Source organism: Oncorhynchus keta, unplaced genomic scaffold, assembly GCF_023373465.1.
Source record: "Oncorhynchus keta strain PuntledgeMale-10-30-2019 unplaced genomic scaffold, Oket_V2 Un_contig_12689_pilon_pilon, whole genome shotgun sequence".
NCBI lineage: Eukaryota > Metazoa > Chordata > Actinopteri > Salmoniformes > Salmonidae > Oncorhynchus > Oncorhynchus keta.
In genome coordinates, this window is record NW_026277960.1 from 1 (window position 1) to 64,501 (window position 64,501).

Sequence of the window (64,501 nt, forward strand, 5' to 3'; positions counted from 1 at the left end):
TAGAAACAGCTGAAGACAGCAGCATCACAGCAACATTTGTTTACAGCAGCAGCAGGAAAACAAGGGGCTAATTTGAAGCAGAACGTGTTGTGTTCACAGATTCATTTCTGAGGTTGCATCCTAAATGGCACCCTATATAGTACACTACTTATGACCAGATCTTATGGGCCCTGATCAAAAGTAGTGCACTATATAGGGTACAGGGTGTCATTTGTGCTGCAGATGGAGTCATACGCCTCATAGAAAAGATTATTCAAAATGTCTCTGTCAGCCAGAAAGCTCTCCAGGAAGATAATGATAGCCATGTGTGACAGGCCCTCTGTCCCTGGCAGCACAGCACCTCGTAACGTCTGGTAATTATATCGAGAGCCCAACAATAATGACAAGCCTCCACACCACAGTCAGAAAATACTTTCCCCTTAAAAAAGATGGTCAAGTGGTAATTCCAGTGCTGTTGGCAACGTACTCATGAGATAATGTCTTGTGAAGTATGAAGTCAGCACAGACGGCCTGTATCAGCCTGGAACAGATCTGTGTCCCAAATGGCTCCCTATTCCTTATGTCGTGCACTTCAGATATCATAGAGTACCATTTGAGACACAAACATTGTGTCTTGGCTCCCATGGGCAGCAGAGCCTTCTGGGTCATTTCTGTGGTATGGTGGTGCAGTATGGTTGGGTGGGGGATTAGAAGACACTAAATAAATACAGGCTATCATATCATATGTTCACCCTGACAACGACGACCCAGCAGCAATAGGATCAAAGGTCAGTGCTACTCCCACCCACTGTACATTCTGGAACTTTTGGTCACATTGTTATCTTAACCTGAGTCAATCATGTAGAGAATAGAAAAAGACTGATGTCACAAATGTTCAGAATATGACCTGGAAAAGTGCCACAGATGCTCAAACAACAGCAGTCGCTGGCTGTAGCCTCCTCCTGAACACACAGTGTAACTGAGTGTGAAACAGCAGTCGCTGGCTGAAGCCTCCTGAACACACAGTATAACTGAGTGTGAAACAGCAGTCGCTGGCTGAAGCCTCCTCCTGAACACACAGTATAACTGAGTGTGAAACAGCAGTCGCTGGCTGAAGCCTCCTCCTGAACACACAGTATAACTGAGTGTGAAACAGCAGTCGCTGGCTGTAGCCTCCTCCTGAACACACAGTATAACTGAGTGTGAAACAGCAGTCGCTGGCTGAAGCCTCCTCCTGAACACACAGTATAACTGAGTGTGAAACAGCAGTCGCTGGCTGTAGCCTCCTCCTGAACACACAGTATAACTGAGTGTGAAACAGCAGTCGCTGGCTGTAGCCTCCTCCTGAACACACAGTATAACGGAGTGTAAAACAGCAGTCGCTGGCTGAAGCCTCCTCCTGAACACACAGTATAACTGAGTGTGAAACAGCAGTCGCTGGCTGAAGCCTCCTGAACACACAGTATAACTGAGTGTGAAACAGCAGTCGCTGGCTGAAGCCTCCTGAACACACAGTATAACTGAGTGTGAAACAGCAGTCGCTGGCTGTAGCCTCCTCCTGAACACACAGTATAACTGAGTGTGAAACAGCAGTCGCTGGCTGAAGCCTCCTCCTGAACACACAGTATAACTGAGTGTGAAACAGCAGTCGCTGGCTGAAGCCTCCTCCTGAACACACAGTATAACTGAGTGTGAAACAGCAGTCGCTGGCTGAAGCCTCCTCCTGAACACACAGTATAACTGAGTGTGAAACAGCAGTCGCTGGCTGAAGCCTCCTCCTGAACACACAGTATAACTGAGTGTGAAACAGCAGTCGCTGGCTGTAGCCTCCTCCTGAACACACAGTATAACTGAGTGTGAAACAGCAGTCGCTGGCTGAAGCCTCCTCCTGAACACACAGTATAACTGAGTGTGAAACAGCAGTCGCTGGCTGAAGCCTCCTCCTGAACACACAGTATAACTGAGTGTGAAACAGCAGTCGCTGGCTGAAGCCTCCTCCTGAACACACAGTATAACTGAGTGTGAAACAGCAGTCGCTGGCTGAAGCCTCCTCCTGAACACACAGTATAACTGAGTGTGAAACAGCAGTCGCTGGCTGAAGCCTCCTCCTGAACACACAGTATAACCTGAAACACAGTCGCTGGCTGAAGCCTCCTCCTGAACAACAGTATAGCTGAGTGTGAAACAGCAGTCGCTGGCTGAAGCCTCCTCCTGAACACACAGTACAACTGAGTGTGAAACAGCAAGCCTCCTCCTGAACACACAGTACAACTGAGTGTGAAACAGCAGTCGCTGGCTGTAGCCTCCTCCTGAACACACAGTACAACTGAGTGTGAAACAGCAGCTGGCTGAAGCTGAACACACAGCTGAGTGTGAAACAGCAGTCGCTGGCTGAAGCCTCCTCCTGAACACACAGTATAACTGAGTGTGAAACAGCAGTCGCTGGCTGAAGCCTCCTCCTGAACACACAGTATAACTGAGTGTGAAACAGCAGTCGCTGGCTGAAGCCTCCTCCTGAACACACAGTATAACTGAGTGTGAAACAGCAGTCGCTGGCTGAAGCCTCCTCCTGAACACACAGTATAGCTGAGTGTGAAACAGCAGTCGCTGGCTGAAGCCTCCTCCTGAACACACAGTATAACTGAGTGTGAAACAGCAGTCGCTGGCTGTAGCCTCCTCCTGAACACACAGTACAACTGAAACAGCAGTCGCTGGCTGTAGCCTCCTCCTGAACACACAGTACAACTGAGTGTGAAACAGCCTGAGCCTCCTCCTGAACACACAGTATAACTGAGTGTGAAACAGCAGTCGCTGGCTGTAGCCTCCTCCTGAACACACAGTATAACTGAGTGTGAAACAGAAGCTGGCTGAAGCCTCCTCCTGAACACACAGTATAACTGAGTGTGAAACAGCAGTCGCTGGCTGTAGCCTCCTCCTGAACACACAGTATAACTGAGTGTGAAACAGCAGTCGCTGGCTGAAGCATCCTCCTGAACACACAGTATAACTGAGTGTGAAACAGCAGTCGCTGGCTGAAGCCTCCTGAACACACAGTATAACTGAGTGTGAAACAGCAGTCGCTGGCTGAAGCCTCCTGAACACACAGTATAACTGAGTGTGAAACAGCAGTCGCTGGCTGAAGCCTCCTCCTGAACACACAGTACAACTGAGTGTGAAACAGCAGTCGCTGGCAGCCTCCTCCTGAACACACAGTATAACTGAGTGTGAAACAGCAGTCGCTGGCTGAAGCCTCCTCCTGAACACACATAACTGAGTGTGAAACTGCAGTCGCTGGCTGTGCCTCCTCCTGAACAACAGTACAACAGTGAAACAGCTGGCTGTAGCCTCCTCCTGAACACACAGTATAACTGAGTGTGAAACAGCAGTCGCTGGCTGAAGCCTCCTCCTGAACACACAGTATAACTGAGTGTGAAACAGCAGTCGCTGGCTGAAGCCTCCTCCTGAACACACAGTATAACTGAGTGTAAAACAGCAGTCGCTGGCTGTAGCCTCCTCCTGAACACACAGTATAACTGAGTGTGAAACAGCAGTCGCTGGCTGAAGCCTCCTCCTGAACACAAACAGTGTGCAGTCGCTGGCTGAAGCCTCCTCCTGAACACACAGTATAACTGAGTGTGAAACAGCAGTCGCTGGCTGAAGCCTCCTCCTGAACACACAGTATAACTGTGTAAAAACAGCAGCCTCCTCCTGAACACACAGTATAACTGGCTGAAGCCTCCTCCTGAACACACAGTATAACTGAGTGTGAAACAGCAGTCGCTGGCTGAAGCATCCTCCTGAACACACAGTATAACTGAGTGTGAAACAGCAGTCGCTGGCTGAAGCCTCCTGAACACACAGTATAACTGAGTGTGAAACAGCAGTCGCTGGCTGAAGCCTCCTCCTGAACACACAGTATAACTGAGTGTGAAACAGCAGTCGCTGGCTGAAGCCTCCTCCTGAACACACAGTATAACTGAGTGTGAAACAGCAGTCGCTGGCTGAAGCCTCCTCCTGAACACACAGTATAACTGAGTGTGAAACAGCAGTCGCTGGCTGAAGCCTCCTCCTGAACACACAGTATAACTGAGTGTGAAACAGCAGTCGCTGGCTGTAGCCTCCTCCTGAACACACAGTATAGATAAACATGTGGTGCCCATGTTTGTCAGGGTATAAAGGACAAACAACCCTATCACACTGTTGGTTAATGTATGTGAACGCCACACCAGTAAACACAGGAAGGGTGTGTGTGTGTGTGTGTGTGTGTGTTATATCTCAGTGGAGAAGTGGTTATTCTAGTAGTTTAATAGCCAGGCGAGGGATAGTGTGTGTGTGGTGTGTTTGATGTTGCCACCACTATTCTAAAATAAAGTCCACCATAGTGAAGCATATGTTGCTTGTCTCACAAACCATCAATGAACATAGGAACAGTCAACTGTGCAGGGCAAGGCGGTGTTTGTTAAGAAACCCAGAGAATCTTCTATCTGTATCTACAGACGATCAGAACACAGCATATATGGCATCTTGCCAACTCGTGAGTGACCAACTTCAAAATGTTTTACTGGGAATAAACAAGTATTTTTGAAATGTCACATCAAGCCCGGTCTTTATGGGTGCATGATGGAAAATTGTCGCCATCCCTGGTGCCCCTACCAACAGAATATAGCAGTGGCCACAATGGCCAGTCAACAAGGATTATCGGGACAATTGAAAATGTAATGGTCGTTATCCAAACAAAAACATATGTACATCAATGACAATTCCAACCCTACAATCTCAGCCTGTACATTGAGAGAGGCGAGGCGTTCACCTCCTATCCAAGATGATTCCTCACTGAAACCAGACGCAAGAAGGTGTGCGTTAAAATAGAATAAAAACATCCTAACATCCTTGCAAACGACAAGACTGGTATGTCACTCCATCAAGCTCTTGAAAGTGGAACGTTTATCATTCTGTTCAGCTGCGGCAGATGCGAAAGAGATCAAAAGATGAGGCATGAAATGAATTATTATCGATGCGAACGTAGACGACTGTCGTCGTGACTTATTGGGTGATGTCTGTCAATTACGCACAGATCGATATTTTTTTAAAGTTACATAATGTGTATCACAAACGAAATTCATGCATGCCAACTATGACACGGTTAACTCTCAAGTCCCTATATTAATTGCATTGTGCAATAAATATTGAATAGAGAGAGAAAATAACAAGGGTGATAATATTATCATTGATAAGCCTAACAAATAATAAAATGTTAAGGCCGAATAATATATAGTAAATTGTTTATTATTTGTTTCATCAAACAACATATTTTAATTTAGGGCTCTTTACCAGAAGACACTGATGAACCCGAGAGGCTTGAGTTGCTGGATGCTGCCATCCCAATCCGCTTCAGGCTCGGTCTTGTCACTCGCGGTCGGTTGAGGTGCGCTCACAGCCTGTTCCCGGTAGTCCGTCCATCTCACTATGTCACGTAGCGTAGGCTACTCTCACTCACTGATTTGGCACGAACTAACAATGTTTATTTCACGTCCGTTTTCTAAATTGCTCCTCTTGTATGTGTAACGTTCCAGCACGCTTTCACTTCTCTCGGTTCCTTTCCCTGCGCGCCGTATGTTGCCGCATTTACTGTAGCTCCACTCACTGGCAGCGGTGTAAAAATAGTCAGACAGGATCACAGGAACAATATCAACTTTCGATCATCTTGTCTAAACGCACCACTATACACACAATTAAAGTTTGTCAAATGTATCCACTGCAAGAGCGGCATATGCTTTCGCCATGTTGAATTAAAAACACAGTATCGTTTTCCATGTGGTGGTGCCACTTCTGGGATCGTATAAACACACTACACTGCGACGGAGCCGCCTTCTTAAAGTGGAAGTATTCAGTAGACTGAAAGAGACCCCTGAACTCCAGTCAATCTGAAGCAGATCTGTTCCTCAGAGCGCTGACCTCAACTCTGATTTCATTCAATATGATGGTGATGATGGTGACAGAGTGGCTGGGTGCAGGGCAGGCTGCTGCTGGTTCAGTGTCCCCACTCCCCAATGCAATAATAACAACAAATAACCAGAATAAAATACACATTTCAGGATGTTTCATCAGGAAATTAACATGATGACAACTGTATTCTACTATATTGCATGTGTCCAACTCCAAACCAAGTCCATTTACACCCTTTAAACCACAGGATATTGATTTCAACAGCCTAAAAATAGGTCCTCTCTGGGCTATATTTTTATAGCACAGGAAGCCCAATTCTGATATTTTGTTTGAACAATCAAATCAGCTCTGAAAAAGACATTGATGTGAAAAGATCTGACGTGATTGGTTAAAAGATCAATTAGTGGAAAAAATATAACAATTGGGCTGCCTTTCTAAACGCAGCCTCTGTCAACTCACATCAGGGGTGCAGCCAGGGATTTTGGGCCCCATGAAAAGACATCACATTGGGCCCCACCACCACAGGCCACACCAACCCTGCACAATTTCTGTAACCACACACCTCCAGAAGCATTTCTGTAACCACACACCTCCAGAAGCCAATCGACCCACTCAAAGCTTTAAATAACTCTACCTTTGCAGGCTTGCAACTCTCTTGTAGTCCAATATTTACTGTTCGATATTTCCTGACAGTGAGCTGTGAAAATATAACACTGTGCAGACATGCATGCAACATTCTGCATACTGTGGAATTCACTATTTGATGCAAGACTGATACCCTGTATAAGAAATGTGCTAAAGGCCATCTTTTACAGTTTAAATGTCATTTTAATGGTAAAAATCTTGAATGGAAAATGATCTTAACATGAATGAATAACTTAAAATAAATATAACTTAAATATACATCAACCTCTTCAATTAAAATAAATTAACTGTATCATCTATAGAATACAAATAAAATAATAAAATCAGCAGCATATTATTGAACTAAGTATATATACCAACGAGAAAATAAGCAGCTGGAAAAGTGGAAATGGAAAACAAAATGGATATGAAAATGAAAAGGCCTGATGATGGCGCCAGAGGAAAGGTCAAGAGGTCACCAAATCAATAGGTTTCTTCCACTTGGGGTCTTGATTGTGCACAACAAATGTTATGGCAATCCAGCCATTACTATGAGATATATCTTGTTTTCTGTCTTTTCTCAGTCTTGTTCTCAGCCTGTGGGTATCATGTGTGTAGTTTATTTATTTATTTTACCTTTATTTAACCAGGCAAGTCAGTTAAGAACACATTCTTATTTTCAATGACGGCCTGGGAACAGTGCCTGTTCAAGGGCAGAACGACAGATTTGTCCCTTGTCAGCTCGGGGGTTTGAACTTGCAACCTTCCGGTTACTAGTCCAACGCTCTAACCACTAGGCTACGCTGCCGCCCCAATATCCATAGCCATTTAACAGATATCACTGGCCCCTGCTCAGCCTTACTCACCAGGAGCACAGGCTTCTTACTAGCAAAGTCCCTGATCAAGTCTTTGAAGTCCAGCTTTCTAACTAACTGACTTTCAATGGACAGCATGGCAAGACTGCACAGCCTGTCCTGGGACATAGTGGACCTCTAATAGTTGATCAGTTTTAACTTCCTGAAAGCTCTCACCACCAGCAACAGTCACAGGCAGTGTGGAAAATATACGTAAAGCAATGCACACTTCTACAAAACTGTTTGCAGCTGCATCTTACTAATTGCATTCAGGAGACCAAGAGGGGACAAGTTAGGGGGGTAAGTGTCAGCATATACAGTGTTCAGGTGTCAGGAGACCAAGAGGGGACAAGTTAGTGGGGGAAAGTGTCAGCATATACAGTGTTCAGGAGACCAAGAGGGGACAAGTTAGGGGGGGAAAGTGTCAGCATATACAGTGTTCAGGAGACCAAGAGGGGACAGGTTAGGAGGGAAAGTGTCAGCATATACAGTGTTCAGGAGACCAAGAGGGGACAGTTAGGAGGGGAAAGTGTCAGCATATACAGTGTTCAGGAGACCAAGAGGGGACAGGTTAGGAGGGGAAAGTGTCAGCATATACAGTGTTCAGGAGACCAAGAGGGGACAGGTTAGGGGGAGAGTGTCAGCATATACAGTCAGGTGTCAGGAGACCAAGAGGGGACAGGTTAGGAGGGGAGAGTGTCAGTATATACAGTGTTCAGGAGACCAAGAGGGGACAGGTTAGGAGGGGACAGAGTCAGCATATACAGTGTTCAGGAGACCAAGAGGGGACAGGTTAGGAGGGGACAGTGTCAGTATATACAGTGTTCAGGTGTCAGGAGACCAAGAGGGGACAGGTTAGGAGGGGAAAGTGTCAGCATATACAGTGTTCAGGAGACCAAGAGGGGACAGGTTAGGAGGGGTAAGTGTCAGCATATACAGTGTTCAGGTGTCAGGAGACCAAGAGGGGACAGGTTAGGAGGGGACAGTGTCAGTATATACAGTGTTCAGGAGACCAAGAGGGGACAGGTTAGGAGGGGAAAGTGTCAGCATATACAGTGTTCAGGAGACCAAGAGGGGACAGGTTAGGAGGGGAAAGTGTCAGCATATACAGTGTTCAGGTGTCAGGAGACCAAGAGGGGACAGGTTAGGAGGGGAAAGTGTCAGCATATACAGTGTTCAGGAGACCAAGAGGGGACAGGTTAGGAGGGGAAAGTGTCAGCATATACAGTGTTCAGGAGACCAAGAGGGGACAGGTTAGGGGGAAAGTGTCAGCATATACAGTGTTCAGGAGACCAAGAGGGGACAGGTTAGGAGGGGAAGTGTCAGCATATACAGTGTTCAGGTGTCAGGAGACCAAGAGGGGACAGGTTAGGAGGGAGAGTGTCAGTATATACAGTGTTCAGGAGACCAAGAGGGGACAGGTTAGGAGGGGAGAGTGTCAGCATATACAGTGTTCAGGAGACCAAGAGGGGACAGGTTAGGAGGGGAAAGTGTCAGCATATACAGTGTTCAGGTGTCAGGAGACCAAGAGGGGACAGGTTAGGGGGAGAGTGTCAGCATATACAGTGTTCAGGAGACCAAGAGGGGACAGGTTAGGAGGGACAGTGTCAGCATATACAGTGTTCAGGTGTCAGGAGACCAAGAGGGGACAGGTTAGGAGGGGAAGAGTGTCAGTATATACAGTGTTCAGGAGACCAAGAGGGGACAGGTTAGGAGGGGAAAGTGTCAGCATATACAGTGTTCAGGTGTCAGGAGACCAAGAGGGGACAGGTTAGGAGGGAAAGTGTCAGCATATACAGTGTTCAGGAGACCAAGAGGGGACAGGTTAGGAGGGGAAAGTGTCAGCATATACAGTGTTCAGGAGACCAAGAGGGGACAGGTTAGGAGGGGAAAGTGTCAGCATATACAGTGTTCAGGAGACCAAGAGGGGACAGGTTAGGAGGGGAAAGTGTCAGCATATACAGTGTTCAGGAGACCAAGAGGGGACAGGTTAGGAGGGGAAAGTGTCAGCATATACAGTGTTCAGGTGTCAGGAGACCAAGAGGGGACAGGTTAGGAGGGGAAGTGTCAGCATATACAGTGTTCAGGAGACCAAGAGGGGACAGGTTAGGAAGGGAAAGTGTCAGCATATACAGTGTTCTGGAGACCAAGAGGGGACAGGTTAGGAGGGGAAAGTGTCAGCATATACAGTGTTCAGGAGACCAAGAGGGGACAGGTTAGGAGGGAGAGTGTCAGCATATACAGTGTTCAGGAGACCAAGAGGGGACAGGTTAGGAGGGGAAAGTGTCAGCATATACAGTGTTCAGGTGTCAGGAGACCAAGAGGGGACAGGTTAGGAGGGAAAGAGTCAGTATATACAGTGTTCAGGAGACCAAGAGGGGACAGGTTAGGAGGGGAGAGTGTCAGCATATACAGTGTTCAGGAGACCAAGAGGGGACAGGTTAGGAGGGGAAAGTGTCAGCATATACAGTGTTCAGGAGACCAAGAGGGGACAGGTTAGGAGGGAAAGAGTCAGTATATACAGTGTTCAGGAGACCAAGAGGGGACAGGTTAGGAGGGAAAGTGTCAGCATATACAGTGTTCAGGAGACCAAGAGGGGACAGGTTAGGAGGGGAAAGTGTCAGCATATACAGTGTTCAGGAGACCAAGAGGGGACAGGTTAGGAGGGGAAAGTGTCAGCATATACAGTGTTCAGGAGACCAAGAGGGGACAGGTTAGGAGGGAGAGTGTCAGCATATACAGTGTTCAGGTGTCAGGAGACCAAGAGGGGACAGGTTAGGAGGGGAGAGTGTCAGCATATACAGTGTTCAGGTGTCAGGAGACCAAGAGGGGACAGGTTAGGAGGGAAAGTGTCAGCATATACAGTGTTCAGGAGACCAAGAGGGGACAGGTTAGGAGGGGAAAGTGCCAGAATATACAGTGTTCAGGTGTCAGGAGACCAAGAGGGGACAGGTTAGGAGGGGAAAGTGTCAGCATATACAGTGTTCAGGAGACCAAGAGGGGACAGGTTAGGAGGGAAAGTGTCAGCATATACAGTGTTCAGGAGACCAAGAGGGGACAGGTTAGGAGGGGAAAGTGTCAGCATATACAGTGTTCAGGTGTCAGGAGACCAAGAGGGGACAGGTTAGGAGGGGAAAGTGTCAGCATATACAGTGTTCAGGAGACCAAGAGGGGACAGGTTAGGAGGGGAAAGTGTCAGCATATACAGTGTTCAGGTGTCAGGAGACCAAGAGGGGACAAGTTAGGAGGGAAAGTGTCAGCATATACAGTGTTCAGGAGACCAAGAGGGGACAAGTTAGGAGGGGAGAGTGTCAGCATATACAGTGTTCAGGAGACCAAGAGGGGACAGGTTAGGGGGAAAGTGTCAGCATATACAGTGTTCAGGAGACCAAGAGGGGACAGGTTAGGGGGAAAGTGTCAGCATATACAGTGTTCTGGAGACCAAGAGGGGACAGGTTAGGGGGAAAGTGTCAGCATATACAGTGTTCAGGAGACCAAGAGGGGACAGGTTAGGGGGAAAGTGTCAGCATATACAGTGTTCAGGAGACCAAGAGGGGACAGGTTAGGGGGAAAGTGTCAGCATATACAGTGTTCAGGAGACCAAGAGGGGACAGGTTAGGAGGGGAAAGTGTCAGCATATACAGTGTTCAGGTGTCAGGAGACCAAGAGGGGACAGGTTAGGAGGGAAAGTGTCAGCATATACAGTGTTCAGGTGTCAGGAGACCAAGAGGGGACAGGTTAGGAGGGGAAAGTGTCAGCATATACAGTGTTCAGGAGACCAAGAGGGGACAGGTTAGGAGGGGAAAGTGTCAGCATATACAGTGTTCAGGAGACCAAGAGGGGACAGGTTAGGAGGGGAAAGTGTCAGCATATACAGTGTTCAGGAGACCAAGAGGGGACAGGTTAGGAGGGGAAAGTGTCAGCATATACAGTGTTCAGGAGACCAAGAGGGGACAGGTTAGGAGGGGAAAGTGTCAGCATATACAGTGTTCAGGAGACCAAGAGGGGACAGGTTAGGAGGGGAGAGTGTCAGCATATACAGTGTTCAGGAGACCAAGAGGGGACAGGTTAGGAGGGAAAGAGTCAGCATATACAGTGTTCAGGTGTCAGGAGACCAAGAGGGGACAGGTTAGGAGGGGTAAGTGTCAGCATATACAGTGTTCAGGAGACCAAGAGGGGACAGGTTAGGAGGGAGAGTGTCAGCATATACAGTGTTCAGGAGACCAAGAGGGGACAGGTTAGGAGGGAAAGTGTCAGCATATACAGTGTTCAGGAGACCAAGAGGGGACAGGTTAGGAGGGAGAGTGTCAGCATATACAGTGTTCAGGAGACCAAGAGGGGACAGGTTAGGAGGGAAAGTGTCAGCATATACAGTGTTCAGGAGACCAAGAGGGGACAGGTTAGGAGGGGAAAGTGTCAGCATATACAGTGTTCAGGAGACCAAGAGGGGACAGGTTAGGAGGGGAAAGTGTCAGCATATACAGTGTTCAGGAGACCAAGAGGGGACAGGTTAGGAGGGGAAAGTGTCAGCATATACAGTGTTCAGGTGTCAGGAGACCAAGAGGGGACAGGTTAGGAGGGGACAGTGTCAGCATATACAGTGTTCAGGTGTCAGGAGACCAAGAGGGGACAGGTTAGGAGGGGTAAGTGTCAGCATATACAGTGTTCAGGAGACCAAGAGGGGACAGGTTAGGAGGGGAAAGTGTCAGCATATACAGTGTTCAGGTGTCAGGAGACCAAGAGGGGACAAGTTAGGAGGGGAAAGTGTCAGCATATACAGTGTTCAGGAGACCAAGAGGGGACAGGTTAGGGGGAGAGTGTCAGCATATACAGTGTTCAGGAGACCAAGAGGGGACAGGTTAGGAGGGGAAAGTGTCAGCATATACAGTGTTCAGGTGTCAGGAGACCAAGAGGGGACAGGTTAGGAGGGAAAGTGTCAGCATATACAGTGTTCAGGAGACCAAGAGGGGACAGGTTAGGAGGGGAAAGTGTCAGCATATACAGTGTTCAGGTGTCAGGAGACCTTGAGGGGACAGGTTAGGAGGGAAAGTGTCAGCATATACAGTGTTCAGGAGACCAAGAGGGGACAAGTTAGGAGGGGAGAGTGTCAGCATATACAGTGTTCAGGAGACCAAGAGGGGACAGGTTAGGAGGGGAAAGTGTCAGCATATACAGTGTTCAGGAGACCAAGAGGGGACAGGTTAGGGGGAAAGTGTCAGCATATACAGTGTTCTGGAGACCAAGAGGGGACAGGTTAGGGGGAAAGTGTCAGCATATACAGTGTTCAGGAGACCAAGAGGGGACAGGTTAGGGGGAAAGTGTCAGCATATACAGTGTTCAGGAGACCAAGAGGGGACAGGTTAGGGGAAAGTGTCAGCATATACAGTGTTCAGGAGACCAAGAGGGGACAGGTTAGGAGGGGAAAGTGTCAGCATATACAGTGTTCAGGTGTCAGGAGACCAAGAGGGGACAGGTTAGGAGGGGAAAGTGTCAGCATATACAGTGTTCAGGTGTCAGGAGACCAAGAGGGGACAGGTTAGGAGGGGAAAGTGTCAGCATATACAGTGTTCAGGAGACCAAGAGGGGACAGGTTAGGAGGGGAAAGTGTCAGCATATACAGTGTTCAGGAGACCAAGAGGGGACAGGTTAGGAGGGGAAAGTGTCAGCATATACAGTGTTCAGGAGACCAAGAGGGGACAGGTTAGGAGGGGAAAGTGTCAGCATATACAGTGTTCAGGAGACCAAGAGGGGACAGGTTAGGAGGGAAAGTGTCAGCATATACAGTGTTCAGGAGACCAAGAGGGGACAGGTTAGGAGGGAGAGTGTCAGCATATACAGTGTTCAGGTGTCAGGAGACCAAGAGGGGACAGGTTAGGAGGGGAAAGTGTCAGCATATACAGTGTTCAGGAGACCAAGAGGGGACAGGTTAGGAGGGGAGAGTGTCAGCATATACAGTGTTCAGGTGTCAGGAGACCAAGAGGGGACAGGTTAGGAGGGAAAGTGTCAGCATATACAGTGTTCAGGAGACCAAGAGGGGACAGGTTAGGAGGGGAAAGTGTCAGCATATACAGTGTTCAGGAGACCAAGAGGGGACAGGTTAGGAGGGGAAAGTGGCAGCATATACAGTGTTCAGGTGTCAGGAGACCAAGAGGGGACAGGTTAGGAGGGGAGAGTGTCAGCATATACAGTGTTCAGGAGACCGAGAGGGGACAGGTTAGGGGGGAAAGTGTCAGCATATACAGTGTTCAGGAGACCAAGAGGGGACAGGTTAGGAGGGGAGAGTGTCAGCATATACAGTGTTCAGGTGACCAAGAGGGGACAGGTTAGGAGGGAAAGTGTCAGCATATACAGTGTTCAGGAGACCAAGAGGGGACAGGTTAGGAGGGGAAAGTGTCAGTATATACAGTGTTCAGGTGTCAGGAGACCGAGAGGGGACAGGTTAGGAGGAGAGTGTCAGCATATACAGTGTTCAGGAGACCAAGAGGGGACAGGTTAGGAGGAAAGTGTCAGCATATACAGTGTTCAGGAGACCAAGAGGGGACAAGTTAGGGGGTAAGTGTCAGCATATACAGTGTTCAGGAGACCAAGAGGGGACAGGTTAGGAGGGGAATGTGTCAGCATATACAGTGTTCAGGAGACCAAGAGGGGACAGGTTAGGAGGGGAAAGTGTCAGCATATACAGTGTTCAGGTGTCAGGAGACCAAGAGGGGACAGGTTAGGAGGGAATGTGTCAGCATATACAGTGTTCAGGAGACCAAGAGGGGACAGGTTAGGAGTGGAAAGTGTCAGCATATACAGTGTTCAGGTGACCAAGAGGGGACAGGTTAGGAGGGAAAGTGTCAGCATATACAGTGTTCAGGAGACCAAGAGGGGACAGGTTAGGAGGGGAGAGTGTCAGCATATACAGTGTTCAGGTGTCAGGAGACCAAGAGGGGACAGGTTAGGAGGGGAAAGTGTCAGCATATACAGTGTTCAGGTGACCAAGAGGGGACAGGTTAGGAGGAGAGTGTCAGCATATACAGTGTTCAGGAGACCAAGAGGGGACAGGTTAGGAGGGAGAGTGTCAGTATATACAGTGTTCAGGAGACCAAGAGGGGACAGGTTAGGGGGAAAGTGTCAGCATATACAGTGTTCAGGAGACCAAGAGGGGACAGGTTAGGAGGGGTAAGTGTCAGCATATACAGTGTTCAGGTGTCAGGAGACCAAGAGGGGACAGGTTAGGAGGGGAGAGTGTCAGCATATACAGTGTTCAGGAGACCAAGAGGGGACAGGTTAGGAGGGGAAAGTGTCAGCATATACAGTGTTCAGGTGTCAGGAGACCAAGAGGGGACAGGTTAGGAGGGGACAGTGTCAGCATATACAGTGTTCAGGAGACCAAGAGGGGACAGGTTAGGGGGAAAGTGTCAGCATATACAGTGTTCAGGAGACCAAGAGGGGACAGGTTAGGGGGAAAGTGTCAGCATATACAGTGTTCAGGAGACCAAGAGGGGACAGGTTAGGAGGGGTAAGTGTCAGCATATACAGTGTTCAGGAGACCAAGAGGGGACAGGTTAGGGGGAAAGTGTCAGCATATACAGTGTTCAGGAGACCAAGAGGGGACAGGTTAGGAGGGGAAAGTGTCAGCATATACAGTGTTCAGGAGACCAAGAGGGGACAGGTTAGGAGGGGACAGTGTCAGCATATACAGTGTTCAGGAGACCAAGAGGGGACAGGTTAGGAGGGAGAGTGTCAGCATATACAGTGTTCAGGTGTCAGGAGACCAAGAGGGGACAGGTTAGGAGGGAAAGTGTCAGTATATACAGTGTTCAGGTGTCAGGAGACCAAGAGGGGACAGGTTAGGAGGGAAAGTGTCAGTATATACAGTGTTCAGGTGTCAGGAGATCAAGAGGGGACAGGTTAGGAGGGGAGAGTGTCAGTATATACAGTGTTCAGGAGACCAAGAGGGGACAGGTTAGGAGGGGAAAGTGTCAGTATATACAGTGTTCAGGTGTCAGGAGACCAAGAGGGGACAGGTTAGGAGGGGACAGTGTCAGCATATACAGTGTTCAGGTGTCAGGAGACCAAGAGGGGACAGGTTAGGAGGGGAGAGTGTCAGTATATACAGTGTTCAGGAGACCAAGAGGGGACAGGTTAGGAGGGGAAAGTGTCAGCATATACAGTGTTCAGGAGACCAAGAGGGGACAGGTTAGGAGGGGAAAGTGTCAGCATATACAGTGTTCAGGAGACCAAGAGGGGACAGGTTAGGAGGGGAAAGTGTCAGTATATACAGTGTTCAGGAGACCAAGAGGGGACAGGTTAGGAGGGGAAAGTGTCAGCATATACAGTGTTCAGGAGACCAAGAGGGGACAGGTTAGGAGGGAAAGAGTCAGTATATACAGTGTTCAGGAGACCAAGAGGGGACAGGTTAGGAGGGGAGAGTGTCAGCATATACAGTGTTCAGGAGACCAAGAGGGGACAGGTTAGGAGGGGAAAGTGTCAGCATATACAGTGTTCAGGAGACCAAGAGGGGACAGGTTAGGAGGGGTAAGTGTCAGTATATACAGTGTTCAGGAGACCAAGAGGGGACAGGTTAGGAAGGGACAGTGTCAGCATATACAGTGTTCAGGAGACCAAGAGGGGACAGGTTAGGGGGAAAGTGTCAGCATATACAGTGTTCAGGAGACCAAGAGGGGACAGGTTAGGAGGGGAAAGTGTCAGTATATACAGTGTTCAGGTGTCAGGAGACCAAGAGGGGACAGGTTAGGAGGGAAAGTGTCAGTATATACAGTGTTCAGGTGTCAGGAGACCAAGAGGGGACAGGTTAGGAGGGGAGAGTGTCAGTATATACAGTGTTCAGGTGTCAGGAGACCAAGAGGGGACAAGTTAGGAGGGGTAAGTGTCAGCATATACAGTGTTCAGGAGACCAAGAGGGGACAGGTTAGGGGGGTAAGTGTCAGCATATACAGTGTTCAGGAGACCAAGAGGGGACAGGTTAGGAGGGGAAAGTGTCAGCATATACAGTGTTCAGGAGACCAAGAGGGGACAGGTTAGGAGGGGAAAGTGTCAGCATATACAGTGTTCAGGAGACCAAGAGGGGACAGGTTAGGAGGGGTAAGTGTCAGCATATACAGTGTTCAGGAGACCAAGAGGGGACAGGTTAGGAGGGGAAAGTGTCAGCATATACAGTGTTCAGGAGACCAAGAGGGGACAGGTTAGGAGGGGAAAGTGTCAGCATATACAGTGTTCAGGAGACCAAGAGGGGACAGGTTAGGAGGGGAAAGTGTCAGCATATACAGTGTTCAGGAGACCAAGAGGGGACAGGTTAGGAGGGGTAAGTGTCAGCATATACAGTGTTCAGGAGACCAAGAGGGGACAGGTTAGGAGGGGACAGTGTCAGCATATACAGTGTTCAGGAGACCAAGAGGGGACAGGTTAGGAGGGGTAAGTGTCAGCATATACAGTGTTCAGGAGACCAAGAGGGGACAGGTTAGGAGGGGACAGTGTCAGCATATACAGTGTTCAGGAGACCAAGAGGGGACAGGTTAGGAGGGGAAAGTGTCAGCATATACAGTGTTCAGGAGACCAAGAGGGGACAGGTTAGGAGGGGAAAGTGTCAGTATATACAGTGTTCAGGTGTCAGGAGACCAAGAGGGGACAGGTTAGGAGGGGAGAGTGTCAGTATATACAGTGTTCAGGAGACCAAGAGGGGACAGGTTAGGAGGTGAAGTGTCAGTATATACAGTGTCAGGTTCAGGAGACCAAGAGGGGACAGGTTAGGAGGGAAAGTGTCAGTATATACAGTGTTCAGGTGTCAGGAGACCAAGAGGGGACAGGTTAGGAGGGGAAAGTGTCAGTATATACAGTGTTCAGGTGTCAGGAGACCAAGAGGGGACAGGTTAGGAGGGGAGAGTGTCAGCATATACAGTGTTCAGGTGTCAGGAGACCAAGAGGGGACAGGTTAGGAGGGGAGAGTGTCAGCATATACAGTGTTCAGGAGACCAAGAGGGGACAGGTTAGGGGGAAAGTGTCAGCATATACAGTGTTCAGGAGACCAAGAGGGGACAGGTTAGGAGGGGAAAGTGTCAGCATATACAGTGTTCAGGAGACCAAGAGGGGACAGGTTAGGAGGGAGGGTGTCAGCATATACAGTGTTCAGGAGACCAAGAGGGGACAGGTTAGGAGGGGTAAGTGTCAGTATATACAGTGTTCAGGAGACCAAGAGGGGACAGGTTAGGAGGGGAAAGTGTCAGCATATACAGTGTTCAGGAGACCAAGAGGGGACAGGTTAGGAGGGGAAAGTGTCAGCATATACAGTGTTCAGGAGACCAAGAGGGGACAGGTTAGGAGGGGAAAGTGTCAGCATATACAGTGTTCAGAAGGGACTTTATCCTCACTAATCTGCCCAACTTTCAGAACAGCAGAAAATTATTCTACAATTTTTGCAGTGGTGTGGAACCTAGTGTCCAAGTCACTTATGATGTTGCCCATAGCAGTAAAAACACTGTGTTCCTCTTGAGAGGTCTCATCATGGATTCTCTTCCTCTGGCGGCTGTGTTCCTTGCTAAATTGAGGTGCAACATTCATTTGAGTAGTCAGAGTTGCCTCAGACAGAAAGACTCCCATCCATCTCTAAGAGCCTGCATGTCTTCCTTTAAGGCTCTGATATTGGCTGCCTCTGTGTCAAGTAAGATTTTTCCTGACTGGAGAATCACATTCCTGTCCTCAATTCATTGCAGTACCTGCAATTATGCCAACTGACATGTCATTAAACACAATGCTGCTCACCTCCTTCTTCAGTTGGGAGTAGGGCTGGTTCAGGGGTATGGGGATGGGGAGACAGGGCTGGTTTGGGGGGGATGGGGAGACAGGGCTGGTTTGGGGGGGATGGGGAGACAGGGCTGGTTCAGGGGGATAGGGATGGGGAGACAGGGCTGGTTCAGGGGTATGGGGATGGGGAGACAGGGCTGGTTCAGGGGTATGGGGATGGGGAGACAGGGCTGGTTCAGGGGTATGGGGATGGGGAGACAGGGCTGGTTCAGGGGTATGGGGATGGGAGACAGGGCTGGTTCAGGGGTATGGGGATGGGGAGACAGGGCTGGTTCAGGGATATGGGGATGGAAGACAGGGCTGGTTCAGGGGTATGGGGATGGGGAGACAGGGCTGGTTCAGGGGGATGGGAGACAGTGCTGGTTCAGGGGTATGGGGAGACAGGGCTGGTTGAGGGGTATGGGGATGGGGAGACGGGGCTGGTTCAGGGATATGGGGATGGGAGACAGGGCTGGTTCAGGGGTATGGGGATGGGGAGACAGGGCTGGTTCAGGGGTATGGGGATGGGAGACAGGGCTGGTTTAGGGGTATGGGGATGGGAGACGGGGCTGGTTCAGGGATATGGGGATGGGAGACAAGGCTGGTTCAGGGGTATGGGGATGGGAGACAGGGCTGGTTCAGGGGTATGGGGATGGGAGACAGGGCTGGTTCAGGGGATGGGAGACAGGGCTGGTTCAGGGGTATGGGGATGGGAGACAGGGCTGGTTCAGGGGGATGGGAGACAGGGCTGGTTCAGGGGTATGGGGATGGGGAGACAGGGCTGGTTCAGGGGTATGGGGATGGGGAGACAGGGCTGGTTCAGGGGTATGGGGATGGGGAGACAGGGCTGGTTCAGGGGTATGGGGATGGGAGACAGGGCTGGTTCAGGGGTATGGGGATGGGAGACGGGGCTGGTTCAGGGGTATGGGGATGGGAGACAGGGCTGGTTCAGGGGGATGGGGAGACAGGGCTGGTTCAGGGGTATGGGGATGGGAGACGGGGCTGGTTCAGGGGTATGGGGATGGGAGACAGGGCTGGTTCAGGGGGATGGGGAGACAGGGCTGGTTCAGGGGTAGGGGTATGAAGATACGGCTGCTGAGTCTGAAGCTGCATCTGTTGGCCCTGGCACCAGGCAGGGACAACTCATTTACTATGAATAGCTTGGTAAAAGTTTTCCTGCATTGATTAAATGTCAGCTAAAACACAAACATTTTCTGTGAAGATAATATTAAGTAACTAATATTATGGGAGCATAAGTAGCCTATTTCACTATGGACTAAGCGAACAGGTTCATTTCCACCACACACGGACTCCACCCAACTTCCTTTGTGAAAAATTGGGTGACATTCCCTCTCCTGTCTTTTTCTTTCTTTTCGTTTTTGGAAGCCAGATTTTTCTTTAGGAAGCTGAGACATGATGCTCCACCGGCAAATCACTGCTAGCAAGTACCGTTCGCGCCTGGTTTGGGGGCAGGACCCAACCATTTCATGTAAATAATTTAATATTGAAAAAAATGTACCTAATGTTCTAATAATTGTTTAGGGCCCCTTTCAGTCAGTTAGCTAGGCATACTAAAATGTCTTCCACGATTAGGGGTTATGTATCAATTTGAGTGTAGGCTATAGCCTGCATTTGGTAAACATGCTAGTGCCTCACGTCATTGACTAACCATGTCCACATAAATAATTCACCCAAGATAAACATGTGAATAGGCCTACATCCATTTATCTAAAACCAAAAAGCTACAGAAAAATACAATGCCTGAAGAAAACCGTAACATTCATGAACCATTTGGATAGACCGTAAAAAACTGGTGTCGAATTTAGCAGTTGCGAAAGTTCTTCGACATGAAGAATGGTTGAGAACCGGAAACAGAAACGCACCGTTGGATGAGGGACTTGATTGCGCAAGACAGCATGAAATCACATGATCACTCACCCAGTTGATCATGTGACCAATCCATTTTTTGTAACAACCGCGGAGCAGCAACGTGAAACAACAGATGATTTGATTCATCTCGCTTCTATAACACGGATTAGCTGGTTTCTCTGAACTCCAGAGGAGGCGAAACCCAATTATGAGGTATGTGTGATAAATACAGCTGTATGAAAGCCTGGTCATTGGATTATGCAGTGCAGTTCTCTCTGGTTATTTGACTAGGCTAATTCATTCTTTATATTCAATATACTTTATTTATTTTATACATGCGCAAACTAGCTAAAGCAGACATTTGAACATTTGATAATGCAAACATGTGTGAGAATGAAATTGTGTTGAAACTAAACTATCAAATGTATCTGCTCTCCACTCACCCCTGACAGAATGTTGAAGGAGACGCTGTGTGTTCTCCTGTGGGCTTCTCTGGAGGCAACACAGTCAAGGGGCTGCTCGAGTTTCTTCTGCCGGAAATCTCACCGTGTCAGCATGCTCTCCAGAGGAGCCGACCCTGGCAAGCCGCTCTTTCTCACCCCCTACCTGGAAAAGGGCAACATCGAAGAGGGTAGGTTGGTTTACTTTACTCAGAAACTATATTTTGTTCAACTGTTAAGGCTTTCGCTAATGTTGTACAAGGCAGTTGTCAAGTTTTCAAAAAATAGACGAGATTGCGTTATGCATCATGTTATTTGCATCAAATCAAATGTATTTCTATAGCCCTTCATACATCAGCTGATATCTTAAAGTGCTGTACAGAAACCCAGCCTAAAACCCCAAACAGCAAGCAATGCAGGTGGATCCCCATTAGCTGTTGCACATGCAGCAGCTACTCATCCTGGGGTCCACGCAACAAAACATGACATAACCGTGTGCAGAACAGTTGTTACGACGTTGTGATGTTAACATCATGAATGTTACAGTATTACAACAGAAGTCTGATGGAGACTAATCGTTGTGTTCAGATGAAACGAGGTTTGAGACAGTTATTTGAAAGAAATGACCTGTTCTATCTTTCAGCACGGAAGCAGAGTCTGGTAGGTCCCCTGCCTGGTGCCAATGTGAAGAGTTATGCCGGCTACCTCACTGTCAACAAGAAATACAACAGCAACCTCTACTTCTGGTTCTTCCCTGCTCAGGTACACTACAGTACCATGTGTCCCAAATGGCACCCTGTTCCCTTTGTAGTGCACTACTTGTGACCAGGGCCCCATAGAGAATAGGGTGCCACCCATATCAGCTGCAGTGTCCTCCTTAGTTTCACTTGTGACAAGAATCAATAGCACGTGTTTGTCTAGCAATCACCTTTTATCAGCTCCTGTAAAGGAATGTGTGAATCAGGGCACAGTTTTATTTGGATTGTACATTTCAACAGGTTTTGGTTTCAGAAAACTTAACAAAAGACTTATGGTCTTAGCCTCTATAAAGTAAATCCAAAACAAGTCCTTTCTGCTGCCTACATTACCAAGGTCCTAGTGATCAAACAGTGTGTACTTCATAACTGTGTCAACGACTTAGCCACAAGGTGGCAGTGTTGTATTAGAAGGGTTTTGGGTGGAGGCCTCTCACTAAAAAACCTCCACTATCCACTTGTTAGAGAACTACTAACTTGTATCTGTCTGTCTGTCTCTCTGCAGGAGTGGCCTGAGACTGCTCCAGTCCTGCTGTGGCTGCAGGGGGGTCCTGGGGGCACATCTATGTTTGGGCTGTTTGTAGAACATGGACCCTACGTTGTATTGAAGAACCTAACAGGTACCAACATAGTAACATGACTCTGTACTGACCCCTGTCTAGTGTATAATAACATGACTCTGTACTGAGCCCTGTCTAGTGTATAATAACATGACTCTGTACTGAGCCCTGTCTAGTGTATAGTAACATGACTCTGTACTGACCCCTGTCTAGTGTATAATAACATGACTCTGTACTGAGCCCTGTCTAGTGTATAGTAACATGACTCTGTACTGACCCCTGTCTAGTGTATAATAACATGACTCTGTACTGAGCCCTGTCTAGTGTATAATAACATGACTCTACTGACCCCTGTCTAGTGTATAGTAACATGACTCTGTACTGACCCCTGTCTAGTGTATAATAACATGACTCTACTGACCCCTGTCTAGTGTATAATAACATGACTCTGTACTGACCCCTGTCTAGTGTATAATAACATGACTCTGTACTGAGCCCTGTCTAGTGTATAATAACATGACTCTGTACTGACCCCTGTCTAGTGTATAATAACATGACTCTGTACTGACCCCTGTCTAGTGTATAATAACATGACTCTGTACTGACCCCTGTCTAGTGTATAGTAACATGACTCTGTACTGAGCCCTGTCTAGTGTATAGTAACATGTCTCTGTACTGAGCCCTGTCTAGTGTATAATAACATGACTCTGTACTGACCCCTGTCTAGTGTATAATAACATGTCTCTGTACTGAGCCCTGTCTAGTGTATAATAACATGACTCTGTTCTGACCCCTGTCTAGTGTATAGTAACATGTCTCTGTACTGACCCCTGTCTAGTGTATAATAACATGACTCTGTACTGACCCCTGTCTAGTGTATAATAACATGACTCTGTACTGACCCCTGTCTAGTGTATAATAACATGACTCTTTACTGACCCCTGTCTAGTGTATAGTAACGTGTCTCTGTACTGACCCCTGTCTAGTGTATAGTAACATGACTCTGTACTGACCCCTGTCTAGTGTATAATAACGTGTCTCTACTGACCCCTGTCTAGTGTATAATAACATGACTCTTTACTGACCCCTGTCTAGTGTATAATAACATGATGACTCTGTACTGACCCCTGTCTAGTGTATAGTAACATGACTCTGTACTGACCCCTGTCTGTATAATAACATGACTCTGTACTGACCCCTGTCTAGTGTATAATAACATGACTCTTTACTGACCCCTGTCTAGTGTATAATAACATGACTCTGTACTGACCCCTGTCTAGTGTATAATAACATGACTCTGTACTGACCCCTGTCTAGTGTATAATAACATGACTCTGTACTGAGCCCTGTCTAGTGTATAGTAACATGACTCTGTACTGAGCCCTGTCTAGTGTATAGTAACATGACTCTACTGACCCCTGTCTAGTGTATAATAACATGACTCTGTACTGACCCCTGTCTAGTGTATAATAACATGACTCTTTACTGACCCCTGTCTAGAGTATAATAACGTGTCTCTGTACTGACCCCTGTCTAGTGTATAATAACATGACTCTGTACTGACCCCTGTCTAGTGTATAGTAACATGACTCTGTACTGACCCCTGTCTAGTGTATAGTAACGTGTCTCTGTACTGACCCCTGTCTAGTGTATAGTAACGTGTCTCTGTACTGACCCCTGTCTAGTGTATAGTAACGTGTCTCTGTACTGACCCCTGTCTAGTGTATAATAATGTGACTGTACTGACCCCTGTCTAGTGTATAGTAACGTGTCTGTACTGACCCCTGTCTAGTGTATAGTAACGTGTCTCTGTACTGACCCCTGTCTAGTGTATAATAACGTGTCTCTGTACTGACCCCTGTCTAGTGTATAGTAACCTCTGTACTGACCCCTGTCTAGTGTATAGTAACGTGTCTCTGTACTGACCCCTGTCTAGTGTATAGTAACATGTCTCTGTACTGACCCCTGTCTAGTGTATAGTAACGTGTCTCTGTACTGACCCCTGTCTAGTGTATAATAACGTGTCTCTGTACTGACCCCTGTCTAGTGTATAGTAACGTGTCTCTGTACTGACCCCTGTCTGTCATTTCTATCAGAAAGCTGTAGTGGTGGGACCTTCATCTCTCTCCATGTATCTCTGTTCCTACTGTAGTGGTGGGACCTTCATCTCTCTCCATGTATCTCTGTTCCTACTGTAGTGGTGGGACCTTCATCTCTCTCCATGTATCTCTGTTCCTACTGTAGTGGTGGGACCTTCATCTCTCTCCATGTATCTCTGTTCCTACTGTAGTGGTGGGACCTTCATCTCTCTCCATGTATCTCTGTTCCTACTGTAGTGGTGGGACCTTCATCTCTCTCCATGTATCTCTGTTCCTACTGTAGTGGTGGGACCTTCATCTCTCTCCATGTATCTCTGTTCCTACTGTAGTGGTGGGACCTTCATCTCTCTCCATGTATCTCTGTTCCTCTGTAGTGGTGGGTCTCCTATCTCTGTTCCTACTGTAGTGGTGGGACCTGTAGTGGTGGGACCTTCATCTCTCTCCATGTATCTCTGTTCCTACTGTAGTGGTGGGACCTTCATCTCTCTCCATGTATCTCTGTTCCTACTGTAGTGGTGGGTTCCATGTATCTCTGTTCCTACTGTAGTGGTGGGGATCTCTGTTCCTACTGTAGTGGTGGGACCTTCATCTCTCTCCATGTATCTCTGTTCCTACTGTAGTGGTGGGACCTTCATCTCTCTCCATGTATCTCTGTTCCTACTGTAGTGGTGGGACCTTCATCTCTCTCCATGTATCTCTGTTCCTACTGTAGTGGTGGGACCTTCATCTCTCTCCATGTATCTCTGTTCCTACTGTAGTGGTGGGACCTTCATCTCTCTCCATGTATCTCTGTTCCTACTGTAGTGGTGGGACCTTCATCTCTCTCCATGTATCTCTGTTCCTACTGTAGTGGTGGGACCTTCATCTCTCTCCATGTATTGTGTTGTTTCACCTGTTTACAGTGGGCTACAGAGACTATCCCTGGACATCCAGATACTCTGTTCTGTACATTGACAATCCAGTACGTATGGCTTCTACTTCCTTCGTGTGAATGTATGAACACAGTTTGTTTGCATCCAAATGGCACCCTATTCCCTTTTATAGTGCTCTACTTTTGACCAGGTCCTCTTGTCAAAAGAAGTGTACTAAATAGGGAATAGGGTGCCATTTGGGACATCCTGTATCAGACAGGTTTGATTTGGTTTCTATGCTGCTTTCATAGTTTTCTCATCAAAATGTGTGTAATGTTACCTAATAGTATGTGAAATGTAATGTTACCTAATAGCATGTACAGTATGTGATTGTAATGTTACCTAATAGTATGTGAAATGTAATGTTACCTAATAGTATGTGAAATGTAACAGCATGTACAGTATGTGATTGTAATGTTACCTAACAGCATGTGATTGTAATGTTACCTAACTGCATGTACAGTATGTGATTAATGTTACCTAACAGCATGTACAGTATGTGATTGTAATGTTACATTTACATTACATTTAAGTCATTTAGCAGACGCTCTTATCCAGAGTGACTTACAAATTGTTACCTAACTGCATGTACAGTATGTGATTGTACTGTTACCTAACAGCATGTACAGTATGTGATTGTAATGTCAGGTGTGTGTTTTCTTGTCCAGGTAGGAACAGGGTTCAGTTTCACTGATGATGACCGAGGCTTTGCTCAGAACCAGGATGATGTAGGCAGAGATCTGTACAGGTAAGACTGGTCACTGAGGTTCTGGGTGCATTAGGCTGTATTTACAGACAGCTCAATTCTGATCTTTTATTCACCAATTGGTCTTTTGACCAATCAGACCAGCTCTTTTGCCCATAATAATGGGCATAAGATCAGAATTGAGCTGCCTGTGTAAACGCAGCCTTACACTATGCACAGATTATAATATCATTCTATCATATTGATGTGGTTCCTAAGATGGAAAACACTTCTCTAGGCATTGTAAAGATCTGATGGTGGCCTTTCTGAGTGGTGCAGCGGTCTAATGCACTGCAGGGCTTGAGGCCTCACTACAGATCTGGGTTCGATCCCGGGCTGTGTAGAAGCCGGGCCGCGACCGGGAGATCCATGAGGCGACGCACAATTGGCCCATCGTCGTCCGGGTTAGGGGAGGATTTGGCCACCTGGGATGTCCTCTTCCCATCGCGCTCTAGCGACTCCTGTGGCGGGCTGAGCGTATGCGTGCTGACAGTCAAATCAAATCAAAGTTTGTCATGTCCCCCCAATACAACAGGGGACAGTGAAATGCTCACTTACAGGCTCTAACCAATAGTGCAAAAAAGGTGTTGGGTGAACAATAGGTAAGTAAAGAAATAAAACAACAGTAAAAAGACAGGCTATATACAGTAGCGAGGCTATAAAAGTAGCAAGGCTATAAAAGTAGCGAGGCTACATACAGGCACCGGTTAGTCAGGCTGATTGAGGTAGTATGTACATATGGTTAAAGTGACAATGCATATATGATGAACAGCGAGTAACAGTAGCTTAAAATAGGGGGTGGTGGGTGGGACACAATGCAGATAGCCCGATTAGCCAATGTGCGGGAGCACTGGTTGGTCGGCCCAATTGAGATAGTATGTACATGAATGTACAGTTAAAGTGACTATGCATATATGATAAACAGAGGAGCAGCAGCGTAAAAAGAGTAGTTGGGGGTGGGGGGGGGACACAAGGCAAATAGTCCGGGTAGCCATGTGATTACCTGTTCAGGAGTCTTATGGCTTGGTAAAAACTGTTGAGAAGCCTTTTTGTCCTAGACTTGGCACTCTGGTACCACTTGCCATGCGGTAGTAGACAGTCTATGACTGGGGTGGCTGGGGTCTTTGACCATTTTTAGGGCCTTCCTCTGACACCGCCTGGTGTAGAGGTCCTGGATGGCAGGCAGCTTAGCTCCAGTGATGTACTGGGCCGTATGCACTACCCTCTGTAGTGCCTTGCGGTTGGAGGCCGAGCAATTGCCGTACCAGGCAGTGATGCAACCAGTGAGGTTGCATCCAACTGATGTTGCAGCTGTAGAACCTTTTGAGGATCTCAGGACCCATGCCAAATCGTTTTAGTTTCCTGAGGGGGAATAGGCTTTGTCGTGCCCTCTTCACGACTGTCTTGGTGTGTTTGGACTATTCTAGTTTGTTGTTGATGTGGACGCCAAGGAACTTGAAGCGCTCAACCTGCTCCACTACAGCCCCGTCGATGAGAATGGGGCGTGCTCTGTCCTCCTTTTCCTGTAGTCCACAATCATCTTCTTAGTCTTGGTTACATTGAGGGATAGGTTGTTATTCTGGCACCACCCGGCTAGGTCTCTGACCTCCTCCCTATAGGCTGTCTCTTCGTTGTCGGTGATCAGGTGGTTGTGTCGTCTGCAAACTTAATGATGGTGTTGGAGTCGTGCCTGGCCATGCAGTTGTGGGTGAACAGGGAGTACTTGAGGGGACTGAGCACGCACCCCTGTGGAGCTCCAGTGTTGAGGATCAGCGTGGCAGATGTGTTGCGTGGTGATGAGCTTTGAGGGTACTATGGTGTTGACACACCACCTGGGGGTGGCCCGTCAGGAAGTCCAGGATCCAGTTGCAGAGGAAGGTGTTTAGTCCCAGGATCCTTAGCTTAGTGATGAGCTTTGAGGGTACTATGGTGTTGAACGCTGAGCTGTATCAATGAATAGCAATCTCACATAAGTCTTCCTTTTGTCCAGGTGGGAAAGGGCAGTGTGGAGTGCAATAGAGATTGCATCATCTGTGGATCTGTTTGGGCGGTATGTCTGTAATAGTTAGCAAGCCCTGCCACATAAGACGAGCGTCGGAGCCGGTGTAGTAGGATTCAATCTTAGCCCTGTATTGACACTTTGCCTGTTTGATGGTTCGTTGCAGGGCATAGCAGGATTTCTTGTAAGCTTCCGGGTTAGAGTCCCGCACCTTGAAAGCAGCAGTTGACACATTTATTTGTATTTTTTTATTTGACCTTTATTTAACCAGGCAAGTCAGTTAAGAACGAATTCTTATTTTCAATGATGGCCTAGGAACAGTGGGTTAACTGCCTGTTCAGGGGCAGAACGACAGATTTGTACCTTGTCAGCATGTCTATCAGCCCCATTGGTGCGGCTGGCTTCCGGATTAAGTGAGCAGTGTGGCAAGAAGCAGTGCGGCTTGGCGGGGTCGTGTTTCGGAGGACGCATGTCCAATATACATCTAGGACCTTGGTTATGTCACATGGCATCATGGTCTCTGGTCAATGTACATCTAGGACCTTGGTTATGTCACATGTCATCATGGTCTCTGGTCAATGTACATCTAGGACCTTGGTTATATCACATGGCATCATGGTCTCTGGTCAATGTACATCTAGGACCTTGGTTATGTCACATGGCATCATGGTCTCTGGTCAATGTACATCTAGGACCTTGGTTATGTCACATGGCATCATGGTCTCTGGTCAATGTACATCTAGGACCTTGGTTATGTCACATGGCATCATGGTCTCTGGTCAATGTACATCTAGGACCTTGGTTATGTCACATGGCATCATGGTCTCTGGTCAATGTACATCTAGGACCTTGGTTATGTCACATGGCATCATGGTCTCTGGTCAATGTACATCTAGGACCTTGGTTATGTCACATGGCATCATGGTCTCTGGTCAATGTACATCTAGGACCTTGGTTATGTCACATGGCATCATGGTCTCTGGTCAATGTACATCTAGGACCTTGGTTATGTCACATGGCATCCATTGTTTTTCTCATCTTGTGTCTTTGTCCTCTAGTGCATTGACTCAGTTCTTCCAGATCTTCTCTGAGTATCAGTCCAATGACTTCTATGCTACAGGAGAGGTGAGTTTGGTTCTAGTCTCCACATCTGTGTTCCACATAACATTACACAACTTCCCTTCATCCTAGTTGGCAAATTCCCCAAATCCTAGTTGCTACAAAGACATCTGCTTTTTATTCCCTTTTATGATGCTGAACAAGGTCTTAAAATGGTTATTTTAGGGTCTCTGCTATAGCAACAAGAATAATCTTTCCACTTAAATGCATAATAACATAAAATGTAAATGACTTTCTGCAATCAGAACGCAGACACTAAAATTGATTGGAATTGTCCTCGATGTCCTCAGTCCTATGCAGGAAAGTATGTCCCAGCCATTGGTTACTACATCCATAAGCATAACCCCATTGCTAAGGTGAAGATCAACTTCAAGGGAGTTGCCATTGGAGACGGCCTCTGTGACCCAGAGCTGGTGGGTTGTGTTTTAATACACCGTGATTTCAACTTTACTCAGCATTGTTTGACACTTCTGATTTAATATGAAATATATCAGTAATATCATTTAAAATATATTATTATATCTCCAGGATGAACAAAAAATGGTTGTTTTTGTTCTTTATTTGCTCTTTCCCTTGGTCTCACCTGTTCTGTCTCTCTGTCAGATGCTGGGAGGTTATGGTGACTTCCTGTACCAGACAGGTCTGATAGACCTGCTCCAGAAGCAGTATGTTGAGCAGCAGACAGCCAGCGGGGTGCAGCTCATCCAGCAGGAGAAATGGGTGGAGGCCTTTGAGGTAAGACTGCATCTGCAATAACCTGTGTGTTTGTTGTCCACTCTACATATCTGCTAACACAATAACCTGTGTGTTTGTTGTCCACTCTACATATCTGCTAACACAATAACCTGTGTGTTTGTTGTCTACTCTACATATCTGCTAACACAATAACCTGTGTGTTTGTTGTCCCTCTCATATCTGCTAACACACAGGTGTTTGTTGTCCACTCTACATATCTGCTAACACACTAACCTGTGTTTGTTTCCACTCTACATATCTGCTAACTCTAACCTGTGTGCAGGTCTACTCTACATATCTGCTAACACAATAACCTGTGTGTTTGTTGTCCACTCTACATATCTGCTAACACAATAACCTGTGTGTTTGTTGTCCACCTACATATCTGCTAACACAATAACCTGTGAGTTTGTTGTCCACCACATATCTGCTAACACACTAACCTGTGTGTTTGTTGTCCACTCTACATATCTGCTAACCTGTGCTACTCTACCTGTAACACAATAACCTGTGTGGACATATCTGCTAACACAATAACCTGTGTGTTTGTTGTCTTCTACATATCTGTAACACACTAACCTGTGTGTTTGTTGTCACTCTACATATCTGCTAACACAATAACCTGTGTGTTTGTTGTCCACTCTACATATCTGCTAACACAATAACCTGTGTGTTTGTTGTCCACTCTACATATCTGCTAACACAATAACCTGTGTGTTTTTGACTCTACATATCTTAACACTAACCTGTGTGTTTGTTGACATATCTGCTAACACAATAACCTGTGTGTTTGTTGTCTACTTCATATCTGTAACACAATAACCTGTGTGTTTGTTGTCCACACATATCTGCTAACACAATAACCTGTGTGTTTGTTGACATATCTGCTAACACAATAACCTGTGTGTTTGTTGTCCACTCTACATATCTGCTAACACAATAACCTGTGTGTTTGTTGTCCACTCTACATATCTGCTAACACAATAACCTGTGTGTTTGTTGTCCACTCTACATATCTGCTAACACAATAACCTGTGTGTTTGTTGTCCACTCTACATATCTGCTAACACAATAACCTGTGTGTTTGTTGTCTACCACATATCTGCTAACACAATAACCTGTGTGTTTGTTGTCCACTCTACATATCTGCTAACACAATAACCTGTGTGTTTGTTGTCCACTCTACATATCTGCTAACACAATAACCTGTGTGTTTGTTGTCTACTCTACATATCTGCTAACACAATAACCTGTGTGTTTGTTGTCTACTCTACATATCTGCTAACACAATAACCTGTGTGTTTGTTGTCCACTCTACATATCTGCTAACACAATAACCTGTGTGTTTGTTGTCCACCACATATCTGCTAACACAATAACCTGTGTGTTTGTTGTCCACTCTACATATCTGCTAACACAATAACCTGTGTGTTTGTTGTCCACTCTACATATCTGCTAACACAATAACCTGTGTGTTTGTTGTCCACTCTACATATCTGCTAACACAATAACCTGTGTGTTTGTTGTCCACTCTACATATCTGCTAACACAATAACCTGTGTGTTTGTTGTCCACTCTACATATCTGCTAACACAATAACCTGTGTGTTTGTTGTCCACTCTACATATCTGCTAACACAATAACCTGTGTGTTTGTTGTCCACTCTACATATCTGCTAACACAATAACCTGTGTGTTTGTTGTCCACTCTACATATCTGCTAACACAATAACCTGTGTGTTTGTTGTCCGCTCTACATATCTTAACACAATAACCTGTGTGTTTGTTGGGACATATCTGCTAACACAATAACCTGTGTGTTTGTTGTCCACTGCTTCTACATATCTGCTAACACAATAACCTGTGTGTTTGTTGTCCACCTACATATCTGCTAACACTAACCTGTGTGTTTGTTGTCCACTCTACATATCTGCTAACACAATAACCTGTGTGTTTGTTGTCCACCACATATCTGCTAACACAATAACCTGTGTGTTTGTTGTTCCACATATCTGCTAACACACTAACCTGTGTGTTTGTTGTCCACTCTACATATCTGCTAACACAATAACCTGTGTGTTTGTTGTCCACAGCATATTGCTAACACAATAATGGTTTGGTCCATCTACATATCTGCTAACACAATAACCTGTGTGTTTGTTGTCCACTTATCTACATATCTGCTAACACAATAACCTGTGTGTTTGTTGTCCACTCTACATATCTGCTAACACAATAACCTGTGTGTTTGTTGTCTCTACATATCTGCTAACACAATAACCTGTGTGTTTGTTGTCCACTCTACATATCTGCTAACACAATAACCTGTGTGTTTGTTGTCTACTCTACATATCTGCTAACACAATAACCTGTGTGTTTACAGACATCTCAAATATCTGCTAACACAATAACACCTGTGTGTTTGTTGTCACATATCTGTAACACACACCTGTGTGTTTGTTGGCTTACATATCTGCTAACACAATAACCCAGTTTGTTGACTCTACATATCTGTACACAATAACCTGAGTGTTTGTTTACACTCAATAGCTAATTGAATAACCTGTGTGTTTGTTGTCCACTCTACATATCTGCTAACACACCTAACCTGTGTGGGTCCACTCTAATATCTGCTAACACAATAACCTGTGTGTTTGTTGTCCACCTACATAGCTAATTGAATAAGGTGTTTGTTGTGCTAACACACTAACCTGTGTGTTTGTTGTCCACTCTACATATCTGCTAACACAATAACCTGTGTGTTTGTTGTCCACTCTACATATCTGCTAAAAATAACCTGTGTGTTTGTTGCTAACATATAACCTGTGTGTTTGTTGTCCACTCTACTATCTGCTAACACAATAACCTGTGTGTTTGTTGTCAACATAGCTGATTGTGTGTTTGTTGTCCACTCTACATATCTGCTAACACAATAACCTGTGGTTAAAGTTGTCCACTCTACATATCTGAACACCTGTGTGTTTGTTGTCCACTCTACATAACAGTAACTTACAATAACCTGTGTGTTTGTTGTCCACTCTACATATCTGCTAACACAATAACCTGTGTGTTTGTCCACTCTACATATCTGGTAACACAATAACCTGTGTGTTTGTTGTCCACTTACATATCTGCTAACACAATGTCCACTCTACATATCTGCTAACACAATAACCTGTGTGTTTGTTGGTTCTACATATCTGCTAACACAATAACTGTGTGTTTGTTGTCCACCCATAGTGATTGACATATCTGCTAACACAATAACCTGTGTGTTTGTTGTCCACTCTACATATCTGCTAACACAATAAGTGTTTGTTGTCCACTCTACATATCTGCTAACACAATAACCTGTGTGTTTGTTGTCACTCTACATAGCTAACACAATAACCTGTGTGTTTGTTGTACCACTACAGCTGCTAAACAATAACCTGTTGTGTTTGGTTTAGGTCCACTCTACATATCTGCTAACACAATAACCTGTGTGTTTGTTGTCCAGCTACATATGCTGAATAACCTGGTGTTTGTTGTCCACTCTACATATCTGCTAACACAATAACCTGTGTCCACTCTACATATCTGAGTTTGCTACATATTGCTAACACAATAACCTGTGTGTTTGGTCCACTACATATCTGCTAACACAATAACCTGTGTGTTTGGTCCACTCTACATATCTGTAACACTAATGTCCACTCTACATATCTGCTAACACAATAACCTGTGTGTTTGTTGTCCACTCTACATATTGACTACATATCTGCTAACACAATAAGTTTGGTCCACTCTACATATCTGCTAACACACTAACCTGTGTGTTTGTTGTCCACTCTACATAGCTGCTTAACACACCTGTGTGTTTGTTGTCCATACATATCTGTATGCACAACCTGTGTAGTTGTACATATCTGCTAACACACTAACCTGTGTGTTTGTTGTCCCACCCAGCTGATTAACACAATAAGGTCCAGTACATATCTGCTAACACACCTGTGAGTTTGTTGCATATCTGCAACACCATAACCTGTGTGTTTGTTGTCCACTCTACATATCTGAATAACCTGTGTGTTTGTTGATATCTGCTAACACAATAACCTGTGTGTTTGTTGTCCACCCACATATCTGCTAACACAATAACCTGTGTGTTTGTTGTCCACTTCATATCTGATTGAATAACCTGTGTGTTTGTTGTCCACTCTACATATCTGCTAACACAGACAACCTGTGTGTTTGAATAACCTGTGTGTTTGGTCTGGTAACACAATAACCTGTGTGTTTGTTGTCCACTCTAACACACATATCTGCTAACACAATAACCTGTGTGTTTGTTGTCCACTCTACATATCTGCTAACACACTTGTGTGTTTGTTGTACATATCTGCTAAACACTAACCTGTGTTACAGTCCACCCATATCTGCTAACACACTAACCTGTGTGTTTGTTGTCCAGGTACATATCTGCTAACACAATAACCTGGTGTTTGTTGTCCACCTACATATCTGCTAACACAATAACCTGTGAGTTTGTTGTACACATATCTGCTAACACACTAACCTGTGTGTTTGTTGTCCACTCTACATATCTGCTAACACAATAAGGTTTGTTGTCCACTTACATATCTGCTACACACACTAACCTGTGTGTTTGGTCTCTACATATCTGCTACACTAACCTGTGTGTTAGTTGTCTGTCTACATATCTGCTAACACACTAACCTGTGTGTTTGTTGTCCACCACATATCTGCTAACACACTAACCTGTGGTTTGTTGTCCACTGCTACATATCTGCTAACACACTAACCTGTGTGTTTGTTGTCCACGTGCCTGGCCATGCACTATCTGCTAACACAATAACAGGTTTGTTGTACTACATATCTGCTAACACAATAACCTGTGATTGACTCTACATATCTGCTAACACACTAACCTGTGTGTTTGTTGTCCACTTACATATCTGCTAACACAATAACCTGTGTGTTTGTTGTCTACTCTACATATCTGCTAACACACTAACCTGTGTGTTTGGTACTACATATCTGCTAACACAATAACCTGTGTGTTTGTTGTCTACTTACAGACACACCACCTGATTGTTTGGGTCACATAGCTAACACAATAAGTGTGTTTGTTGTCCACTCTACATCTGCTAACACACTAACCAGTGTGTTTGTTGTCCACTCTACATATCTGCTAACACAATAACCTGTGTGTTTGTTGTCCACTCAGGATCTGCTAACACACTAACCTGTGTGTTTGTTGATCTACATACCCACTGATTGAATGTGTTTGTTGTCCACTCTACATATCTGCTAACACAACCTGTGTGTTTGTTGTCCACTCTACATATCTGCTAACACACTAACCTGTGTGTTTCTGTCCACCTACATATCTGCTAACCACCTGTGTGTTTGTTGAATAGCTAACACAATAAGTGTGTTTGTTGTCCACTAGATATCTGCTAACACAGAACCTGTGTGTTTGTTGTCCACTCTACATATCTGCTAACACAATAACCTGTGTGTTTGTTGTACATATCTGCTAACACAATAACCTGTGTGTTTGTTGTCCACTCTACATATCTGCTAACACAATAAGTCCACTCTACATATCTGCTAACACACTAACCTGTGTGTTTGTTGTCCACTCTACATATCTGCTAACACAATAACACACTAACCTGTGTGTTTGTTGTACAGACACCCATATCTGCTAACACAATAACCTGGTGTTTGTTGTCCACTCTACATATCTGCTAACACAATAACCTGTGTGTTTGTTGTCCACCATATCTGCTAACACAATAACCTGTGTGTTTGTTGTCCACTCTACATATCTGCTAACACACTAACCTGTGTGTTTGTTGTCCACTTACATATCTGCTAACACACTAACCTGTGTGTTTGTTGTCCACTCTACATATTGCTAAACCTAACCTGTGTGGTCAACTCAAGTAGCTAACACAATAACCTGTGTGTTTGTTGTCCACTCTACATATCTGCTAACACAATAACCTGTGTGTTTGTTGTCTACTCTACATATCTGCTAACACAATAACCTGTGTGTTTGTTGTCCACTCTACATATCTGCTAACACAATAACCTGTGTGTTTGTTGTCCACTCTACATATCTGCTAACACAATAACCTGTGTGTTTGTTGTCCACTCTACATATCTGCTAACACAATAACCTGTGTGTTTGTTGTCCACTCTACATATCTGCTAACACAATAACCTGTGTGTTTGTTGTCCACTCTACATATCTGCTAACACAATAACCTGTGTGTTTGTTGTCCACTCTACATATCTGCTAACACAATAACCTGTGTGTTTGTTGTCCGCTCTACATATCTGCTAACACACTAACCTGTGTGTTTGTTGGCTCTACATATCTGCTAACACAATAACCTGTGTGTTTGTTGTCCACTCTACATATCTGCTAACACAATAACCTGGTGTTTGTTGTCCACTCTACATATCTGCTAACACACTAACCTGTGTGTTTGTTGTCCACTTACATATCTGCTAACACATAACCTGTGTGTTTGTTGTCTTGACATATCTGCTAACACATAACCTGTGTGTTTGTTGTCCACAGACATATCTGCTAACACAATAACCTGTGTGTTTGTTGTCCACTCTACATATCTGCTAACACAATAACCTGTGTGTTTGTTGTCCACTCTACATATCTGCTAACACAATAACCTGTGAGTTTGTTGTCCACTCTACATATCTGCTAACACAATAACCTGTGTGTTTGTTGTCCACTCTACATATCTGCTAACACAATAACCTGTGAGTTTGTTGTCCACTCTACATATCTGCTAACACAATAACCTGTGTGTTTGTTGTCCACTCTACATATCTGCTAACACAATAACCTGTGAGTTTGTTGTCCACTCTACATATCTGCTAACACAATAACCTGTGTGTTTGTTGTCCACGCTACATATCTGCTAACACAATAACCTGTGGTTTGTTGTCCACACATATCTGCTAACACACTAACCTGTGTGTTTGTTGTCCAGCTACATATCTGCTAACACAATAACCTGTGTGTTTGGTCTACATATCTGGTAACACAATAACCTGTGTGTTTGTTGTCCACCACATATCTGCTAACACAATAACCTGTGTGTTTGTTGTCCACTACACATATCTGCTAACACATAACCTGTGAGTTTGTTGTCTACTCTACATATCTGCTAACACAATAACCTGTGTGTTTGTTGTCCACTTACATATCTGCTAACACAATAACCTGTGTGTTTGTTGTCCACTCTACATATCTGCTAACACAATAACCTGTGTGTTTGTTGTCACATCTGCTAACACACTAACCTGTGAGTTTGTTGTCCACTCTACATATCTGCTAACACAATAACCTGTGTGTTTGTAGTCCGCATACATATCTGCTAACACACTAACCTGTGTGTTTGTTGTCCAGCTCTTATAAGGGTCACAATAACCTGTGTGTTTGTTGTCCACTCTACATATCTGCTAACACAATAACCTGTGAGTTTGTTGTCCACTCTATATCTGCTAACACAATAACCTGTGTGTTTGTTGTCCACCTACATATCTGCTAACACAATAACCTGTGTGTTTGTTGTCCACTCTACATATCTGCTAACACAATAACCTGTGTGTTTGTTGTCCACTCTACATATCTGCTAACACAATAACCTGTGTGTTTGTTGTCCACCACATATCTGAATGTCTGGCAGCCATTCTTTCAAGGCCTCCAACTTCCTGGTACGTTCTTCCACTGTCCTCTTGTCCTGCAGGTATTTGACAGCTTGCTGAATGGGGACATTCTGCCGTACCCCTCGTTCTTCCACTGTCCTCTTGTCCTGCAGGTATTTGACAGCTTGCTGAATGGGGACAACCCTCGTTCTTCCACTGTCCTCTTGTCCTGCAGGTATTTGACAGCTTGCTGAATGGGGACATTCTGCCGTACCCCTCGTTCTTCCACTGTCCTCTTGTCCTGCAGGTATTTGACAGCTTGCTGAATGGGGACATTCTGCCGTACCCCTCGTTCTTCCACTGTCCTCTTGTCCTGCAGGTATTTGACAGCTTGCTGAGTGGGGACATTCTGCCGACCCCTGTTCTTCCACTGTCCTCTTGTCCTGCAGGTATTTGACAGCTTGCTGAGTGGGGACATTCTGCCGTACCCCTCGTTCTTCCACTGTCCTCTTGTCCTGCAGGTATTTGACAGCTTGCTGATGGGGACATTCTGCCGTACACCCCTCGTTCTTCCACTGTCCTCTTGTCCTGCAGGTATTTGACAGCTTGCTGAATGGGGACATTCTGCCGTACCCCTCGTTCTTCCACTGTCCTCTTGTCCTGCAGGTATTTGACAGCTTGCTGAGTGGGGACATTCTGCCACCCCTCGTTCTTCCACTGTCCTCTTGTCCTGCAGGTATTTGACAGCTTGCTGAATGGGGACATTCTGCCGTACCCCTCGTTCTTCCACTGTCCTCTTGTCCTGCAGGTATTTGACAGCTTGCTGAATGGGGACATTCTGCCGTACCCTCGTTCTTCCACTGTCCTCTTGTCCTGCAGGTATTTGACAGCTTGCTGAATGGGGACATTCTGCCGTACCCCTCGTTCTTCCACTGTCCTCTTGTCCTGCAGGTATTTGACAGCTTGCTGAATGGGGACATTCTGCCGTACCCCTCGTTCTTCCACTGTCCTCTTGTCCTGCAGGTATTTGACAGCTTGCTGAATGGGGACAAACCCCTCGTTCTTCCACTGTCCTCTTGTCCTGCAGGTATTTGACAGCTTGCTGAGTGGGGACATTCTGCCGTACCCCTCGTTCTTCCACTGTCCTCTTGTCCTGCAGGTATTTGACAGCTTGCTGAGTGGGGACATTCTGCCGTACCCCTCGTTCTTCCACTGTCCTCTTGTCCTGCAGGTATTTGACAGCTTGCTGAGTGGGGACACAGTACCCCTCGTTCTTCCACTGTCCTCTTGTCCTGCAGGTATTTGACAGCTTGCTGAATGGGGACCTGCCACCCCTCGTTCTTCCACTGTCCTCTTGTCCTGCAGGTATTTGACAGCTTGCTGAGTGGGGACATTCTGCCGTACCCCTCGTTCTTCCACTGTCCTCTTGTCCTGCAGGTATTTGACAGCTTGCTGAATGGGGACATTCTGCCGTACCCCTCGTTCTTCCACTGTCCTCTTGTCCTGCAGGTATTTGACAGCTTGCTGAATGGGGACATTCTGCCGTACCCCTCGTTCTTCCACTGTCCTCTTGTCCTGCAGGTATTTGACAGCTTGCTGAATGGGGACATTCTGCCGTACCCCTCGTTCTTCCACTGTCCTCTTGTCCTGCAGGTATTTGACAGCTTGCTGAATGGGGACATTCTGCCGTACCCCTCGTTCTTCCACTGTCCTCTTGTCCTGCAGGTATTTGACAGCTTGCTGAATGGGGACATTCTGCCGCCCTCGTTCTTCCACTGTCCTCTTGTCCTGCAGGTATTTGACAGCTTGCTGAATGGGGACATTCTGCCGTACCCCTCGTTCTTCCACTGTCCTCTTGTCCTGCAGGTATTTGACAGCTTGCTGAGTGGGGACATTCTGCCGTACCCCTCGTTCTTCCACTGTCCTCTTGTCCTGCAGGTATTTGACAGCTTGCTGAATGGGGACATTCTGCCGTACCCCTCGTTCTTCCACTGTCCTCTTGTCCTGCAGGTATTTGACAGCTTGCTGAGTGGGGACATTCTGCCGTACCCCTCGTTCTTCCACTGTCCTCTTGTCCTGCAGGTATTTGACAGCTTGCTGAATGGGGACATTCTTCCGTACCCCTCGTTCTTCCACTGTCCTCTTGTCCTGCAGGTATTTGACAGCTTGCTGAATGGGGACATTCTTCCGTACCCCTCGTTCTTCCACTGTCCTCTTGTCCTGCAGGTATTTGACAGCTTGCTGAATGGGGACATTCTTCCGTACCCCTCGTTCTTCCAGAACGCCACTGGCTGCACCAACTACTTCAATTACTTGCAGTGTCAGGTAGGTACACAGAGCGAGGCTTACAGACACCCAGCTGATTGAATAAGGGTCAGGTAGGTACACAGAGCGAGGCTTACAGACACCCAGCTGATTGAATAAAGGTCAGGTAGGTACACAGAGCGAGGCTTACAGACACCCAGCTGATTGAATAAGGGTCAGGTAGGTACACAGAGCGAGGCTTACAGACACCCAGCTGATTGAATAAGGGTCAGGTAGGTACACAGAGTGAGGCTTACAGACACCCAGCTGATTGAATAAGGGTCAGGTAGGTACACAGAGCGAGGCTTACAGACACCCAGCTGATTGAATAAAGGTCAGGTAGGTACACAGAGCGATGCTTACAGACACCCAGCTGATTGAATAAGGGTCAGGTAGGTACACAGAGCGAGGCTTACAGACACCCAGCTGATTGAATAAGGGTCAGGTAGGTACACAGAGCGAGGCTTACAGACACCCAGCTGATTGAATAAGGGTCAGGTAGGTACACAGAGCGATGCTTACAGACACCCAGCTGATTGAATAAAGGTCAGGTAGGTACACAGAGCGAGGCTTACACAGACACCCAGCTGATTGAATAAAGGTCAGGTAGGTACACAGAGCGAGGCTTACAGACACCCAGCTGATTGAATAAAGGTCAGGTAGGTACACAGAGCGAGGCTTACACAGACACCCAGCTGATTGAATAAAGGTCAGGTAGGTACACAGAGCGAGGCTTACAGACACCCAGCTGATTGAATAAGGGTCAGGTAGGTACACAGAGCGAGGCTTACAGACACCCAGCTGATTGAATAAGGGTCAGGTAGGTACACAGAGCGAGGCTTACACAGACACCCAGCTGATTGAATAAGGGTCAGGTAGGTACACAGAGCGAGGCTTACAGACACCCAGCTGATTGAATAAGGGTCAGGTAGGTACACAGAGCGAGGCTTACAGACACCCAGCTGATTGAATAAGGGTCAGGTAGGTACACAGAGCGAGGCTTACAGACACCCAGCTGATTGAATAAGGGTCAGGTAGGTACACAGAGCGAGGCTTACAGACACCCAGCTGATTGAATAAGGGTCAGGTAGGTACACAGAGCGAGGCTTACAGACACCCAGCTGATTGAATAAGGGTCAGGTAGGTACACAGAGCGAGGCTTACAGACACCCAGCTGATTGAATAAGGGTCAGGTAGGTACACAGAGCGATGCTTACAGACACCCAGCTGATTGAATAAGGGTCAGGTAGGTACACAGAGCGAGGCTTACAGACACCCAGCTGATTGAATAAGGGTCAGGTAGGTACACAGAGCGAGGCTTACAGACACCCAGCTGATTGAATAAGGGTCAGGTAGGTACACAGAGCGAGGCTTACAGACACCCAGCTGATTGAATAAGGGTCAGGTAGGTACACAGAGCGAGGCTTACAGACACCCAGCTGATTGAATAAGGGTCAGGTAGGTACACAGAGCGAGGCTTACAGACACCCAGCTGATTGAATAAGGGTCAGGTAGGTACACAGAGCGAGGCTTACAGACACCCAGCTGATTGAATAAGGGTCAGGTAGGTACACAGAGCGAGGCTTACAGACACCCAGCTGATTGAATAAGGGTCAGGTAGGTACACAGAGCGAGGCTTACAGACACCCAGCTGATTGAATAAAGGTCAGGTAGGTACACAGAGCGAGGCTTACAGACACCCAGCTGATTGAATAAAGGTCCAGTTAAATTACCCAGAGAAGATTTCCTGAATGAAATGTGTCACCAGGCTCATGTAACGGATGTGAAACGCTTAGTTAGCGGTGGTGCGGCTTTTGTGTAGCGGTGGGTAACGATGCTTCGTGGGTGACTGTTGTTGATGTGTGCAGAGGGTCCCTGGTTCGTGCCCGGGTATGGGCGAGGGGACGGTTTAATGTTCTACTGTTACACTTCCACACAGATGCACGTTTTCCATAAAGGTTCTATAATAACATGTATGTTATGGTTCTCTCTGCTACAGGAGCCTGCAGATCAGGAGTATTTCTCCCAGTTTGTGACTCTGGCAGAGGTGCGGCGCTCCATCCACGTGGGGAACCTGACGTTCCACGACGGCTCGGAGGTGGAGAAACACCTGCTGCAGGACGTCATGAAGAGCATCAAACCCTGGCTCGCCACGCTCATGGACAACTACAGGGTGAGACTAGAGTCGATGCCCATCTAGTACTCAGACATGCTTCTATTAACAGCACAGATATATAATATATGCCATTTAGCAGATGCTTTTATCCAGAGACACTGACGCGTGCGTACATTTAATGTATGGGTGGCCCAGCGAATCTAACCCACAATCCTTGCTCTGCGAGCAGCGCGCTCTACCAACTGAGCCATGGTTTAACTTTGGTTTACAGTATCCGTCACGAGCTACGGCGTCCGCCTCGAGCTACGGCGTCCGCCTCGAGCTACGGCGTCCGCCACGAGCTACGGCGTCCGTCACGAGCTACGGCGTCCGTCACGAGCTACGGCGTCCGTCACGAGCTACGGCGTCCGTCACGAGCTACGGCGTCCGCCTCGAGCTACGGCGTCCGTCACTAACTCCTCTCCTCAGCTATTGCTTGGACCACTATACTGTAATCATTGAATAAATGCCTTATCTGTGTTTCTATCTCTCTCTTTCTTCTGCACACACACACACACACACACACACACACAGGTGTTGATTTACAGTGGTCAGCTGGATGTGATTGTGGCGGCCCCCCTGACCGAGAGGTTCCTGCCCACGGTGAACTGGACCGGGGCTGATGAGTTCAACAAAGCCTCTCGCTTCCATTGGAAGATCCAGCCAGAGGACACAGAGGTGGCTGGATATGTTCGCCAAGTAGGGGAATTCTACCAGGTGAGTACTGCATGTCTGTGTCCAGGGGTCGGATTCACAAAAACCTTAAGAAGACATTTCTTCTTGGCTGCCATTTGTTTCCTTAACTATAGACTAAAGAAGAAAGTTAAGCAAAGTTGCTATTCCTCAAAAAGGTTAGAGGAAATTCTCTTGCACTATTTCTTATGTTTCTCCAGAAGCAAAAAGTTAAGAAGAAATTAGATTCTTGAAAATAAAGTTCTTGGAAGTGTTTTTGAATTCCAAGATAGCTAAACCCTTGTCTTAATCTCATGGCAGTGAGAGAAAAAATTCATGAAAGCAATTTAACATGTTTAATTCACTCAAACTTCATCTGAAAGTTTCAGTATTTATTATTTTAAACCCAAGAACATGTTTTAGAAGAGTAATCTCAGTTGGAAATTTGCTAACATGATTGCCATTGCTAGTCAGATAGGGAGCTAAATCGGGTGCCTAGCAACAAACATACAGTTGAAGTCGGAAGATTACATGCACTTAGGTTGGAGTCATTAAAACACATTTTTCAACCACTCCACAAATTTCTTGTCAACAAACTATAGTTTTGGCAAGTCAGTTAGGACATCTACTTTGTGCATGACAAGTAATTTTTCCAACAATTGTTTACATACAGATTATTTCACTTATAATTCCCTGTATCACAATTCCAGTGGGTCAGAAGTTTACATTAAGTTGACTGTTTACACTAAGTTAACTGTGCCTTTAAACAGCATGGAAAATTCCACAAAATGATGTCATGGCTTTAGAAGCTTCTGGTAGGCTAATTGACATAATTTGAGTCAATTGGAGGTGTACCTGTGGATGTATTTCAATGCCTACCTTCAAACTCAGTGCCTCTTTGCTTGACATCATGAGAAAATCAAATAAATCAGCCAAGACCTCAGAAAAAAAATAGTAGACCTCCACAAGTCTGGTTAATCCTTGGGAGCAATTTCCAAATGCCTGAAGGTACCACATTGATATGTACAAACAATAGTACGCAAGTATAAACACCATGGGACCACGCAGCCGTCATACAGCTCAGGAAGGAGATGTAGTTGCCATAAAAAAAAACATTATACAACTGCACATGGGGACAAAGATCATACTTTTTGGAGAAATGTCCTCTGGTCTGATGAAACAAAAATAGAACTGTTTGGCCATAATGACCATTGATATGTTTGGAGGAAAAAGGGGGAGGCTTGCAAGCTGAAGAACACCATCCCAACTGTGAAGCACAGTGGTGGCAGCATCATGTTGTGGGGGTGCTTTCCTGCTGGAGGGACTGGTGCACTTCACAAAATAGATGGCATCATGAGGAAGGAAAATAATGTGGATATATTGAAGCAACATCTCAAGACATCAGTCAGGAAGTTAAAGCTTGGACGCAAATGGGTCTTTCAAATGGACAATGACCTCAAGCATACTTCCAAAGTTGTGGCAAAATGGCTTAAGGACAAGTCAAGGTATTGGAGTGGCCATCACAAAGCCCTGACCTCAAACCTATAGAAAATTTGTGTGCAGAACTGAAAAAGTGTGTGCGAGCAAAGAGGCCTACAAACCTGACTCAGTAACACCAGCTCTGTCAGGAGGAATGGGCCAAAATTCACCCAACTTATTGTGGGAAGCTTGTGGATGCAATGTTAGACCAAAGTTAAACAATTTTAAAGGCAATGCAACCAAATACTAATTGAGTGTATGTAAACTTCTGACCCACTGGGAATGTGATGAAAGAAATGAATAAAAGCTGAAATAAATCACTCTACTATTATTGTAATATTTCACATTCTTGAAATAAAGTTGTGATCCTATCTGACCTAAGACGGGGAATCTTTACTAGGTTTAAATGTCACTAATGTATTTGAATGTATTTGGCTCGGGTGTATGTAAACTTCCGACTTCAACTGTACATAAGATATTTGAGGAGTTTGAAAGAAAATCATTAAATCTTAAGGAATTCTTGAGGAATTGCACTTACCAAATATCTTGTGAACTTCTTATTATTTTTCTTAAGCAGCTTCGTAAGAAGTGCTTTGTGAATCTGGGCCCAGGACTTTACTGGGTATTCAGGGCACTTGGCCACCCTTTAAAATGGAAAATGCTAACATAGCATTACTAAACATAATGTGAGTAATTTAGCAGTAGATCTCATGCAGAACACCTTAGTCAGTGCATTCAACTAAGTTTAGTAGGAGAAAAACAAGCACGTGACAATTATTGCAAGTAGAGTCTTATTGAAAATGGCTGTGCCAGGAAGATATGATCAACTTTATGGACACCAGGTGGGAACACTGCTGCTGATGGGGAAACTGGTTCACATGCTAAACCTGTCTGACTGTCTGTTTGTCTCCTTGTCATGCAGGTGATTATACGAGGGGGAGGGCACATACTACCATACGACCAACCACAGAGGTCCTTTGATATGATTGACAGATTCCTCTCAACACAGGGATTTATTTAAGTGCGGGTCTGAGCAGGAACACAGTTGATCTGAGTTCTTCCACCTTTTGATTCGGAGTGTCTCCAGATTCCCAGTGGCTGTTTATTTCAAACACAATTACACAATTATACATGGTAGAGGTCTATCACCTAGAAAGGAATACATGTCATGGATAGAGACGTCTGGACAGCTATGCTGCCTTCATCAGACTTTAATGACCTCCTAAATCCTACTTTAACCCTCAGATTCTGACTGCACTCTGATGCACTGCCAATGAATTCTCATGTTTGCTATTCTGTGGATCTGTCAAAATGAATATTTTTTTTGACTGTGGGGAATAATGATTTATATTGCACATGATTAAGATGAAGAGATGACATGCAATGCAATTGTAATAAAATATGAAACCAACATGGGTCTGTCAAACAAATTCAATGGATGAACACCAGAGGGCGCTGGTGTTTGAAATACTGTAAATGCCCGGTGGTGTTGTCCCTTGTAAATGCAACAAAGTTACTGAATAGTTTCTCTTATACAACTTTGGTAAAAGTTCCATTATCCAACTTCAGATAATGACCAAGACCTTTTTATTCTACCTGTCAGATGATTCAGTCATACTCGACCATCCTGTTTAATCCATAAAAGAACAATTAAACTCTGAATAGGCTACAATACCTGCCTCTGTTTAGGTAATAGTAGGTACTACTCCCAGAACTCAATAACCTCTACAGACAATCACGGCAGACTGTTTCAGAAAGTACTAACCAGTAACAGAGAAACAGGCTGGCATGATCATCTGGTGGTTTGGGCAGTGAGATGACTGTACTCCTTGCTCTGTCACGTACCAAGGCAAACCATCATGCTACTTATCAGCTCATTAAACTTAATTGAAGCAGTCTAGACATCTCCATAGTTATTGATGGTTTTAGAACATTTCAACAGAACTATTTAATGTGAAATCAATGGTCAGGGCTTTTATCTTGGAAGACCATGTGGATTATTGGTCACTAAGGAGTTGCTTCAGCCTCAGATCTATCAGGACATGCTTCCCTTGCCACATATTCACACACATCCTGATTACAGTACAGTACCATGAACATGTGCTCTCCTGTATATGTACATACACTGAGTGTACAAAACATTAAGAACACCTGCTCTTTCCATCACAGACTGACCAGGTAAATCCAGGTGAAAGATATGATCCCTTATTGATGTTACATGTTAAATCCACTTTGTCAGTGGTGCTGAAGGGGAGGAGACAGGTTAAATAAGGATTTTTAAGCCTTGAGCCAACAGAGACAAGGATTGTGTGTGTGTGGCAATCAGGGTGAATGAGCAAGACAAAACATATGTGCCTTTGAATAGGGTATGGTAGTAGGTGCCAGGCGCACCAGTTTGTGTCAACAACTGCAACATCATTATGAGCCGTCCTCCCCTCACCAGCCTCCACTGGTGTATAGTCGGTGTACGTTTTAAGGTTATATGGTTTGTCTGTGCTTCAAAAGGTACATCTGAAGTCATTTGAGCCAGCTGAGTAATGTTACAGAACAAGTGCTTTATTCTCCTGCTGTAATGTAGCTGCAGTGATGTGTAACATCTGAACAACTGCTGAACCAAACGCAGAACAAACAATATGCTGTGATGAGACACACAAACATGTACAAAGTTATGCAGGCAATTGTGAATTCATCAAGCCATTACATATAATACACCGTGGACACGTATCGAAGAGCGGAAATGAACCTTGACGAACACACTGAGAAGGCTGCAAACAAGTGCTACTAAAAACATCATTTACATACATGTACAAAACATCAGACTCCTTTCAAAAAGAGGTGGTTGCATTACATGTACAGTCAAGATTATAAAAATGAATGACATTCTGTACAATATTTATAGTTATATATTTAAAATGATACATTTCTACTTGTATTAATGTGCAGGCATTGTCCTCCACCTCTCCCAGAAACCCACACAGACTCATCCTGAACTCACTAACCTGTCTTTATGTCTGCCTGTACAGTTAGACAAACCAGTCTTCCTTATGCTTGACCTGTCTGTTAACTACAAACTCCACACTATTAGCTGTTATTCCAACAAAACATCTAACAACTATTCCAGTTGAATATGTTGAGGTCAATGTCATATATTCCCCATGATGCAACATGTTTTATTTCAGAACAGTTAAATACTCAAGTAGTTGGTGAAAGTAATAAGCCACAACGTTTAAGATTCAAAAGAAAATACAAAGTCGATGAAATAAGGCGCTTTGTAGGTGTTTCACGTGTTTGCAATACAGGAAGCCCTTAATACATGTTCAACCTTTCATAAGTTCAGTTGTTATCACACACGGGCACACACACCTCAAACCCACTGCCCGAGCCTTTCTACAAGACCTTTGTGCATCACACTGGAGAAAAAGTGAATGCATGTTTCCAGTTGACCTTGTTCATTTAGTTAGTTACCTTTCACAGTGAGCCAAACTGGAGCTGGACAATGTTGTAGTAACACATCTGAAAGGTACATGTTTAAAGCTTTATAAGGAGCACCCTGTGGAGCCTCACCATTAGGCACAGTCACTGCCATGCAGTCAGTCTCTACAGAGTAGCAGTCACTGCCATGCAGTCAGCCTCTACAGAGTAACAGTCACTGCCATGCAGTCAGTCTCTACAGAGTAACAGTCACTACTATGCAGTCAGCCTCTACAGAGTAACAGTCACTGCCATGCAGTCAGTCTCTACAGAGTAACAGTCACTCAGTCAGTCTCTACAGAGTAACAGTCACTGCCATGCAGTCAGTCTCTACAGAGTAACAGTCACTACAGAGTAACAGTCACTATGCAGTGCAGTCAGTCTCTACAGAGTAACAGTCACTGCCATGCAGTCAGTCTCTACAGAGTAACAGTCACTGCCATGCAGTCAGTCTCTACAGAGTAACAGTCACTGCCATGCAGTCAGTCTCTACAGAGTAACAGTCACTGCCATGCAGTCAGTCTCTACAGAGTAACAGTCACTACTATGCAGTCAGTCTCTACAGAGTAACAGTCACTGCCATGCAGTCAGTCTCTACAGAGTAACAGTCAGTCTCTACAGAGTAACAGTCACTGCCATGCAGTCAGTCTCTACAGAGTAACAGTCACTGCCATGCAGTCAGTCTCTACAGAGTAACAGTCACTGCCATGCAGTCAGTCTCTACAGAGTAACAGTCACTGCCATGCAGTCAGTCTCTACAGAGTAACAGTCACTACTATGCAGTCAGTCTCTACAGAGTAACAGTCACTGCCATGCAGTCAGTCTCTACAGAGTAACAGTCACTGCCATGCAGTCAGTCTCTACAGAGTAACAGTCACTGCCATGCAGTCAGTCTCTACAGAGTAACAGTCACTGCCATGCAGTCAGTCTCTACAGAGTAACAGTCACTATGCAGTCAGTCTCTACAGAGTAACAGTCACTGCCATGCAGTCAGTCTCTACAGAGTAACAGTCACTGCCATGCAGTCAGTCTCTACAGAGTAACAGTCACTGCCATGCAGTCAGTCTCTACAGAGTAACAGTCACTACTATGCAGTCAGTCTCTACAGAGTAACAGTCACTACTATGCAGTCAGTCTCTACAGAGCAACAGTCACTACTATGCAGTCAGTTCCTACAGAGTAACAGTCACTGCCATGCAGTCAGTCTCTACAGAGTAACAGTCACTGCCATGCAGTCAGTCTCTACAGAGTAACAGTCACTGCCATGCAGTCAGTCTCTACAGAGTAACAGTCACATGCAGTCAGTCTCTACAGAGTAACAGTCACTGCCATGCAGTCAGTCTCTACAGAGTAACAGTCACTACTATGCAGTCAGCCTCTACAGAGTAACAGTCACTGCCATGCAGTCAGTCTCTACAGAGTAACAGTCACTGCCATGCAGTCAGTCTCTACAGAGTAACAGTCACTGCCATGCAGTCAGTCTCTACAGAGTAACAGTCACTACTATGCAGTCAGTCTCTACAGAGTAACAGTCACTACTATGCAGTCAGTCTCTACAGAGTAACAGTCACTACTATGCAGTCAGTCTCTACAGAGTAACAGTCACTGCCATGCAGTCAGTCTCTACAGAGTAACAGTCACTACTATGCAGTCAGTCTCTACAGAGTAACAGTCACTGCCATGCAGTCATCCTCTACAGAGTAACAGTCTCTACAGAGTAACAGTCACTCAGCCAGTCTCTCTACAGAGCAACAGTTAGTCAGTCAGTCAGTCTCTCTACAGATCAACAGTCAGTCAGTCTCTCTACAGAGCAACAGCCACTCAGTCAGTCTCTACAGAGCATCAGTCAGTCAGTCTCTACAGATCAACAGTCAGTCAGTCTCTACAGAGCAACAGTCAGTCAGTCAGTCTCTACAGAGCATCAGTCAGCCAGTCAGTCTCTACAGAGCATCAGTCAGTCAGTCAGTCTCTACAGATCAACAGTCAGTCAGTCAGTCTCACTACAGATCAACAGTCAGTCACACAGAGTCTCGCTGGTGTATTGAACCGGCCATCACTGAGACCTCAATATGGCTATTCTACCCTCTGGATATCCCAGAGGTCAAAGTGCATAGACAGCTACATGATGTCTCTCTAGCTCACCTGTCTGTAGAGCTGTTTGGCTCACTCCTACTAAAGGATGTTGTCATATGTACATATGTACTATGTTGAAGTATTAACATGTTCAGGGAAAAGTGGAGTTTCTCCCAGACACTGAGCTACGGTCTGTTTAGAATCCCTCTCCACTAATGGTTTAGGTTTGGATATGGGGAGCGTAAACTGATCCTAGATCAGTGCTAACTAAGGGGTGACTTAAGCAAGCATGACAGAGTCGTGGTCAAAACTAAAGTGAATATTGAGCTTTCCTACTAGTTCGGGCTATTGGAAGATGTGTTGATGGAAAACATTCATACACACAGACACACACACACGCATACAGACACACACACACACACACACACACACACACACACAGACACACAGACACACGCAGACACAGACACACACACGCACAGACACACAGACAGACACACACACAGACATGTCAGCTGGTCTGTGGGAGAGCTGGGTTGGAGCTAGAAGGAGAGGTTAGACTGAAGTTCAGCTTTTTCCTCCCTGGTCAGTCAGTCAGCTGGTTTTGCCCTTACAGACTAAACTCCCTGACAACACACTGGTGCTCTGTAGGTCAGTTGGTAGAGACACTTGCAACAACAGGATAGTGGGTTTGATTCCCGTGACCATCCACACATAAAGAATGTATACATGACTACGTGGTTTGAAGAAAGACCTCTGCTAAATGGCATAAAAACACACCAACAGCAGACACAGTGTCCATCAACACTACACTCACTGAGACTGGGGGAACAATCACTTATAAAGGCTTGCTCGCTCAATGGAAAAGTTCAGGATGATTCAAAAGTATTTGAAACAATTGACATTCCATTTAGTAATAAAAAAAGACGAAGTTCAGGCACGTTGTGATGTTTTGGAAAACATTCGGCTAAAACTGCTGAGCCTCGTTAGAGGTGGTTGTAAGACCTTTTCATTATAAAGGGATAGAAACTCAGCCAATCGTTCTTCAACTGTCAAACACACACTGACAGTCAGACTACAAAAGCATAGACTCAATCAACTATCTCACCTCATATCTCTCTCTATATGTCTCCTACAGTATGACAACCCCACCTGAGATATTGAGGCAGACAGAGGACAAGGCTCATATCTGGAATGTTCAGGTCATTTGGAATGTGCCGCTGATTCTGGAAGCCTGGCTGCAGCAACACTAGAACTACACTGAAGGAGATGTCTCTTAAAGCTTTACTTGGTCCTGGAGAGTGGAGGAGACGGGTCAGGAGTCAACCTCCAGGAGAGTGGAGGAGACGGGTCAGGGGTCAGCCTCCAGGAGAGTGGAGGAGACAGGGGTCAGGAGTCAGCCTCCAGGAGAGTGGAGGAGACGGGTCAGGGGTCAGCCTCCAGGAGAGTGGAGGAGAGCCTCCAGGAGAGTGGAGGAGACAGGGGTGAGGAGTCAGCCTCCAGGAGAGTGGAGACGGGTCAGGGGTCAGCCTCCAGGAGAGTGGAGGAGACAGGGGTCAGCCTCCAGGAGAGTGGAGGGGTCAGGGGTCAGTCTCCAGGAGAGTGGAGGGGTCAGGGGTCAGCCTCCTGGAGAGTTGAGGAGACAGGGGTCAGCCTCTAGGAGAGTGGAGGAGACAGGGGTCAGCCTCCAGGAGAGTGGAGGAGACAGGGGTCAGCCTCAAGGAGAGTGGAGGAGAGGGGGCAGGGTTCAGCCTCCAGGAGAGTGGAGGAGACAGGGGTCAGCCTCCAGGAGAGTGGAGGAGAGGGGTCAGTCCAGGGAGTGGAGGAGACAGGGGTCAGCCTCCAGGAGAGTGGAGGAGACAGGGGTCAGCCTCCAGAAGAGTGGAGGGAGTCAGTGGAGGAGTCAGGGGTCAGCCTCCAGAGAGAGCCTGGAGGAGACAGGGGTCAGCCTCCAGGAGAGTGGAGGAGACAGGGGTCAACCTCCTGGAGAGTGGAGGAGAGGGTCAGCCTCCAGGAGAGTGGAGGAGGTCAGTCAGCCTCCAGGAGAGTGGAGGAGACGGGGTAGTCAGCCTCCAGGAGAGTGGAGGAGACGGGTCAGGGGTCAGCCTCCAGGAGAGTGGAGGAGACAGGGGGGTCAGCCTCCAGGAGAGTGGAGGAGACAGGGGTCAGGGGTCAGCCTCCAGGAGAGTCAGGGTCAGCCTCCAGGAGAGTGGAGGAGACAGGGGTCAGCCAGTCCAGTGGAAGAGTGGAGGAGACAGGGGTCAGCCTCCAGGAGAGTGGAGGAGACAGGGGTCAGCCTCCAGGAGAGTGGAGGAGACAGGGGTCAGCCTCCAGGAGATTGGAGGGGTCAGGGTTCAGCCTCCAGGAGAGTGGAGGAGACAGGGGTCAGCCTCCAGGAGAGTGGAGGAGTCAGGGGTCAGCCTCCAGGAGAGTGGAGGAGACAGGGGTCAGCCTCCAGGAGAGTGGAGGAGACAGGGGTCAAGGGTCAGCCTCCAGGAGAGTGGAGGAGACAGGGGTCAGCCTCCAGAAGAGTGGAGGAGACAGGGGTCAGTCTCCAGGAGAGTGGAGGAGTCAGGGGTCAGCCTCCAGGAGAGTGCAGGAGACAGGGGTCAGCCTCCAGGAGAGTGCAGGAGACAGGGGTAAGCCTCCAGAAGAGTGGAGGAGACAGGGGTCAGCCTCCAGGAGAGGAGTCAGGGGTCAGCCTCCAGGAGAGTGCAGGAGACAGGGGTAAGCCTCCAGAAGGGGTCAGCCTCCAGGAGAGTGGAGGAGACAGGGGTAAGCCTCCAGAAGAGTGTAGGAGATAGGGGTCAACCTCCAGGAGAGTGCAGGAGTCAGGGGTCAGCCTCCAGGAAAGTGGAGGAGACAGGGGTCAGGGGACAGCCTCCAGAAGAGTGGATGAGACAGCGGTCAGGGGACAGCCTCCAGGAGAGTGGAGGAGACAGAGGTCAGGGGTCAGCCTCCAGAGCTGCCTCGGCTAGCTGGTATCACAGTGCAGGGCAATATGGCTGATAGAACAACAATACTAGGATGTATTGCTTCAATTTGAACATATTCTCAACACCGTTCAGTCTTTCATTACATGTAACGCCCTCTAAATAGCATCGATGGGTTGCTAGGGTAACAGTCAGGGTCCTTTCTAGAAAAAGAGCATAATTCAATAGAAACGCCAGATTCCGGAAGGTAACTAAGTAATAGCATATCATGGCAACAGTTGGACTTGGTTAAAAATAACAACATCAACAACGTGGAGGCAGTAGCATCCCACACACTTTCTTAGCTAAGCATCTGATCAAGTACCTGACACTACATACCCTGTATGTTACACATGTAACCAGAACATTGCACTATTCAACACAGTAACTATCTGACACATACTTATCTGACAGTGGTACTCAATCTCTGCTCGTCAATCCATCAGTCACAAGCACACATACAAGATAATCATCCCAAATGGCATTTACCCATAAGGCTCTGGTCAAAAGTAGTGGCCTTTATAGAGGAAAATGTTCCATTTGAGACACAGACATAGTCACAGAGGTGACGTTAGGGAGGGTCACAGAGGTGACGGTCTGAGGCGCATGTCCCGTTGCTGTGTCACCACAGTGACCCGGTGGGGGTGTCGGTCTAACAGAGGTATGACATCACAAAAACTCCACACGGGTTAATGCTGCATGAATTGCAAAACTCCCTTTTAACTAAAGTACACATTTAAAATAAAAAAAATAGATAAAAAACATGAGACAAAAATAGAAGACAAATAAGAACGAAGACAAACCCAGATAACACATATTAGTTAAAAAGGTCTATAAAAATACTACTATAGCTACGGTAGAAAGAGCAGCCCTGCAGGCCTCCGAGGTTACTTCAGAGGTTTCTCTCTCAGAGGTTTCTCTCCCAAGGTTTCTCTCCCAAGGTTTCTCTCCAGGGGTTTCTCTCCAGAGGTTTCTCTTCAGAGGTTTCTCTTCAGAGGTTTCTCTTCAGAGGTTTCTCTCCCAAGGTTTCTCTCCAGAGGTTTCTCTCCAGAGGTTTCTCTCAGAGGTTTCTCCAGAGGTTTCTCTCCAGAGGTTTCTCTCCAGAGGTTTCTCTCCAGAGGTTTTCCTCCAGAGGTTTCCTCCAGAGGTTTCTCTCCAGAGGTTTCTCTCCAGAGGTTTCTCTCCAGAGGTTTCTCTCCAGAGGTTTCCTCCAGAGGTTTCTCTCCAGAGGTTTCTCTCCAGAGGTTTCTCTCCAGAGGTTTCTCTCCAGAGGTTTCTCTCCAGAGGTTTCTCTCCAGAGGTTTCTCTCCAGAGGTTTCTCTCCAGAGGTTTCTCTCCAGAGGTTTCTCTCCAGAGGTTTCTCTCCAGAGGTTTCTCTCCAGAGGTTTCTCTCCAGAGGTTTCTCTCCAGAGGTTTCTCTCCAGAGGTTTTCCTCCAGAGGTTTCTCTCCAGAGGTTTCTCTCCAGAGGTTTCTCTCCAGAGGTTTCTCTCCAGAGGTTTCCTCCAGAGGTTTCTCCAGAGGTTTCTCTCCAGAGGTTTCTCTCCAGAGGTTTCTCTCCAGAGGTTTCTCTCCAGAGGTTTCTCTCCAGAGGTTTCCTCCAGAGGTTTCTCTCCAGAGGTTTCCCTCCAGAGGTTTCTCTCCAGAGGTTTTCCCTCCAGAGGTTTCTCTCCAGAGGTTTCTCTCCAGAGGTTTCTCTCCAGAGGTTTTCCTCCAGAGGTTTCTCTCCAGAGGTTTTCCTCCAGAGGTTTCTCTCCAGAGGTTTCTCTCCAGAGGTTTCCTCCAGAGGTTTCTCTCCAGAGGTTTCTCTCCAGAGGTTTCTCTCCAGAGGTTTCTCTCCAGAGGTTTCTCTCCAGAGGTTTCTCTCCAGAGGTTTCTCTCCAGAGGTTTCTCTCCAGAGGTTTCTCTGGACCTGGTCCTGGAGATGGACGCAGTGTGTGATGCCGCCCGTCCCGTACTGACAGACAAATAGCCCTCAGAGAGCCAGGGAAGGGCGGTTAGACCAGGGATGGGTTGGGGCTGGGGGTACGGACTGGGGGTAGGGGGCTGGGGGGTACAGTTTGGGGGCTGGGGGGTACAGACTGGGGGGGGGTACTATAGTCTCTCTCTGTCTTGTCTCTAGTGGATGGGGTTGATGTCTGTGCGGTGGTTGGGCAGGCCGTGCACAGTGCTGCCCCCTACAGCTGTGCTGGAGGTGGTGATGTTGTTGTGCTGGATGACCTGCTGCTGGGAGCAGGCTGGGGCCGGGCTGCCTGCTGGACTGCTGTCTGGACCTGAGGGGAGGAGGACAACACACAGGGTGAGAGGACGATTGGCAATTGTGTGTGTGTGTGTGTGTGTGTGTGTGTGTGTGTGTGTGTGTGTGTGTGTGTGTGTGTGTGTGTGTGTGTGTGTGTGTGTGTGTGTGTGTGTGTGTGTGTGTGTGTGTGTGTGTGTGTGTATCAACATGAATGGGTGTGTAGTGAACATGAAACCCTCAATAGAACAACTCTCTAGATGTCTGTTTATCTAAACAAACACGGTCCAACAGTTAAAAACCTCTTAATTTTCACCAAATATAGAATTGTTACATTTCTATGTACAGTATAAACCACTGAACGTTGTGTTTTCCAACCAAACATATATCATATCCTCCTTTCAGACCAACGGAATGAGGCGCGTTGTAAGCGCATCGGCATGTTTGTTGTCTGTCTGAAAGGTTTTACACTGCAGCTTTTAAAAGCCTCCATGAAACCTTTAGTTCTGAAGCACCACTGAACGGGCTGCCGCTTCTGAAGCCGGGCTAACATCCATCACTAGGCAACCAGAACTGTCAATCAAATGATCTCCATCTGCCTGCACTCAGACCACTCGCTCCTAAGAAAAGTACTTTGAAGTTTGTTAAAGTTTGTTAAGTGCATTTAGTAGAAAGAAAACACATCTGCCATAAAAAACAAAAGCAAATTTTTTTATTTAACCAAGTCAGTTAAGAACAAATTCTTATTTTCAATGACGGCCTAGGAACAGTGGGTTGACTGCCTTGTTCAGGGGCAGAATGACAAATTTTTACCATGTCAGCTTGAGGATTCGATCTTGCAACCCTTCGGTTACAAGTCCTAACCAAGGCTACCTGCAGCCTCTACCAACCACTAGGCTACCTGCAGCCTCTACACTAACCACTAGGCTACCTGCAGCCTCTACACTAACCACTAGGCTACCTGCAGCCTCTACACTAACCACACCAGGCTACCCAGCCTCTACACTAACCACTAGGCTACCTGCACCACTAAGGCTACCTGCAGCCTCTACACTAACCACTAGGCTACCTGCCGCCCCATCAATCAATGTTTATTGTTGTCAGGGAAACAATAGAACATTCTATGCCTAGGAGCAGAATTCTACTGTCTGAAAAGGTAGCAGCCGCTTTGTAAATTGTCTGAAAGGTTAACAATTATCAGTTAACAATTATCCCGTTACTGTAGCTGCTATGTATGAAATGGGTCAAATAAACATGCATTTTAAAACATTTTTATCCCTTTGAAAACATGCTTGATACATCTTCACAACATACTAGGAGTGACATCTGTACACAGACAGACTGGGCTTATCAATGCAAGTCTCTCCCAGTCAGTCAGCCCAGTCTACTCACCCTCTAAACAAGGAGCCAGTGAGAGCAGGGCAGTGTGAGGGGAAGTGAGCCTGCTTTTCCCCTGTCTGTCTGCTGAAGCCTCACAGCACAGGGAGGGCCTTCTGCCTTCTCCTAATTACATGGAAATGTCCCTCCTATCCATATCAGAGGGTGGGGTTCTGATGTCATAGTCTGCTGCTGTGGAACAGTCCACTAACCAGCAGGGGGGGACCAGCAGGACCCAGCAGGACCAGCAGGGGGACTGGGACCAGCAGGACCAGCAGGGGGACTGGGACCAGCAGGGGACTGGGACCAGCGGGACCAGCAGGGGACTGGGACCAGCAGGACCAGCAGGGGGACTGGGACCAGCAGGACCAGCAGGGGGACTGGGACCAGCGGGACCAGCAGGGGGAGGGGGACCAGGGACCAGCAGGGGGACCAGCAGGACCAGCAGGGGGACTGGGACCAGCGGGACCAGCAGGGGGACTGGGACCAGCGGGACCAGCAGGGGACTGGGACCAGCGGGACCAGCAGGGGACTGGGACCAGCAGGACCAGCAGGGGGACTGGGACCAGCAGGACCAGCAGGGGGACTGGGACCAGCGGGACCAGCAGGGGGACTGGGACCAGCGGGACCAGCAGGGGGGGGACCAGGGACCAGCAGGGGGGGACCAGCAGGGGGACTGGGACCAGCAGGACCAGCAGGGGGACTGGGACCAGCAGGACCAGCAGGGGGACTGGGACCAGCAGGACCAGCAGGGGGGGGGACTGGGACCAGCAGGACCAGCAGGGGGACTGGGACCAGCAGGACCAGCAGGGGGACTGGGACCAGCGGGACCAGCAGGGGGGACTGGGACCAGCAGGACCACCAGGGGGACTGGGACCAGCGGGACCAGCAGGGGGGGACTGGGACCAGCAGGGGGACTGGGACCAGCAGGACCAGCAGGGGGGGACTGGGACCAGACTGGGACCAGCAGGGGACTGGGACCAGCGGGACCAGCAGGGGGACTGGGACCAGCAGGACCAGCAGGGGGACTGGGACCAGCAGGGGGACTGGGACCAGCAGGACTGGACATGGGAGTTTGGATGCCGGTCGGCAGTCTGTGACATGTTTTTTCAGTGGAATCTCTGCAGCGACCTGTGGTTTAGTTCTATGACTCCAGTCCACTTCTGATGGAAAAACAGGCCTCATATTCTGGGGTTGTGATGACCAGTACCAGACTTCCAGGCCGGGTGGTATCCTAGTGCCTCTCTCCCCCACATCCATGAAACAGCGTGGCTCCTGCCAGCATCCGTACACCCTGTGTGATACACATGGCAGGATCCATATGTCCTCATAGTGCGGTGAGTGTGGGACAGGATGTCTTGACTGTCGCCACCTTGGACTGGGCACCCTAACCTCAGGACTGCTTCTAACTCATACACACAGACACTGTATGGCTGGAGAACTGGGAAGGTTCTCTATGCAGGTTTAGCTGTATACTAGTGATACGGCACAGGGATGAGTGTGTGTGTGTTTCGGGGTTTTGTGTGTGTGTGTGTGTGTGTGTGTGTGTGTGTGTGTGTGTGTGTGTGTGTGTGTGTGTGTGTGTGTGTGTGTGTGTGTGTGTGTGTGTGTGTGTGTGTGTGTGTGTGTGTGTGTGTGTGTGTGTGTAAACAAGCTACTCACTGAGGTAACCTTGGGAGTCTTTCTGCAGAGTGGTGATGGGGCAGTCTTTATGGGTGAGGAGGAGCTGCTTGAGTTGGGTCACCTCGTTCTTCAGCATGGTCACCTCATTCTGACAACAAGCAATCAATCAAATGTGTTCAATAAAGCCCCTTTTACATCAGCAGTTTCCACAAAGTGCTTTACAGTTACCCACCCGACACACATTTTGAGCACAATAAGAGAGATTTACTGTTAACTGGACTGAGTGATTATCTTTGCTTGGTGAATAAATTCAAATCTAATCTAATTTTATTGGTCACATACACATATTTAGCAGATGTTATTGCAGGTGTAGTGAAATGCTGTTTTTTCAAACAAATGACTTTTTATGAAATGTTTAGTGTCTTTTCAGGGAAGGTGGCAGCTGCAGGTCGCCCCTGTCAGTAGCAGAACAAGTGTTTTCACTCTGAGCACCTGCCCCATCAAAGGTGTGTGGCCCTGCAGTGGAGAACTTATTTACTACATCTCCCTGCTTTTTGAACATAAAAGTCTAATGTGAAGACCTACAACACGTCCCAAATAGCACCATATTCCCTATATAAGCTCACTACTTTTGACCAGAGCTCTATGAGCCCTATGGGCCCTGGTCAAAAGTAGTGCATTAAATAGGGACGAGGGTGCCATTTGCGACATAACCATCTCGTCCACATATATCCTACCAGAAGCTGCATGTTGGTCTGGGTCAGCTCTTCAGCCTTCTTCTCCAGTGACACCACCCATACTTTCCTCTTCTGTCTGCATCGCGTGGCCGCCGCTCGGTTTCTCTCCAGAAACTTCCGCCGCCGTTCGTCAGGGTCCTCGTCACCGTCCGCCTGCGGCGCCCACCGCTAGAGGTCGGAGACTGCATCGTCTGGCTCGGCTGCATCTGCTGGGCCGCCGGCGACAACTAGAGAGAGAGAGAGAGAGAGAGAGAGAGAGAGAGAACAAGAGTCAGAGACACAAATGGAAGGGAGAGGGGACAGAGAGAGAGAGAGACAGTTGTACAACTGAATGCCTTCAACTGTAAATGAATCTTCACTGAAATTTAACCCCTCTGAATCAGAGAGGTGCAGGGGGCTGCCTTAATCCACATCCACGTCTTCAGAGGGAGTGAACAGTGATCGGAGCATGGATCAGTGTTGAAAGGGGGAAACCTAGTCAGTTGTACAACTGAATGCCTTCAACTGAAATGTGTCTTCTGCATTTACAGGTCACTAAGAAGGACTTCAACTATGTCTCATTTCCATGTTTCATCTACCCTAACATCTCGTGGAAGTCTTAACCAAGCTGAATTGGTTGTACCCTCCTGGTTCTTACTTCTACTCTATCTGTTTAAAGTCACTATTCACAGTCCCTACTCTGCCTGTTTAAAGTCACTATTCACAGTCCCTACTCTGCCTGTTTAAAGTCACTATTCACAGTCCCTACTCTACCTGTTTAAAGTCACAGTCCCTACTCTGCCTGTTTTCACACAGTCCCTACTCTGCCTGTTTAAAGTCACTATTCACAGTCCCTACTCTGCCTGTTTAAAGTCACTATTCACAGTCCCTACTCTGCCTGTTTAAAGTCACTATTCACAGTCCCTACTCTGCCTGTTTAAAGTCACTATTCACAGTCCCTACTCTGCCTGTTTAAAGTCACTATTCACAGTCCCTACTCTGCCTGTTTAAAGTCACTATTCACAGTCCCTACTCTGCCTGTTTAAAGTCACTCTGCCTGTTTAAATTCACAGTCCCTACTCTGCCTGTTTAAAGTCACTATTCACAGTCCCTACTCTGCCTGTTTAAAGTCACTATTCACAGTCCCTACTCTGCCTGTTTAAAGTCACTATTCACAGTCCCTACTCTGCCTGTTTAAAGTCACTATTCACAGTCCCTACTCTGCCTGTTTAAAGTCACTATTCACAGTCCCTACTCTGCCCTATTCACAGTCCCTGCTGCCTGTTTAAAGTCACTATTCACAGTCCCTACTCTGCCTGTTTAAAGTCACTATTCACAGTCCCTACTCTGCCTGTTTAAAGTCACTATTCACAGTCCCTACTCTGCCTGTTTAAAGTCACTATTCACAGTCCCTACTCTGCCTGTTTAAAGTCACTATTCACAGTCCCTACTCTGCCTGTTTAAAGTCACTATTCACAGTCCCTACTCTGCCTGTTTAAAGTCACTATTCACAGTCCCTACTCTGCCTGTTTAAAGTCACTATTCACAGTCCCTACTCTGCCTGTTTAAAGTCACTATTCACAGTCCCTCCTCTGCCTGTTTAAAGTCACTATTCACAGTCCCTACTCTACCTGTTTAAAGTCACTATTCACAGTCCCTACTCTGCCTGTTTAAAGTCACTATTCACAGTCCCTACTCTACCTGTTTAAAGTCACTATTCAGTCCCTACTCTGCCTGTTTAAAGTCACTATTCACAGTCCCTACTCTGCCTGTTTAAAGTCACTATTCACAGTCCCTACTCTGCCTGTTTAAAGTCACTATTCACAGTCCCTACTCTGCCTGTTTAAAGTCACTATTCACAGTCCCTACTCTGCCTGTTTAAAGTCACTATTCACAGTCCCTACTCTACCTGTTTGAAATTACTATTCACAGTCCCTACTCTGCCTGTTTAAAATCACTATTCACAGTCCCTACTCTACCTGTTTAAAGTCACTATTCACAGTCCCTACTCTGCCTGTTTAAAGTCACTATTCACAGTCCCTACTCTGCCTGTTTAAAGTCACTATTCACAGTCCCTACTCTGCCTGTTTAAAGTCACTATTCACAGTCCCTACTCTGCCTGTTTAAAGTCACTATTCACAGTCCCTACTCTGCCTGTTTAAAGTCACTAGTCACTATTCACAGTCCCTACTCTGCCTGTTTAAAGTCACTATTCACAGTCCCTACTCTGCCTGTTTAAAGTCACTATTCACAGTCCCTACTCTGCCTGTTTAAAGTCACTATTCACAGTCCCTACTCTGCCTGTTTAAAGTCACTATTCACAGTCCCTACTCTGCCTGTTTAAAGTCACTATTCACAGTCCCTACTCTGCCTGTTTAAAGTCACTATTCACAGTCCCTACTCTGCCTGTTTAAAGTCACTATTCACAGTCCCTACTCTGCCTGTTTAAAGTCACTATTCACAGTCCCTACTCTGCCTGTTTAAAGTCACTATTCACAGTCCCTACTCTGCCTGTTTAAAGTCACTATTCACAGTCCCTACTCTGCCTGTTTAAAGTCACTATTCACAGTCCCTCCTCTGCCTGTTTAAAGTCACTATTCACAGTCCCTACTCTGCCTGTTTAAAGTCACTATTCACAGTCCCTACTCTGCCTGTTTAAAGTCACTACAGTCCCTACTCTGCCTGTTTAAAGTCACTATTCACAGTCCCTACTCTGCCTGTTTAAAGTCACTATTCACAGTCCCTACTCTGCCTGTTTAAAGTCACTATTCACAGTCCCTCCTCTGCCTGTTTAAAGTCACTATTCACAGTCCCTACTCTGCCTGTTTAAAGTCACTATTCACAGTCCCTACTCTGCCTGTTTAAAGTCACTATTCACAGTCCTCTGCCTGTTTAAAGTCACCAGTCCCTCCTCTGCCTGTTTAAAGTCACTATTCACAGTCCCTCCTCTGCCTGTTTAAAGTCACTATTCACAGTCCCTACTCTGCCTGTTTAAAGTCACTATTCACAGTCCCTACTCTGCCTGTTTAAAGTCACTATTCACAGTCCCTACTCTGCCTGTTTAAAGTCACTATTCACAGTCCCTACTCTGCCTGTTTAAAGTCACTATTCACAGTCCCTACTCTGCCTGTTTAAAGTCACTATTCACAGTCCCTACTCTGCCTGTTTAAAGTCACTATTCACAGTCCCTCCTCTGCCTGTTTAAAGTCACTATTCACAGTCCCTAGTCCCTACTCTGCCTGTTTAAAGTCACTATTCACAGTCCCTACTCTGCCTGTTTAAAGTCACTATTCACAGTCCCTCCTCTGCCTGTTTAAAGTCACTATTCACAGTCCCTACTCTGCCTGTTTAAAGTCACTATTCACAGTCCCTACTCTGCCTGTTTAAAGTCACTATTCACAGTCCCTACTCTGCCTGTTTAAAGTCACTATTCACAGTCCCTCCTCTGCCTGTTTAAAGTCACTATTCACAGTCCCTACTCTGCCTGTTTAAAGTCACTATTCAGTCCCTACTCTGCCTGTTTAAAGTCCCTACTCTGCCTGTTTAAAGTCACTATTCACAGTCCCTACTCTGCCTGTTTAAAGTCACTATTCACAGTCCCTCCTCTGCCTGTTTAAAGTCACTATTCACAGTCCCTACTCTGCCTGTTTAAAGTCACTATTCACAGTCCCTACTCTGCCTGTTTAAAGTCACTATTCACAGTCCCTACTCTGCCTGTTTAAAGTCACTATTCACAGTCCCTACTCTGCCTGTTTAAAGTCACTATTCACAGTCCCTACTCTGCCTGTTTAAAGTCACTATTCACAGTCCCTACTCTGCCTGTTTAAAGTCACTATTCACAGTCCCTCCTCTGCCTGTTTAAAGTCACTATTCACAGTCCTACTCTGCCTGTTTAAAGTCACTATTCACAGTCCCTCCTCTGCCTGTTTAAAGTCACTATTCACAGTCCCTACTCTGCCTGTTTAAAGTCACTATTCACAGTCCCTACTCTGCCTGTTTAAAGTCACTATTCACAGTCCCTACTCTGCCTGTTTAAAGTCACTATTCACAGTCCCTCCTCTGCCTGTTTAAAGTCACTATTCACAGTCCCTACTCTGCCTGTTTAAAGTCACTATTCACAGTCCCTACTCTGCCTGTTTAAAGTCACTATTCACAGTCCCTACTCTGCCTGTTTAAAGTCACTATTCACAGTCCCTACTCTGCCTGTTTAAAGTCACTATTCACAGTCCCTCCTCTGCCTGTTTAAAGTCACTATTCACAGTCCCTACTGTTTAAAGTCTGCCTGTTTAAAGTCACTATTCACAGTCCCTACTCTGCCTGTTTAAAGTCACTATTCACAGTCCCTACTCTGCCTGTTTAAAGTCACTATTCACAGTCCCTACTCTGCCTGTTTAAAGTCACTATTCACAGTCCCTACTCTGCCTGTTTAAAGTCACTATTCACAGTCCCTACTGTTTAAAGTCACTATTCCAGTCCCTACTCTGCCTGTTTAAAGTCACTATTCACAGTCCCTACTCTGCCTGTTTAAAGTCACTATTCACAGTCCCTACTCTGCCTGTTTAAAGTCACTATTCACAGTCCCTACTCTGCCTGTTTAAAGTCACTATTCACAGTCCCTACTCTGCCTGTTTAAAGTCACTATTCACAGTCCCTCCTCTGCCTGTTTAAAGTCACTATTCACAGTCCCTACTCTGCCTGTTTAAAGTCACTATTCACAGTCCCTACTCTGCCTGTTTAAAGTCACTATTCACAGTCCCTCCTCTGCCTGTTTAAAGTCACTATTCACAGTCCCTACTCTGCCTGTTTAAAGTCACTATTCACAGTCCCTACTCTGCCTGTTTAAAGTCACTATTCACAGTCCCTACTCTACCTGTTTAAAGTCACTATTCACAGTCCCTCCTCTGCCTGTTTAAAGTCACTATTCACAGTCCCTACTCTGCCTGTTTAAAGTCACTATTCACAGTCCCTCCTCTGCCTGTTTAAAGTCACTATTCACAGTCCCTACTCTGCCTGTTTAAAGTCACTATTCACAGTCCCTACTCTGCCTGTTTAAAGTCACTATTCACAGTCCCTACTCTGCCTGTTTAAAGTCACTATTCACAGTCCCTACTCTGCCTGTTTAAAGTCACTATTCACAGTCCCTACTCTGCCTGTTTAAAGTCACTATTCACAGTCCCTACTCTGCCTGTTTAAAGTCACTATTCACAGTCCCTCCTCTGCCTGTTTAAAGTCACTATTCACAGTCCCTACTCTGCCTGTTTAAAGTCACTATTCACAGTCCCTACTCTGCCTGTTTAAAGTCACTATTCACAGTCCCTTCTGCCAGTCCTATTCACAGTCCCTCCTCTGCCTGTTTAAAGTCACTATTCACAGTCCCTACTCTACCTGTTTAAAGTCACTATTCACAGTCCCTACTCTGCCTGTTTAAAGTCACTATTCACAGTCCCTACTCTACCTGTTTAAAGTCACTATTCAGTCCCTACTCTGCCTGTTTAAAGTCACTATTCACAGTCCCTACTCTACCTGTTTAAAGTCACTATTCAGTCCCTACTCTGCCTGTTTAAAGTCACTATTCACAGTCCCTACTCTGCCTGTTTAAAGTCACTATTCACAGTCCCTACTCTACCTGTTTAAAGTCACTATTCACAGTCCCTACTCTGCCTGTTTAAAGTCACTATTCACAGTCCCTCCTCTGCCTGTTTAAAGTCACTATTCACAGTCCCTCCTCTGCCTGTTTAAAGTCACTATTCACAGTCCCTACTCTGCCTGTTTAAAGTCACTATTCACAGTCCCTACTCTGCCTGTTTAAAGTCACTATTCACAGTCCCTACTCTGCCTGTTTAAAGTCACTATTCACAGTCCCTACTCTGCCTGTTTAAAATCACTATTCACAGTCCCTACTCTGCCTGTTTAAAGTCACTATTCACAGTCCCTACTCTGCCTGTTTAAAGTCACTATTCACAGTCCCTACTCTGCCTGTTTAAAGTCACTATTCACAGTCCCTACTCTGCCTGTTTAAAATCACTATTCACAGCCCCTACTCTACCTGTTTAAAGTCACTATTCACAGTCCCTACTCTACCTGTTTAAAATCACTATTCACAGACCCTACTCTACCTGTTTAAAATCACTATTCACAGTCCCTACTCTGCCTGTTTAAAGTCACTATTCACAGTCCCTACTCTGCCTGTTTAAAATCACTATTCACAGTCCCTACTCTACCTGTTTAAAGTCACTAAAGTCACTATTCACAGTCCCTACTCTGCCTGTTTAAAGTCACTATTCACAGTCCCTACTCTGCCTGTTTAAAGTCACTATTCA

General features: G+C 46.5%; 2 protein-coding genes and 4 long non-coding RNA genes across 59 annotated transcripts; 3 read left to right on the forward strand and 3 right to left on the reverse strand.

The window, feature by feature from the left end:
- The first annotated feature begins 20,072 nt into the window (after nt 1-20,072).
- Nucleotides 20,073-45,126, forward strand: cpvl (carboxypeptidase vitellogenic like). 46 transcript variants are annotated; one of them, XM_052501177.1, is made up of 24 exons: nt 20,073-20,270; nt 20,510-20,688; nt 21,141-21,259; nt 21,758-21,872; nt 24,814-24,872; nt 25,491-25,570; nt 28,625-28,691; nt 28,976-29,098; nt 29,289-29,420; nt 37,207-37,278; nt 37,341-37,484; nt 37,555-37,626; nt 37,700-37,771; nt 37,842-37,913; nt 37,985-38,056; nt 38,193-38,336; nt 38,471-38,686; nt 38,900-39,043; nt 39,260-39,743; nt 40,011-40,068; nt 40,230-40,602; nt 40,656-41,582; nt 42,099-42,281; nt 44,638-45,126. In XM_052501177.1, the coding sequence occupies exons 1-19, from the start codon at nt 20,266-20,268 to the stop codon at nt 39,470-39,472; spliced, it is 2,100 nt and encodes a 699-aa protein (XP_052357137.1). In that variant the 5' UTR covers nt 20,073-20,265; the 3' UTR covers nt 39,473-39,743; nt 40,011-40,068; nt 40,230-40,602; nt 40,656-41,582; nt 42,099-42,281; nt 44,638-45,126. The 46 variants fall into 46 exon arrangements, with proteins under 46 accessions (XP_052357137.1, XP_052357139.1, XP_052357144.1 ...); XM_052501179.1 differs by having other exon boundaries at nt 40,285-40,602; XM_052501184.1 differs by having other exon boundaries at nt 40,338-40,602.
- LOC127918003 (uncharacterized) lies at nt 29,442-36,644 on the reverse strand. 9 transcript variants are annotated; one of them, XR_008098304.1, is made up of 5 exons: nt 35,432-35,781; nt 35,226-35,269; nt 31,701-31,788; nt 30,539-30,800; nt 29,442-29,574 (listed from the first exon to the last, which is right to left on the reverse strand). It is a non-coding gene; the product is annotated as an uncharacterized LOC127918003 (long non-coding RNA). The 9 variants fall into 9 exon arrangements; XR_008098302.1 differs by lacking the exons at nt 31,701-31,788; nt 35,226-35,269 and adding an exon at nt 36,594-36,644 and having other exon boundaries at nt 30,539-30,758; nt 35,388-35,607; XR_008098306.1 differs by lacking the exon at nt 35,226-35,269 and having other exon boundaries at nt 31,745-31,788.
- Nucleotides 45,127-46,250: 1,124 nt separating the features above from the next.
- Nucleotides 46,251-48,130, reverse strand: LOC127918004 (uncharacterized). The gene is made up of 2 exons (XR_008098308.1): nt 47,793-48,130; nt 46,251-47,402 (listed from the first exon to the last, which is right to left on the reverse strand). It is a non-coding gene; the product is annotated as an uncharacterized LOC127918004 (long non-coding RNA).
- Nucleotides 48,131-51,290: 3,160 nt separating this feature from the next.
- LOC127918006 (uncharacterized) lies at nt 51,291-52,197 on the forward strand. Its single transcript, XR_008098310.1, has 3 exons — nt 51,291-51,320; nt 51,576-52,003; nt 52,052-52,197. It is a non-coding gene; the product is annotated as an uncharacterized LOC127918006 (long non-coding RNA).
- Nucleotides 52,198-52,312: 115 nt separating this feature from the next.
- LOC127918005 (uncharacterized) lies at nt 52,313-54,004 on the forward strand. Its single transcript, XR_008098309.1, has 4 exons — nt 52,313-53,129; nt 53,448-53,671; nt 53,836-53,863; nt 53,921-54,004. It is a non-coding gene; the product is annotated as an uncharacterized LOC127918005 (long non-coding RNA).
- Nucleotides 54,005-54,021: 17 nt separating this feature from the next.
- Nucleotides 54,022-58,429, reverse strand: LOC127917999 (cyclic AMP-responsive element-binding protein 5-like; the record flags this gene model as incomplete). The annotated part of the gene is given in 4 exon segments (XM_052501169.1): nt 54,022-54,502; nt 57,505-57,613; nt 58,203-58,348; nt 58,351-58,429. Coding segments are annotated over 4 exon segments (489 nt in total), but the record flags the coding sequence as incomplete, so codon positions are not given.
- Between the last annotated feature and the right edge of the window lie 6,072 nt (nt 58,430-64,501).

Excerpts from the sequence above, each read along its gene's own strand:
- cpvl (XM_052501177.1), top strand. Across the intron at positions 21,873-24,813 it reads TGTATTGAAGAACCTAACAG|TGGGCTACAGAGACTATCCC; the intron begins GTACCAACATAG and ends ACCTGTTTACAG. Across the intron at positions 37,914-37,984 it reads ACTGTCCTCTTGTCCTGCAG|GTATTTGACAGCTTGCTGAA; the intron begins GTATTTGACAGC and ends CTTGTCCTGCAG.